The following is a 72089-nucleotide window of genomic DNA, read 5'->3' as shown; positions in this document are numbered from 1 at the left end:
AAAGATAGAGAATTCAAATCCAAATCAAATGAGACCTTGTTTGTAAAATCGGATGACAAACAACCATAAATAAGTTTTTTTTCAACATTCGGTTACGCAATTTAATAGCACTACCATACTGTATTCTTATTTGTTATTTTTCAGAGCAGTATGGGTAGTCCTATTAAGTTGCGTAAACAAATTTAGAAAAAAACTGATTTGGTTGTTTGTCATCAGATTAAAAAAAAACAAGGTCTCATTTGATTTGTATTTGAATTCTCTATCTTTTTGATCCAGGAAACTATATTCTAAATATTTACGGTTTCAAATTAAATTTGGCATTAAATATTTTAAATGGCTGCCATATTGAAACGGCTTGAGATATTGGATCAAAATTTTGCAAGCTCTTATCACCTTCTAAAATACACATTTATATCCATTTTAAAAGTTCTATCTTGAAAAATGCCCAAGATATAAAATAATTCTTAAAAATCACAAACAGACCGACAAATTAAAATCTAGGCATTTTAGACCCATACTTATATGGAATTTTATGTTTGTCTTAAGCTGGGTCCTAGGCGCGGAAACGGAGAGCGGAGAGAGGAACGCGGAGAGCAGAAAAGAAATTAACATGGTGTTCCGCTCCGCTTCTAGGAAAACAGAAACATTAAATTACCTAAGACAAGTGGAGTGCGCTCTCCGCGTTCCTCTCTCCGCTTCCGCGCCTAGGAAAACCCGGTTTTAGCCCAAGAAAGAAGTCCACAAAATATGTCCAGACAATTTGGAAACATAACTAAAATAATTCTATATATAAATTTTAAAATTAAAATCAATAATTAATTATTTTTATTTAAAAAATCTTCAACTAAAAGGCCGGATATAGTTTTAGCTGAGATTGTACACCAAATATTCAGAAGTAACGCACAAGAGAAATTAAAATGTTAAGGAGTCATTATCTACAGTCATCAAGAAAAAATATTTAGGACAAGCAGCATTAAATAAAGGATAAAAAAAAATAAATATGTTTCCCTAAAGTTAACCAGCCCTAATTTGTGTTTAAAATGGTGTTGTAAATAAGAAATTTGTTCTTTTTTTATATTATTTAATATTTCAGAACTAAAATTAATTATAAAAGTAAAATGATTTTTTTTGGGTGGAAAACAGAAGCATGAATAGTTATTTAAGTAGGCCTATAAAGTACGGAACTAGATATAATATAAAATTCTAAAAATATGTTCCAAAAGTATTTTGAATTAGTTAGATTAGAGCGATCTTAAAAGTAGTAGGAATGTTTGAATTGTAATGAGTAAAAACTATTTGAGCCAGTGAAACTTGGACATTTAAACTTGAACTTAAGCCTTAATTTATTTTGAATACAGTTATGTCAAAAAATCATGTTTAGGCTAATCAGGGAAACACTGGACCGATAAGTGCTAAAGTAAACTACTTTTGAACTAGTATCCCAGGGCTCCCCAGCAGCATTGATTTCCCCTCAGTTTACTTCATTGGGGAATCTAAAAGACATGTCAGAATAGTAAGCACTGATAATAATAACAATTTTTATTTTCTATCACAATAGTATTGCCATGTCTTTGAAAATAAAAATGTTTTCACCCAATAACAATGTTGATAAGATTAACCATACAGATACTACCGGTACTGGAACTTATAAATTAAAATTTAAAATAATTTAACAAATTGTTTTATAAAAAAATTATCTCAGTCAGTCATATTTTTTAGGAAAAAACTTCTCATTGGGAAATATTGATAAGTAAACATTAATAAGTGTAATAAAATATCGCAAAATCGACATAATTTTTTTAAAAAAGTAGGAAAGTAGGACAAATGTGTAAAAAGTAGGACTTTTCCTACTTTCCTACTAAAAAGTAGGAAAAGTAAGAAAAGTAGGACGACTTGGAGGCCTGTAAAGCAACTAGCTGACCCGGCGAACTTCGTATCGCCTAAGTTATAGGTTTCCCCTAAGACAGACCGATGGAAAGAAAGTACCGTTACGTTTAATTTTCAAGATGATCTCGTTCACATCGCTTAATCACGTCCTGGTTGAAGTTCGTTCGCTACGCTCACTCACCTTTGGGTTGGAGCTCGTTCGCTACGCTCACTCACCTTTAGGTTGGAGCTCGTTCGCTGCGCTCACTTGCCTTCAGGTTAGCTCGTTCGCTACGCTCACTCACCTTTTGGTTGCAAATTAGCTGTTGTCATAAATGTAAAAGAAATAATAGTGCTGCACCCTGTTGGTAATTCTTGTAACTTTAATGCTATTGAACATCATAGAACAGAACCAACTTGTTTAATTGAAACAGCTGTTAAGATTCATTAATTCCATTTCTCATAAGGTTAACATGGGAAACTCCAGAGCCACTGGGGCGGAGCCCTTTTAAGAATTTCGAAACGGGAAATAGTTTACGTCCGATTCGCATACCTACAGAATTTACACACCAAATTTCATAACGATCGGTGAAGTCGTTCCGGAGGAGTTTGCAGACAAACACTGTGACACGAGAATTTTATATATTAGATTATTAATGTTTAGACAATTACATGCAATTGATACTGTCATGAAAACTAAAAACCAAATAAGAGTACTGATAGCTATATTTTAGAAAAACATCATGCAAGATTAATAGAACTAAAGTCCGCTTTGAAAAATCTTTAAGTCTGTAAAAGGGCCTTACAATACAATCAACCATGCATACATCACATTCTTAAAACTATCTAGGCTAACATGCTGAGCTGACAGAGGAAATCAATTGAAAAGGTCAATTACCTGTAGCTTCAAAGGATGTTAGAAACTTGGTCAGTCTTGTGTAGAGTCTACTGATTTTATTTTGACCTCGTGCCCCGTGGTTTTATACGTGCCTGCGAGCCTGTGAAGAATAAGAGTGTTTAAGTTAAGGGATTTTTGTATTTATGTAACTTAAGACACCTGCAAAAATGTACAGGTTGATTACTGTTTGAATTAAGCTTTAATTACTGCGCCATATTCATAAGCAGTGTGACTAAGTTAAAACAAACAAATAAGTATAGCCTATATAAAGTACAGCAAACCTTGATCGGAACAGAACAAGTTAGGCCTACCAACAAATTAATGTAAGTTAGTTAGGGGTACTTTCCTGTTAGAGAGAACATTCATTATTATTGATGATTTTTCGATCTTAGTTTTGGTTAACGAAAACAAAAACTCAACATAAACAATGCGGTAGGCTATTATAATATTAAAGAGTAATTTAATGGTACCTATTAACTAAAATAACACAACCCAACTACACTAATGTAAAGTGATGATGTTAACGACTGATATTTTAGTTTAAAATATCTTTTTAGTCTAACTTATAACTATTAGGCTACGGTACTGTAGTTGTAATGGTAAGTTAGTGGTTGAAATTAACGTAGTAACTTAACTTAAGGTAGAGCCTATCGTAAAATCAATTAAGGCCCTAGCATAAAAGTTATTTTAGGTTTTAAATAACGTATTGTTATTCTGCCTCGTGCCTGTGAAGAATGTGTGTTTAAGTGCTTTTTGTATGCAAGAGACAAGCAAAAATGTACAGGTTGGTTACCGTTCCAGTTAAGCTTAAATTACTGCCACAACTTAATCATAAGCAGTGTGACTAAGTTAAGTCATAACAAACAAATAAGAATAGCCTATAAGTTAAAGTACAGCAACCTTGACCGGTACAGAACAAGTTAGGCCTGCTACCAACAAATTAGATAAGTTTTAAGGCTAAGTTAGTTAGGTACCGGTACCTATGAACTAAAATAACACAGATACCCAACTAAAGTGATACGGTAACTGATCTTTCAGTTTTAAGTAAAATAATTTTAGTATACATAAGCTTAACTTTTTACTGTTAAGGCTACTGTAAGTAGTTGTAATGGTAGGTTAAGCTAACTTAACTTTAGAGGTCGAAATTAGCAAAATTAGTGTAGTAAAATCGATCAATGCTTAGCATTAAAATTATTCTTGGGATTAAATAACTTATTAAGTTATTCCGCTTATAAAAAGGCCAACGGTAACTTAATGTAAGTTAGGCCTAGGCCTACTTTAACCCTCCGAGTGTCATTTGTCGCTGCAGCGACACATAACACACCTTGTGTAGTGTTTTGTGTCGCTGCAGCGACTCACAAACACTGTTTACGGCGAAGGCTCTATGCTCTATGACTGACGAAATCGGATTGAACTGGATCGAGTTAGGTATTGTTTTATTTTACAAATTCAGAGCTTTCTCCGGAGGTCTGTCTCTAAGCGCTATTCATTTTAGTTCCGAAAATATTGTAGCAGACAGCTGACGTGCGTATTTGTAAACAGCTTGCTTAACCTCGGACCGATGTCTTTTAAGTTATTACGTTTATCATTGTTTTGGTGTTAAAAATCAAAGTAGTTATATACGTGGTGCATTCTAAGAAGATTTAAGTGATTTTGAAGGGTTGGTTGATGATCCTGAAGAAGTAGGTAGTGATATTTATTTAAATTATCAGCCAGATTCCTAGCTATGGTTAGGCTATGCATTCTTAGCTAAACGCTATGTACTGAAATCTGTTTTTTGCCCATAACTTATTTATTTGCAAATCTACTTCCTTATATTATTATATATTTGTAATCCTCATAAAATTTAGAACAAAGTGGCTATTTTCAAATATTTATAGGCCTATAATTTAAGTTATACAATTTCATTGAGCGCGAACTTATTTTTTCCAAAATATTTTTTTTTACCTAAAAAATTTTTTTGAAACAAATGTTCCATATGTTTTAAGTATGTATAATATTGAAGCCCATGATTTTCCAAACAAAATGGTATATAGAACAGTATAATTAACATTGTTTTCAAGCTTCTCAGATCCGTTTTAATAAAACCTTGCAAATGAGCAAAGAATAGGCAGACATTGAGGCCAAAACAAGGGACACTCGGAGGGTTAAATTTACAAATTATTGACCAATTCATAGGATAATTAAATTGTAGCCTACTATGAAGTTGTAAATTGGCTTTGGTATGTTAAGTTTAGATAAAATAATATTGACATCCTAGGCTATGTCAAAGGATAAACTGCAATGGCAAAACAGGAAAATGCATTTTCGTCTAAATTAAGGTTAGGTAAAAAAGATGAGATGGTTAACTTAATATAACTTCAATTTTCTGGGCAAATGCATTCACAATGATCTCAATGATTAGGCTAGGTTTTACTTTTTCTTTCAGCATTCCAATGAGTTTTTTTTGTTTGCTTATAAATATTAGCCTTATAAGTTAGGCCTAACTTATTTAGCCTACATAGCCTTGCATACGATTACACTTACCTACATATTTTATCTGTGTGTTAACAATCAATCTTAGCACTTGGTACTGCATTTATAGGTTAAAAGATTTTAATAAATTAGGCTTGGCTCTATTAAGTTACGACTAGAGTGCAAGCCTAGCCTACTTTGGTATGTAACTATGAATGCAAAACTTAACTTGATAACAAGATGCACTTACCTTAAAGCTGGTATCTCAAGTTGACCACCATTAAAAAACTGTATTCAGCCGTAAATAATTGTATTATTATACATCAGAATCTCAAAGCAAAGGGAAAAATACAATCATTGCAACATGGTGTGAAGTAAGTGAAATAAAGATTACGAGATTGAGACTAGGACTAGAGATGATTGATTGAAATGAAAGATGCTCTGGAGCTGCCGAGTGCCGATGTAGTCCAGGAAAAATACGACAAATTACCCTTAAACCTGGGCAAAATTGCTTTACAAGTGATTGAAGTGGTATTCAACACAGAAAATAATGCTTTATAACATATCCAAAATCCGACAAAATCCGACCATGGGAAATTACTAAAAGATCAAATTCAAAATGGCGGCAAAATTTCATATTTTTGTGATATTTGTTTTAGGACTTTTGGCGGTATGGGATGACGGAAAGCACATATACATAAATGAAATATCAGATTGGATGTTGAAATATCAAATATTTACAAGAATAGACTTTATTAAAATGACAAGGGCATATTTGTATGTACATTTTAGTTTCCATAGTTACTTAAAAAGAACTAAATTTAATAGGTTTTCTTGGAAAAACTATTCATTTAAATAACTGTTATCATTTCGTTTCAATGTTCTTACATTCATTGATCTGGTACTCCCCTCATAAAGCAGAACAAAACAGGCCATTATGTTTACATCCACAGTTGCGCAATGGGTTATAAAAGAAGAATGGACCAGTTTCAATAATCACTCTAGGGTTGGCGGTATTTCAGATACTGTACAGCAGTACGAGTTTTTGCACCAAGAAGGACATTATTCGCAGACGTTTGAACAAATATGTGAAAAATAACTATTATATGAAACAGTAAACATGAATACTATAGTATGAAACATCAAACATATCAAAATAGGCAATGCAAAAAGACTACAAAACAAAAAGTCGTACCCCCATACATTTCTTATGGACGTTTCGTAATTTGAACATTTTTTTAGATAATTTTTCTTATATCTCCAGATTTTACTAACGCTTGCAGTTTGTTCTAGCCTTAAAATATTCTATGATGAAAGGGTTTACATTTGAGCTATTGATCATTAAAATCGGATGATTCAGAAACGAGCTACGAACCCTATAAAAAATATTAAATTTAACTTTTTAGATATACATTTTTATTTAAAGTTGTATATCTCGGGTTGTTAATATGTCACCAAGTTCATTCTGGTCTCAAATTACTCAGTGAATCTTTGGCTTTAATTTTATTAAAATTTTATTAAAATCTGATGAATTTTAATTGAGTCACGAATCTTTATTTAACAGTAGATTATTTGTTTTTCAAAATTTGTCTTTAGTTTCAGACATATATCCCCAATTCTAAATAACTTCCAAAAATCTTTACGGTCTTAAATACATAGTAACATTATTGACTTTTGTTTTAGCTATGGATTACTTATTGGGAGTTATTAGAATTGGGGATGAATGCCATAAACTAAAGACAATTTTCTTAAAATAAATAATTTACTGTTAAATAAAGATTCATGACTCATTTATTTTAAATTTGTCGGATTTTATTAAGTGATACATAAAATTAAGGCTAAACATCCACTGAGTAATTTGAGACAAGAAAGAACTTGGTGACATATTAGCAACCCAAGATATACATCTTTTAATAAAAAATATTTTTTTAAAAGTTAAATTTAATATTGTATTAGGGTTTGTAGCTCGTCTATAACACGTCCGATTTTAATGATCAATAGATCAAATGAAAACACTATTACCACCGAATATTTTAAGGCTAGAACAAACTGCAAGCGTTAGTAAAAACTTGAGATATAAGAAAAATTATCTTAAAAAATGTTCAAACTACGTAACGTCCATAAGAAATGGATAAGGGAGAATTTTCGTTTGAATATATCTTCAAAACGAAAAAATATATTTTAAAACTGATTTTAGCATTGAAATCAGCGTGAAAATCTAATTTATAATGATGTGTCACAACACTATCATTACGTTTAAAAATATATATTTATATCCAATATGGCGGAACCAATATGGCAGATCCAAGATGGCGGCCAAAATGTGTTCCCTATCATATTAAAGGGCTAGCCACACAATAAATATCGGTGGTAATCTCAAATAATAAATAACAAAATAACAAATGAGTGAATATCTAAAAAATATGCATGAAAATGCATGTGATATATTTTTTAATGTGTCCAATGTTGGGGATAACTGCCATTTTTAATCGTCATTAGAGGGGGTTTCCTGTAGACCGATTTTTGGCAACTTTTAGTACGTCACTCTGCGCACCTAACACTATACCAAATAAAACCGTACAATGTTTTCTTGCATTGTTTTAAGGCCATATCCCATATTTATCTGACTATTGTTGTTTTAAAATAAATGGCTCTTAAGAAAAATAGCCGCCATTTTAAAGTTTACTTTTAGACACTTTCCCATGGTCGGATTTTGTCGGATTTTGGATATGTTGTAAAGTAACATTTGTTGAGTCGAATACCACTTCAATGGCTTATAAAGCAATTTTGCCCAGGTCAAATCATAATTTTACTAGACTAATGATGGAAGATGGATTGATGGATGCTACCATGCCTAGATGCTAGCTAAAGATCCATCCGCGCGCGTTTTAATGGCGCGCACAATAAACTAGTTCTAATTTAAATTGAAGATATTTTTGTTTCTACCCGTTTGGGAAGAATTTTCATTTTAGTATTTTGTTTTTAGCATCAACCTCATTCCCTTTATTACTTAATAAAAGCCTATTTTAGATTTATTTTGATTTTCAGGATGAGCTGAGTCCATAAACAGTTTTTAATCTTATTAATGTTGTTTCAATGTTGAAATAAAAATTATTTCAACATTATTCAATATTGACAACAATGTTTTCAATAAATGTTGATCAATGTTGGGAAAATAATGTGTTAATGTTGAAATAATGATTTTCACCATTAATCAATATTATCAAACAATATTTTCATAAAACGTTGATCAATGTTGGGAAAATCTTGCTTCAACATTAAAACAATATTCTCAGAACAATATTGTTGACAATGTTAAGCAACGTTATTTCAACATTTTAACAATATTGTGTTGCTACTTGGGTTGGTACCAAACCAACATAACAAAATGTTACTAGCAGATTTAATAGTTGGAGGGGCTACCTCTATACAGTTGTATTTCTATCTAAGTAGGTTACTAGTTTTAAAATATGTGAAATAACAAGAAATACATAGTAGGTAATGCAAAAACATGCCATCTACCACGGTCACCTTTAACTCCAGGCCGCGGCCCTCGAAGTGGCAATGTGTCGCAAAGTTTTGTTACAGCCGTTTTGTTTTTGATTTTTGAGGCAGCTAATGATATTTTTTAATAACATAAGAGCTTGGTTACTGGGCTATGAAAATATTGACTGCACTTTAAATGTAAGGAAAAAAATAGATTTTTCAATTTATATTCTGCGTTGGTTTTTGATTCTATATGTTTTATTATCAATCTTGTTAATACATTTATAATCATAAATTTGAATGAATATAATACGCGAACTATTGAGCTGGTGTCACTTGTCTGCCATGTTATCTTATAGGACGTCTGAGTCTGACGCTAAACAACACTACTTACAACGTTGCCAATTCTACCAGGCCACGGCCTAGAGCAAGGTCACCTTTAACTACAGGCCGCGGCCTGGTAGAATTGGCAACGTCGCAAGTAGGGTTGCTTATAGTGTCAGACGTCCCATAAGATAACATGGCAGACAGGTGACATCAGCTCATTAATTAGCACTATATTAACCTTAATTAAAATTTATGAACATAACTTTATTAATTGAAAATAAAACATACAGAATTGAAAACCAAAACAATAATAGATATGAATTGAAAATCTATATCTGCACATAAGCGGAGTCAATATTTTCATAGTCCAGAGTAACCAAGCTTTTGTAAATACACAAATACCATTAGCTGCTTCCAAACAAAACAGCTATTAAAACGCTACTTTCGACATGGCCACTTCGAGGCCGCGGCCTGGAGTAAAAGGTGGCTGTGCATCCACTCAAACCGGCAGGAACTGCATTAAAATAATAATTTGTTGTCTTCACCCCTTCCACCCACCATAGTCTTCACCATAGTACTTCAGCTGATCTGTAACATAGATAAAACATACTCCTCCATGAGTATGTTTAAAAACTTACTCATCAAGGAGTATGTTTATGGTTTAATCTATGTCTGTGAGGATCATTGATCTACGAGGGTGTTTCTTAATATAGCTATAGTAAAACCATAGGAAAGTTTAATCTATGGTAAAACCCACTCTAAATTATATTTTACCATGGATTTATTGTTCTTCCAATAATTTACCCAATAATTTTTATAAGGTATATATACATGTTTCTACACCCAAATGATTGCAATTTATTATTATTATTACTATTATATATATATAATACACTCCAGAGTGTGAAAAATCCTTGTCTTGATTACAGAGTGCCTAAGCTTAATGCTGAAACGGAAGTAAAAAAATTAGAACCAAACAATAACAACACACTGAAACTGAACACACGAAACGATCAAACAAAAACAAAACAACACAAACAAATACAAATACACCACGACCAGACAACACAGTAACAGTAACAAAAACAAAATGAACTGTCAAACTCTATCAACACTCTTTGTTATAAATAAGTTAACTTATCAACCAGGCTGAAGTTAGCTGACGAGCATCTGACGAATGCTAGGCCATAAAACTGCCAGGACGAAACAATAGGAACACTCGCTGCAACTTACAACAGACCAGTGCTTGGTCCCGGTCCTGTCTCGTTTCTAGTAGACATTGGAAAAGCCTTATATTGCGTGTTACACGATACAACGATGAGATATCTGAATAAATTGTATTTTCTACTATTTATAACGTAACCACATAGGTGGTGACATATAATTAAAATGTGTTAATGATATCAATAAGGATTAGAACGAAAAATTGCCTTCTAAACATGACGTCTGAAACGCTATAGCGATGAGCTAATTGAATAAATTACAGGTTTCAACTACTTATACAGTAACAACCTAGGTGGTGGCAGACCTAAGAATAAAATATGGCTTTAATAGTTATTGAAGCTAGACCATTAAACAATTAAAAATGATTTCTATAGGTGGAGAGCCTTGGATAATCCCGTGTGAACATTGCGTGTTAAGCGATACAACGATGAGCTAATTGAATAAATTACAGGTTTCAACTACTTATACAGTAACAACCTAGGTGGTGGCAGACCTAAGAATAAAATATGGCTTTAATAGTTATTGAAGCTAGACCATTAAACAATTAAAAATGATTTCTATAGGTGGAGAGCCTTGGATAATCCCGTGTGAACATTGCGTGTTAAGCGATACAACGATGAGCTAATTGAATAAATCCTAAGTTTCGACCACGTCTACGGCAACAACCTAGGTGGTGGCAGGTCTAAGCTTAAAATATGTCATTTATAGTTATTAAAACTATACTATGAATCAACTAAAAACAATTTCTATAGGTGGAGAGCATTGGATAACTTCTTGTGAACATGGCGTGTTAAGCGATACAACGATGAGCTTATAATGAATAAATCGAATAAATAATTTGAAACCGCTATAATTTCTTTATTAAACCGGCTGATTTGCTAGAAGGTAATTTTGTTTCTTTTATGGGTTGAAGGACTTACGCGTCTGTATATCTGATCTAAATATATACTGAACTTAATTCAATAAAACTAGCAGGACACAAAATCTGAAAACTTAAAAGGATTTCTGTCAGTGGATAACCTTGAGAAACCTTGTTAGTCTAGCAGTGATATACGCCCAAGTAGCAAAAATCGTTGGCAAATCGTTGGCCCAACGTTTCTGTCGATCGTTGGCCAACGGTATGTTTTGGCACTCAGTCTTACGGTTGGCCAACCAACCAATTTTTGCGGAAGGGCCAACCATCCCATTGGGCATAAACATAAAAAACACAAAATAATAAAGATTTTGTATGAAAAGCATAATTATGAGTTGAGTAAATTGATTAAATAGTTCAAAAACTTATTTTGGAAATAAAACTAGATAAAATTTTTCTGGCCGGGACGGGTCTCGAACCTGGTACCTTCGACATATGAGCTCACGCCTTACCTCTGAGCTAACTGTGCTTGTTGATAGAGAGTGTTTTCAAGTGGTGAAAGAGTAGCCGACAGGTGCAATGGTCACAATTAATACTTTAAATATTTTTGATGCTACAGTATAATATGATTCTGTTAATCTGTTTAGGCCTCAAGTAGTTGAATTGTTTTTCTGGTAGTTGGAGAGGATACTAGTATTTGAATATAGATTATTTAATTACCATTAGATTAGTAGGCTACTGTTATAATTGATTGTTATATAATTAATTAATCTTTTCTCTATAACTATTAAAAACTTGCTTAAATAAGTTAAAGAATATTTAAAAAAAGAATTATAATAATTTAATTATTATATGTTAAGCAGGTGTTCCCCACTGTATCTAGTATCACAACATCATCTGACTACATTCATTATTGATCCAAATTTTTACAATATTTGTCTTATTCTGCTGCCATAACATTTATGTACTTTTAAATAAATCAATTTGTTGTTTTAGAATGTTTTATACTTAAACCCAACGAATGCCCAACGAAGGCCCAACGATTCTTTCCTTTGTAGGGCCAACGAATACCAGTTTCCGTTGGGCCAACGTTGGCAAATCGTTAAAATTTCTGCCAACCATTTCCCTACCGTGCCGACCATTTCCCAACGTTGGGCCAACGATGTGTGCTACTTGGGCGGCGTGCTTGTAGAATAAGTTGTAAGTTTCGTCCACTTCTACGATAACAACCTAGGTGGTGGCAGATCTAAGCTTAAAATATGTTACTAATGGTCATTAAAACTAGACTTTAAAACAAATATAAATGATTTCTATAGGTGGAGAGCCTTGGAAAATCCCGTGTGAACATGCTGTGTTAACTGATAGACGGCGTGCTAATAGAATAAGTTGTAAGTTTCGACCACTTCTACGGTAACAACCTAGGTGGTGGCAGATCTAAGCTTAAAATATGTTACTAATGGTCATTAAAACTAGACTTTAAAACAAATATAAATGATTTCTGTAGGTGGAGAGCCTTGGAAAATCCCGTGTGAACATGCTGTGTTAACTGATATACGGCGTGCTAATAGAATAAGTTGTAAGTTTCGACCACTTCTACGGTAACAACCTAGGTGGTGGCAGATCTATGCTTAAAATATGTCATTAATAGTTATTAAAACTAGACTATGAAACAATTAATAATTATTTCTATAGGCGGAGAGCCTTGGATAATCGCGTCTGAACATGGCGTGTTAAGCGATACAACGATGAGTTAATTGAATAAATCATAAGTTTCGACGACTTATACAGCAACAACCTAGGTGGTGGCAGGTCTAAGCTTAAAACATGCCATTAATAGTTATTGAAACTAGACTTTGAAATCAATATAAATGATTTATATAGGTGGAGACCCTTTGATAATCCCGTGTGAACATGGCGTGTTGAGTGATATAAATACCCGGTGAGCTAAACACTCAAGGTTAATTATTAGTTTCCCCGTCTCACATTAAGACGACTAAATAATATATTAGATATCATACTTCCGACTAAATCATGTTTCAAAAAATAAGAACTTATTAAATGTAATGTTGAAAATAGTTATAGTCTGTGACATTTTTTAAATCGTTTTTTAACATGTTATGTGATAGCATAACTCAGTGTGAACATTGCGTGTTAAGTCATAGACGGGTGGACGGAGCGCTAAGGTTTTAAGCTTAGATGGTGGCTGATCTAAACTAAAAATTAACTTAATAAGACGTAAAAAACGTAAAATATGTCATTAATGGCTATTAATACTAGACCATGAAACAATAACAAATTATTTCTATAGGTGGAGAGCGTCTTACGCTGAGATTATAACATTTGCTTTTTGATGTCATATGTCCCGATCGGGAGACGGGCTATGAACGGTATGATGCGGAAGGGTTCGACACCAACCTAGAACTGACAGGCCAACCAACCGTGATTAAGAGGATTACAGCCTCGGTCATGTGCCTACACCCGTCCCGATGTCTGCCTAATTTATGTTTCCTAAGATTATGTTGCTAAAACTTAAATTTAAAAATTGATGCATTGCGTGTATCATCAAAAATTATCACTGAAGATAACTTTGCATTGGGTATTCGCAGTAATTGGAAACCAGGGCTTTGGGGCATATAACTTAGAATTACACTATGATTTATTAGAACATTAGTTTGTTCTGAGCCCTTAATTACATAAGATGTGTTTTGTACTAGATAGTGCACTTTTAGAATTGGTACATTTCATACGGTACGTGAAGATGGTTATGTTGTAAAAAGGCCTATAAATAATATAATAGACAACATATGCCTACTTGCCGTTTCGTGATGTTGGGACTATAAAATGAGCTGTTTATTGCATGAACTATATGGTGCAAGAAATTACCGAAATAATCTCAGTTGGAACTAGAGTTATAACTTCAACCAATGGTTATACAACAACGGGTCGCCTACAACAAAGGTTGAGGCCAATCGTTACGGTGAAGTTGACAATTCCTGGAACTGACCACACTGGTAATGCCACTGGGAACAAAAACAGAACCCCCCTCTTAGGTGTTTGCAAAGCAGTTTTACGTCTCATTTAACACCCATTCAACCCCCTTTTCTAACAGCGTGTACAAGAAGTGATAGACGAAAATGCGGTCCGTGCTACCTGAAGGATCAATATACCCTTGACTCCCACAAGTAGAAACAATTATTACTAACTCAACGAATTTAATTAGCGTAAACTTAATTTTCGCATTGACATATTTCTCGACCGATCATCAAAAGATCCGATTTGTAAATAACTGAGTAACAGAAAGGTGCTGGAAAGCTAATTAGAACAAATAGAGATAATCTATAGGTTTTTTTTAATAGCCGTCGTTATGAACACTTTTATATACAGTAAAACATTGACTAGGTGAAGAACGGTCAGCCTAAGTTCTAAGATTATAATATATTATGAAACATACTGTTTTTGATCAGTGCATAAAAACCTCTCAAATGCTAAACCAAAACTGGCAGGCCTACGTCAACGACATTTAATCTGAGTTCCCATAACAGTCAAGTGTTATTTTGAAAGTATGTCTTTAACATAGAAACCGCCATTATTACTTTAGTTGTACTGCTTCCGCGCACTGATCCGGGTCCCCCAAAAGGATTAGCGAGGGTCACTTATTCCCGTTCTGGTTTGCTCTTTATTGGGGCCAGGTAGCCAACGTGACGGTATTCACCACCATACAACTATTTGTAAACAAACCCTTACGAACTGGGTAAATATTTGTAATTAGTCACCACTTGCCATCGCCTACATTCTTTTCTACCCTACTCAGATCGGCTGAAATATTTGCAAATATATGCCACTGCCATTTACCTGCATACTTTTCTACCCTAAATTACATTCTCTTTTACAAGTTGACTCAGATTTTTTATACTACATTATTTACAAATAAATAAAATTTATTAGTGTAAAAAGCGTATTCCAGTTATACTCTAACATAGCTATTGCAATCCCAGTGGCTCAGGAGTTTCCCATGTTAACCTTATGAGTACTCATATTTGAGTACAAATAACTAAACAATTTGATTCTGTAATTATCAATAGCATTAAAAGGTAACAAAAATGTACCAACAGAGTGTGTACGCAAACTTCGCGACACCAACTGCTATGGACCTTAGTACAGTATAGATACATGTAGATAGAATTGGTGCTATTACAACAAAGACTGGAATTTGTAAACGTACTGGCGACAATGGGTGATACCATGCAGACTACATTATCATTGACAAATACCAACATGGACAACCTATTGCGGCTATAAGTAGGAAACATTTCTACAATACACTAAAAGCCAGATCAGCTTTTGAAAAATGGTAAAATATTTACAAGAAATTTTGATTGTAATGAACTATTAAGTACATCGTGAGTATTATCATTAGTTACGTAATATTTGAGTTGACTATTTTAAACTCATCGGCATTTATGACATACATTTGTTCTTAAATAACTTATTTGCTTTTAAATAACTCATTTACTTCCTTGCGATTGCTCGATTTCGAGCAACATGTACACTAGTAGGGAATAAATGTTATATTTTTAAGGAGACATTGTAGTGTCAATTTTATCAGGCAAATGGAAACTCGCTTAGTCTGCAAGTTTGCTGTGACGGGGTAATTTATTATTTATCATAAAGAATAAATTTCCATTTAAATTTTGAGATGAAATTTAAACCTTAAATAGGATTAAACATAGAGATTTTGAGAACTATTTTCTCCTTGCGTAAGCGTCAATCCTGCAGAGAGTACTTTTTCAATTCAAAAATCTTGACTTTTCCCTCCATCTACATTCTAGAAACTGTGACCTTTTTGAAAAAAACTTTCCTGAATTTGACTTTTCTGCCAAAAATAAATACACATTGCGCAATTCATTTAACTTGCCAATTCCTAAACACAAAGCTTCTTTTTTCAAAAAACTCACATTGTACATTGGCATAAAGCTTTTCAATTCACTTCCATTATCCCTTAAGTTGGAACTAAGCCTTTCAAAATTCAAAAAACAATACAAACATAAATTGCAAAGTATAACCTGTTATAGCGTCCAAGAATTCCTGAAATATTTTGAAAGCTCTGATTTGTAATTAATATTGTATATATTAGAAGTGGTCGAAACGTACAACTTATTCTATTAGCACGCCGTCTCATCGTTGTATCGCTTAACACGCCATGTTCAGACGCGATTATCCTAGGCTCTCCACCAATAGAAATAATTTTTAATTATTTCATAGTCTAGTTTTAATCAATATTAATGACATATTTTAAGCATAGATCTGCCACCACCTAGGTTGTTATCGTAGAAGTGGTAGAAACTTACAACTTATTCTATCAGCACGCCGTCTTTCACTTAACACAGCATATTCACACGGGATTATCCAAGGCTCTCCACCTATAGAAATCATTTATATTTGTTTAAAAGTCTAGTTTCAATGACCATTAGTAACATATTTTAAGCTTAGATCTACCACCACCTAGGTTGTTACCGTAGAAGTGGTCAAAACTTAGAACTTATTCCATTAGGACGCCGTCTATCACTTAACACAGCATGTTCACACGGGATTATCCAAGGCCCACCTATAGAAATCATTTATATTTGTTCCACTGTCTCGTTTCAAAACTATTCATACGCACACATTTTAATCTTACATCTGCCCCCTCTCCTTCAAGGATTCTTGTTGGGAAAAAATAAATTTCCATATAGCCAGTTCAGGGCCGCCTGGATAGGTTGTGGGTATTAGTTATCTTCATATGAATTCTCTGAACACTTGTCATTGAAACTGGTGAGTTTCAATGAAAAATTAAAGCAGGTATTTTATTGTAAAATAATTTAAAGAATGCATAATAGATACTATAATAGATGTTATACGTGTAGAGGTTTCATGTTTAAACTATTTCTGCGTAAATGTTATATTAAACACATGTATAAAGCTATTTCTTTAAATGTATATTAGTATGACACTTTAAGATTTAAAATTGAAAATCCAAATTAATGGAAAATAGCAGTCACGAAAGTAGTTCAACAGTTATGTTTTAAAATTAATTTCCAGTCTAGATCCAGAGCTGTTATAATCAATATGATAAATAGGTTATACAACTTTATAAATCCGACATACAGCTAATTTTTTAGGGTCGTTTACATGTTTCGGCTTATATCGGCCATTGTCAAAACGTTGCAGTAGGATAATGAAATCCTGTCATTGTTTTCTACTGAAAGTACATACACAAACACACATACACGGAAGGAACGAAGACATTACGAATAACACTTTAAATAAGCCTATTACGTAAAATACACGGGCAGGACGCACACCTATTAGTCATGCTTTAATAATGCTATAAGTGTCGAAGGCATTTCCACGAAGGGCTGGTCTCTCTGGATGTTTTAGTGAAGCATCCCCGGTTTGCATTTTTGGACGCCAAGAGGGCCATGACCTGTCAAAACATCCACAGTCATTTTTGTTTAAGACTACTTAATCATATGAAATATTGCAGAGAGCTCATATAAATTCATATAATAATCATCGGGGACAAGGAAAACTAAGTATAACATAGAAATTGTTATCAGTGTTTTGCAATTTTGTTATAAAATAGAATGTCTGTGAGTAGCCTGTATTTAGTGGATTACTGACCAAGTCAATGGGTAAAAGTCTGGGATAGAAGGAAATAACATTATGGATGTGAAAGTTACGCTTTACGTGAAATTCTTTTTAAATAAAGTGAAAACTACTGGATCAAATGAGCGGGATTTTCTACATATAAAACCAATTTACCGTAATGATCATACGTTTTCAATTGTCTTCTCGTAGTTAAACAGGACTTTCACACTGCTTCACTGGCAATAGGGTTTTTTATTCAAACATGACCAAAATGTTAATGTACGGGAATTATGTGCAATTTTTCTGATGACGAATGGTTGAATTGCGAGACTGGTGCCTCGCATGTTAGATTTGTCATGACGGATATGAACGACAGTTTCTGTGGAGGTTTTTTTAGTGTTAAATTGAATCGGCGTCCTGTTTTTGCTCATACTGACATTATTTTTATTTAGAATTGAGGGTCAATTCCCGGAATTCCCACAGTGACGATTCGTATGCGTCTCAACAACTGTTGTATATGATTTGTTAATTTCTAATAACAAATGGTTGTGGTATCTGTTATAAAATAACAAAGGAGTATAGTTTAATCAATTATCTTTACTTATTTAATACAGTTCCCCATCAGCTCATTATCTATTAGAAAACACGTTATCTTAAAAAAAATACGTGTTGATAATGTTGTAATTTTAGTACTGAAATGAGCCACTAAGTTATGGTTTCTAAAATCCTGTGAAAAAAACGTTGCTAATTTCTTTAGTGTGCAGTTGTGCAGACCTGCAATTCAAGCGTAGAACATGACATTCTTAGGATTTATTCAATTAGCTCATCGTTGTATCGCTAACCACGCCATGTTCAGTCGGGATTATCCAAGGCTCTCCACCTATAGAAATCATTTTTAATTTTTTAATGGTCTAGTTCCAATAACTATTAATAACATATTTTACAACATCTGCCACCACCTAGGTTATTGCAATAGAAGTCGTTAAAACTTACGATTAATTCTATTAGCGCACCGTCGCCACCAGTCTATGACTTAACACGCAATGTTCTCACTGAGTTATGCCATCACAACATGTTTAAAATACGCTTTCAAAAATGTCAAGACTATAACAATTTTAACATTACATTTCATAAGTTCTTAGTTTTTGAAACATAATTTAATCGGAAGGATGATATCAAATAGATTATTTAGTCGTCTCAATGTGAGACGGGGAAACTAGTAATTTACCTCTTGAGTGTTAAGCTTACCGTCTATCACTTAACACGCCATGTTCAGACGCGATTATCCAAGACTCTCCACCTATAGAAATCATTTATATTTGTTTCAAAGTCTAGTTTCAATAACCATTAATATCCTTATTTAAGCTTAGACCTGCCACCACCTAGGTTGTTACTGTAGAAGTCGCCGAAACTTATGATTTATTCAATTAGCTCATCGTTGTATCGCTTAACACGCCATGTTCAGACGCGATTATCCAAGGCTCTCCACCAATGGAAATTATTTTTAATTGTTTCATAGTCTAGTTTTACTAACTATTAATGACATATTTTAACCATAGATCTGCCACCACCTAGGTTGTTGCTATAGAAGTGGTCGAAACTTTAGGTTTATTTAACAACTAATCGTTGTATCACTTAACACGCCATGTTCAAAAGGGATTATCCAAGGCTCTCCACCTCTATAAATCAATTTTAATTGTTTCATGGTCTAGTTCCAATAACTATTTAAGACATATTTTAAGCTTAGATCTGCCACCACCTAGGTTGTTGTTGTAGAAGTCGTCGAAACTTCGGACTTATTCAATTAGCTCATCGTTGTATCACTTAACACGTCGTGTTCAGACGGGATTATCCAAGGCTCTCCACCTATATAAATCATTTTTAATTCTTTCATGGTCTAGTTCCAATAACTATTAATAACATATTTTACATCTAACATCTGCCACCACCTAGGTTGTTGCTATAGAAGTAGTTAAAATGTACGATTTATTCTATTAGCGCACTGTCCACCCGTCTATCACTTAACACGAAATGTTCACACGGGGTTTTCCAAGGTTCTCCACATATAGAAATGATTTATAGTTGTTTGATGTGTTATTCCTTTACTAATAAAATGGTTTATGTGTTAATAATATTACCCATTTGTTAGTCAATCTCTATACTGTTTTTGAAGTCTTTAGACCTTTTTAAGGGTATAATTTAGTGCATTTGTTCATAGGGCAAATGCCTATTACCTTACTTACGGTACGTGGCACGGTTAAGAACTCGACATAAAACCACAATTCGTTTGAATTGTTGTATGTGTGTATACACGTACGTGAACGCAATAACTTGAGTAATCTTTGTCCGACTTTGATAACATTTGGTTTTTGAGATGTAGGTTGGGATACACTTCATTATGAGTTGGCGAACCAGCATGATTGGACCATAAAAGGAGCAGGGGTTTTGATATAAAAACTCTTGACACTTTCCAGAAAGTTATAATAATAATGTCACACATAATGTAATAATAATCATAATGTAATTTACATACAATAATAATTGTAATACATTTTTTTAACTTATTTACTGGTAGCCAAAACAATACCCGTATCAACTAAAAATACCAAAATTATGAATGATAAATAATAATTTAGTTAGTTGGGAGCTGTACATTTCTAATTTAAGTTCAAGCTAATTTTCAGTTCTGGGTGTATTTCAATAAGGCCATCCACCTATCCAGGTAAATTCTTACTCATATGTTTTGGGAGTTCAGCGTTCAGCTAAGTGGTATGCATCTCGAGTTGGATGTTTTGAATCTTTACATTCCACTTAGGCTTAGGTCGCATTGCTATTTCTCCTCCCTACCCTACCTGGGACCTGGATTCTTTTCAATACCAAATGTTTTTCATCATTTCTAATATAAATAATAAACGGTATCAGCATTCTGACACATACTTTCTCCCATAAGTTTCTAATATAAATAATAATATGTGAATTATTATGTAGAAGTGAAGAATATAAATAATAAACGGTATCAGCATTCTGACACATACTTTCTCCCATAAGTTTCTAATATAAATAATAATATGTGAATTATTATGTAGAAGTGAAGTAGTCCTAAACAATTTACATATTTAACACGAAAACATACATCAGTTATACAGATACATACATACAACGTGGTCTAAACGATGAAATTAATAATGTTTAATTTAATCAAAATATAAAATAGCAAACTACATTTTTCCAAATGTATCCTATCCATATGGAGGTCTACTATGTTTTGAATTCCGTCCAGTTACCACTCGGCCTGTCATAAATCAAATGGGCAAAAAAACAGGTCGTCAGATGGACCGTCAGCTATCTTCAGCCTGGTAACTTATCAAACCATTTAATAAATTCTCAGTTTGTGATTTTGGTAATTAACGTAAATACTTGCAGTGGTGATCTACATTTTATTGTGACATAAATGAATTCAAAGGTACTAATAGGAGCTTTACTTTGTACGTAACTTAGAGGAACATTTTTAGGTTAGTTCAATTTTTGAGTGTAGGCAACCCCCCCAATTTTTATGTAAGTTAGTAGCCCTGGTAGGCAACAATAATTTGATGACACTAGAAACACAGTAAAAGCACAGAAAACATACTACTATGTTTTCTGTGGTAAAAGTTAATTTAATATACCAATATTGACCACGTATTTATTTCGAAAACTAATGAAGTTGCCTACAGTTTGCGAAGGCGTAGGAGTAAACAGTCTTATAGGCTACTGTTTACTCACAGGACGGTAAATTACATATTAACTTAAAGATGGTAGGCCTAAGTGGTGATCAGACGATTTTTATAGGACACTCCAATCATCATCAGACCCAATAGGCGAATGCCAATTTAGGCCTACCATCTTGTGAGTAAACAGTAGCCTATAGGCCTAAGTGTAACTTAATGATATTACATAGGCTAGGGTATTACCCTTTAAGTGTTATTTGACGTATTTCTTGTGCTCCCAGGTAAATTAAGTTTAATAACACGTAACTTACGATGCTGATTAAGAAGTTATATTACCGGTAGCTTATTAAGTTAGTCGAAATAACTTATTAAGTAAGTTAATTTAAGTTATCGTAGGATATCAATCTATTGTTTGTACCTATTGAATATGACGGTTTTAAGACGGTCTAGTGAGTGGTCTTCAAGAAGACTTTTCACTTTCACACTGTAATGCAGCGGTTAGCCTATGTTGGGTGAGTTTGGTTCATTTTGGGTTCAGTTCCACAGAGATCCTACGTTTAGGTTAGGTTTCCACAGAGAACCTACGATATGTTATCGGATGAATAATGATACAGGCCTATATAGGCCCCTATCGAAACTTGTTTCTTTTGATATAGGCCTATCATAATATACATAATTTTCTTCTATTGTAACCATTGATTTCAAAATTGGTTTAGGCTAGTTAGCCTATGGTATGTTTTTATCTTATATTTAACCCTCCCAGTGTTACTTGACGAAAATTCGACAAGCAGCACACTTTGTGTAGTGTTACTTGTCGATTTTTCGACACGCAGACATCGTTTACGGCGAAGGCTCTATGACTGACTGAATCGGATTGAACTGGATCGAGTTAGGTATCGTTCTTTCCGTAATATTCTAAGCTTTCTCCAGAGGTCTGTCTCTAAGCGCTATTCATTTTAGTTCCGAAAATATTGTAGCAGACAGCTGACGTGCGTGTATTTGTAAACAGCTAGGTTCCCCCGGACCGATGACTGATGTGTTTTATTACGTTTATCATTGTTTTAGTGTTAAAAATCAAAAGTAGTGATATACGTGGTGCATTATAAGAAGATTTAAGTGGTTTTGAAGTGCTGGTTGATGATCCTGAAGAAGTAGGTAGTGATATTGATGTAAATTATCAGCCAGATTCCTAGCTATGGTTAGGCTATGCATTCTTAGCTAAACGCTATGTAGGGTCAACCGGGGCTAATATGAACACACCAAAATATTGGGGCTAATATGAACAATGACTTAAAAAGTCATTTATCTGGGATTTTTAATCATGAAAAAAATATAGTTAGAAAGGAAATTTATTGTATTTTTTGTGTCCATAATGAGAAAACTTCAAATTTGACTTTTAGGTACTTTAAAAAAATACTTTGTTAAAACACTTTTTTTCCGCCCAAAAAACTTTTCCGCGCAAAGTGAAAACTTTTGTTATAACAATTTTTACATTGGTTGTAGGAATAATCTTAAGCCTGAATTTTGTTAAATGAGAATTGGGGATTATTTTTCTTTTCCCAAAGTTAAAATATATTAATAACAGCCAAAGTTATAAGCTTTCAAAGTTGGGGGGCTAATGTGAACAGTGAATGGGGGCTATTGTGAACATGCCATGTACATCTGCCACAGCACGACTGCATACTTTACCTATAGGACCTCCTCAAGATAGGCCTATCACAAACAGTCCTAGAAATGAACCTGAACGTTCTACTGGTAGTCCTTCAACACCTATTGCTGCTACAGTAAACCCAGGATCCTTTGAGAGCTTACTGCTACAGAAAATAAACAGAACTGAAGCACCAAAGAAACAACGTCGAAAAGTTGATACTCGATCAAAGGTAATCACGAGTGAAGAATGGATTAAAATTACCACCGAGCAGATTAAAAATGATGCAAAAAACAACAAACCAAAAGGAACTGGGCCTAAAAACGTTGACCTAAAGCGGAAGGAAGCAGCACAAGAAAATAGGCCTACTAAACCTAGATGCAAAGGGTTAAAATTTGTTAAAGAATACAAAAGAATTAGGCCTAAATTCCGCATTGAGAGCAGGTCAGTGAGGACAGTCTAGGAGTAGCAGATTTGAACGACATAATTCAACCCTCAGAATTAGATTATCAAGATCTAGACAGCCCAGAAAATCTAAAGGTTGGTGACTTCATTTTAGTAAAATGCAAAGGTGGAAGCCGCCAAAGTACCACCTTCCGCTATGTCGCTACAGTGTTAAAACACTGGCTGACGGGGAGATCGAAGTGATGGGATTTAAATCCTGTGATGAGGAAAAAAATCATCCCTGAAAAAAGAAGATGATATATTTATTGTTTCTACCACTGACATTTTGGGGAAACTTCCAGCCCCCCAGCCCCTAATGTATGTGGAACCAGTGATAGACATAAGTATGTCTTCGAAAAAATTGTCGAAGTTTTTGAGGCGTAAGTTCCTCAATAAACTTCTTTGAAGGCCTTACAGTGATAAAACAGTTTTAATTTTACAAAGACAACAGTTAAGGTGTTGAATAGGCCTAGCCCACATTTTTATATTTACCTAATAGGCCTAAAAGTGCAATAAACTGTCATTTGCCTAAACAAACAATTTGCATTGTCTTAAATTATTGTTTTTTTAAGTGCTTTAAACAATTTGTATGTGGAAGAAATTTTTAATAAATACTCAGGTATGTTGGCAGATAATTTTTTTCTTGTTTATATCTTATTATTAGCCCTGTATAATATTTATAAATGGTTTAAAAAAAAAGGGTTACCGTTGGGCGACCCGCGGCTCTCCAAAGATACCTTCATATCTCAAAAACTATTTAAGATAAAATATTGAGACTTATTGCAACTGGTAGACTAGACCCTAGGCTTGTTCACAACAGCCCCAACATATGCCTAGTGTTGTAAATAACAGAGTTATTAAGAGTGTTCACATTAGCCCCATGGGCTGTTCACATTAGCCCCTTTTAGCGGGGCTAATGTGAACAGTGGTTTTTAATTTTTTTTTAAATAATGGTTACATTTATGGTTTTTGTTAGTAAATAAATAGATTCAGTTAAAAGATCTGTATACACTACTATTTTTTCTTTTCTTCTGTCATTTACCATTTTTGAGTTAATGTCAAAAGTTTACTTTTTTTGTTCATATTAGCCCCGGTTGACCCTACTGAAATCAGTTTTTTGCCCATAACTTATTTATTTGCAAATATACTTCCTTATATTATTATATATTTGTAATCCTCATAAAATTTAGAACTAAGTGGCTATTTTCAAATATTTATAGGCCTATAATTTATACAATTTCATTGAGCGCGAACTTATTTTTTTTTTTGAAAATTTTCGAAATTATATTTTTTTTACCTAAAATTTTTTTTTTTGAAAAAATGTTCCTTATGTTTTATATATAATATTGAAGCCCATGATTTTCCAAACAAAATAGTATATAGAACATTAGAATTAACATTGTTTTAAGCTTCTCAGATCCGTTTTAATAAAACCTTGCAAATGCGCCAAAAATAGGTGGACATTAAGGCCTAAACTATGGACACTTGGAGGGTTAACTAAGCCTAATAAACTAACTCATCAATAAAAACCATAGGCCTAAGTTAACCACATTTTTTGTATTATAGTTCGGCCGCTTAGAAAGCGACCTCCTCCAGCATTGGTTTAGCATTAGCGCGCAGGTCGTTTTCTAAGCGGCCGAACTATAGAAAAGTAACTAAACAATCAATAACTTAACACAGCCAAAAGATAAATTAAGTTAATCATAGGCTAACTTAAAAATGTTGAAATTATGAACTAAAAACCTACAACCCATTTCTTCCATTTTTAATCTTCTTTACTTAAGTGGGAAGAGTTCTTTATTAGGTATGGGGAGAGTGGGGCACATTTTAACACTTTTTAAACTTTAATTTTTTAATAGGTGAATTTATGTGTTTTTAATAAAAACATTATTAGGCCTACATTTAGTCGTAACATAATGTTAGCTTTAATTTAGTTATTTTTTTTAACCCTCCAAGTTAACATGTTAAGTTAATGTGCAATATCTGTTTTCACCAAGGTACCGGTATGAAAATCGTTCAAAACAATAAGAAGTGGGGTACAATTGAAAACACTAATTAAGTAGCCTAAAATGAAAATTTTTTACAGAAATTGTTATACATGTGAGTTGATAAAAACACTTCTTATTTCTATTGAAATTATTTATTTAATGTTGTAGATTCACATTATTTGTAGCGAAATGTTGCAAAGTTGATAGCAAAATTATATTCGTTCGCTGCACGTTCAGTTCTCATGCTCATTGTTGATTGAGGAAGCTTATAGTATTAAATTATTAATAATCATTACTGTATTGTATAGGCAACAAATATAATCAGTTTTGGTACATTTGAACAACATGCTTACCAGAAGAAAACATGGTGTTCAAATCCACCCCATTAGGCACCATTTTGCAAAAAGTTAAATTTGTTTTCTTGAATTGTAATTTATCAATGTGAAATGCATAATTGTATCTATATATGTATTTGCCATAAGGTAAATGGATCAAACTTATCTGTAACATAGTTTTTCTATGGAAAATGTACAAATCCATACTGCTAAAAAAGTTTTCTTGTGGCGCTCTAAAACTTCTTTTCCCAACAACAAACTGAGAACTGATCAGAAATGAAGGGAGATGAATGCAACCTGTTGTCCTGTTGGAGGGCTACATTTTACAGCTGGTTCAATGGCCTGCGATTATAAAAATGACGGAAAATTTAAACCGTTCAAATGTGCCCCATCCTCCCGGCCGCTCGTATCGTACCCGGGGCCTGGCCTCAGGTACGATACAAGTGGCAAGCGGCCCTTATTCATACCATAATATATCTTAGGTTCTCTGTGCAAGTGTAACTTGCCCTATGATTATATAACAAACAAGGTAGAATTTAATACAAACAGTTTATAAGCTAGATCTATGTTGTTTAATTTGAGAGATAAATTTAGAAAAAACCTAAATTTGTATTGGTACATCCTCTTGAATGAGTTTAGGAAAAGGTTAATTTTGTAACCTTGTTTATAATTATCATAAGTTAAACTAGGGTATACTAACCTAACCTAAATGCTCTCAGCTCACTGTAAGACTGGTAGGTGATAGGTGACCCTCAATGGATATATCCTGGATATACCACATCACAGGCTAGCCATCACAGGTAATTCTTTCAAACTTAACTGTGTGAAATTTTATAATAAGCTGCCTCAGCCTCTTCAGGCAGACAGCCTTTCTCTTCCTCTTTTCAAATCCAAAATGCATAACTGGCTATAAACATACCAAGAACAAAATAACCTGCGCAGAAACGAAAAGATCCCGTGGTTCGCGCAGGTAGGTGTGGCGTTCCATTCAAACCTGCGCAGCTCGAAACGGTCCAGGGTTCTTTTGTTTCTGGTATTACTATAGTAGCAAATCCGTTCTACTCAGTTAAGGACTTTTTGAAACATAAAATTACAATGGAATCATTCATACTGTAGATTAGGAATTCTCAATCTTTGTTACCTATAGATACTGTATAACATACTTGTTGATATTTTGTTTAATGTAATTTGACAATGCCTATTCCTGTGTACAAATTTGGTCAATGGCAATAAACTTTCTTATTCTTATTCTTATTCTTATAATGTACCTACATGTAAAAATGTAGGCAGTGGGTTTCTAAAGCTTGCTTTTAATTGTAAAATTTCACGAACGGTTATTTAACATAGTAAGTCAATGGTAATTTAATGTTTATTACCGTGGTGAAAATTAGGAAAGGAACTTTGAAGTTTCAATTTTTAGTCCAATAAATGGTTTGTGACTAAGTGATTTTAACATTTCCTTCTTTTTAAAAGTAAAGTTTGTTTTCAGATAATTTTATGTCCATATAAATATGGGGAAGCATGAGGATTGTAAGTATATGGAAAGACTTAAAGAAGATTTGAATGAAACCTGCGACAATACTGCTAACGTGGATTTTACAGGTTGGCTTATATTATTGTTGTGTATTTTTTTTATATTTTTCACTATTGTATAGGCCTAATAATATGGGAAGTCTAACTTACTTGTAGGCCTACTATTTAAAGTTGATCTATCAATTTTGATTATGAACGGTGCTGGTGAGATAAATTAATTTAGGACTACAAGTTATTATTCTAAGTGCAAAGCCATTTACTTTGAATAAAACAAGTATTGACCATTCATTTGGTGTGATTATATAATTAATGGTCTACCAAGTTAACACAGCTGTTCCTGTTGCTAAGGAAACCCAGAGCAAACTACTAACTTTAAGAACATAGCCTAAAATCCAAATAGCCTATCAATTTTAATACTTACTTCCTTAGTAAAAAACAAATTACAATTTTAACGGATTTTTCTTGTGTGATAACAAGGAGTAAATTTCTTTACTGTAATGTGGTTACTCAACCTAACCGTTTTGTCATTTTTGTTTTCTGTATCTGCAGAATCTGTCTGCAAATTACCAAATACAAGTACAGTGTTATTTCGCAACATAGACCTTCATAGAAAGTACTGCTGGAGTCGAGAAGAGCTGGCTTTGTTATATACTCGGAGAGCCATGATGGAATTGGTTCCTCGGCAAATTCCTCACAATATTCCTCTTTTACTCGAATACATTCATATCTGCTTGACCACCCTTAAAGAAATTGTACCTTCAAAAACAGTTTACGATTATATGGTTGCTGCCCTTGCAGACGTTTTTGGCGGTTATTTGCAAACTTATGGTTTGCCTCTTTTGAACGAAGCATACTATGAAGGATACGTTTCTTATGATAATGCTGCAGAATTTTATAGAGTGCAAGAGAACTTCAAAGGAATTCTTATGACGAACGGTGATGGGTGGACAAAACCGATGGAGGTCAGAAAACACATCAACAGAATTCTACCTCTCAAACTCCCAGCAAAGCCCTCCTCAAAACCATGTAACCTCCTTTACGCTGAGAGTATTGGTGCTTGCTCGAAAACCGGTGATGAATTTCCCATCGACAACCAATCAAAAACACTAATACCTCTTCCCATACTGGATGACAACAGTAAGCCAAACTCTATTGCAATACCTTTCAAAAACCGAGCTCTGTTTAATTTGAAAAGCAGGAACTCTTACGATATTTTGATCAAATACTACATCGAAGCATCCAGTTGTCTCACACAGTCGCAGAAAGGAATGGAACAATCCGAGTTTGACAGAGTATTATCAAACTGGCTTAAAACAAAAATATTGCCTCATTTGAAAGATGAAACCTGGTATGTCGGATTCAGCAATGTTCTGCGAATAGAAGAAACAATACAGCAAAGGTCAGGAATCATAGCTACGAGTCATAAAGATGAAGAGGAGTCGTTGTTTGCTGAGCTTGAAAGTGAGGCACAACTAACAAAAGCTACTTACATTGCTATTATTCTCATACTACTACTTTCGATATTGTTCATTTGTTTTCTGTACTGGGCGTTCATAAGGAGCTGTCTTTGTTGCTGCAGACGTTCCGACTATGATTCGCAGAAAGATTCTCAGTACGGAACGAGCACCACTTCACTAGTGACCAACTCTGATAGCTACTCCCACACTTCCTCTGCTAACGGCAGCGAATATAATGGACGAGTTTGCCATCATGGCCAAGCGCAAGACAATCATTGTGGCTCTCATCGCTCGCCCGGTGGAAGAAACCAATCACAAGAAAGTCGACTTACTATGAGTTGTGGTTTGGGAAAAGGGCTTTTACCTTCAAAGTATCGCAGGCATCATTAGATACAAAATTTGAGAAACTATCAGTTGCAATAAAAAGTGTACTCAAATAATAAATTTAAAGGTAAAAATAGATTACAAGAAAGTTGACTCACTAGGGCCTATATGAGTTTTGTAGTCTGAAAAATGGGTTTTCCAAAGAATCGCATGCATCATAAGCTAAAATGTTTTAAAATTATTAGCTGTAATAAAAATGTACTTTGAAATAAAAAATAATCACTTTTTTGTTTGATTTACCTAATTTAGGCTAAAGACAATTGATTATTAAAAATGTCCAAACTTTTAGATTAGTTTAAACAAATAAACAGTTCATTAGGTCATATTTGTTTGCCCTTTAATCACCACGGCATTTAAGTGTTTAATGCAGTTCTTTGTCTTCCATTTCATTCTTTATACTAGACTAAACATGCAACATTCGCCAAGCACTGAACATCTAATTAGAGATACTGTAGTGTAAAAATGTTGTATACTTATTTTTTCATTGTAAGTGTTTTTTTTTTTCAAATATTAAAAAATCAAGAAACTGAGCCAATGTATTATTATGTATTATCAGTACTGTTCTGATAATTAGACCAATTCAGTAATACCAAAGCATAAATGTGGTTCGGATTCCACCATAAACTGTAGAACAAGACTACAAGATCGTGCCACTCATCCTACACTCATCTCCATTCATACTTGGCTTAAAATGCCTACTTTGTATGGTTGTCCTTTCAATGAACAGTATTGACAGTATACTGATCAAATCTCTAAGATAAATTCTCTAAGAGATATGAACCTGTTTAATTTAAATTTACCAAGGCATATTGGAGTTTGCTCAGTAGATTTGAAACGTAGGATTGTATTATTTGACCTAACCGTACAGTTTTGTAGTATAGCTCGTGACACCTAAGCTGGCATTTGGCCTAGCGCGGGCAGTGTATGCAGGAGGAGGGTGGAGGTAGGGAAAAGACCTGACTCCCCTTGTATTATGTAGGTACTTGAGCGCCTTCATATGGGTCGCGAGGACAGTTGACGCAACCGCATGACGGGACATAATGTTTTTGAAATAGGTACTAGTAGCGATCGGCCGAGTGCCAGCTTAGATGTCACGAGCTCTACCTATTCTATATTGTTCCACTTTTGTTAGAATTACTGTAAGAAAAAGGAATATAAGTAGGCCTAAAATATTAATTAACACATACTGTTCCCCTTAAATGGTTGTGAGCAAACAAAAAATATGGTTATCTGTTGTTTTAGATTGCAGGTTTCTTGTTTTACAAAATTGCTAAAATATAATTAGCCTACTACTTAACAGATGTATTTCATACCAATATGGACTTTTTTAGATGGCGGGAAATGTCTGTTTGACTATACTAACAGAAGAAAGATCAAAATGTCAGCTGAGAGCCACAAAAATAGTGAGTAAGTATTTTTGTTTTCTATAATACTCTATCAAAATCAGTATAATCTTTTAGTTACATCTTTAGGACAATACTATTCACCTTTATCTTTTCTTCACCCTGTTGACTGTATACGATATAGTATATTAATATAGTTCATGTAGTAAAACCTTAGCTTTAAGTGATAAGTCCAAACTAAAAATGTTCTAGGGAGCAGAAAAAAGAAAATGAAAAAGAATTTGAGTACATTCGCCTGCAACTCGAAGAGTTTTCTGTTTCTGATAGTTCTTCAGCCAAGTCTACTGTGAAAACCAATTCCGGGTTGACATCAACTAGCAGCACTACTGTACGTCCAGTAAGTATATATCAATCCATTAAAATACATTTAATAAACAATATCAAATTGGTTCACTTTTACTTTAACAACATTGTTGTAGATTGAATGATTAATAAAAAAACTAGAATCTTGCATGAAATAAAACTAACAATATGAAAACACTAACAGTATAAGACAAAAACAATGTATAAACATTTATACGGCTGTTACAATGTAAAGATAGAAAGTATGACAAACAGTTAAACTCCTTCAGTTTTTACCTTTACTTCACCACTGATCCTAAGAATTACCCAGGACCGCAAAGGTTAGATAGCATTTACTCGTGGTGTAGTGGTAACTCATTTTGCTAGTTTCTCTTTGATAAGTCACTGCCAAACAGTTTTCACTAAAGTCCTTCTTATTTCATCAGGAAGTTGAAGCATTCCAGAGGTTTTTACACATCGAAGGAGGACACTACGGTGGCTGGAAAGAAAAAGATCACTTGTTCTTCCTCAATACCAGGAAAAAATACCCGTTAAAAAAAACAGCAGAAATAGTCCATGAGAATCTTCCAGGTAAACACATTTTCTTACATTACGCTATTTAGGATATATTTGATGTTTTGATTTTGTGTTTTTCAGCTCTGTTGGCTTTGTTAAAGATGGTCTGTTGGTTTCGCGATATGTTGGCACTGATCGCGTAAAGACTATTCACGCGAGTTGCTTACACTACTTTACCTACTAACATTTTAATCAGGCCTACTAACAATCACTACTCATAACTTCTAAGAGATGTTATGTTTTGTTTATAACCTCATTGCCACGGATAGTGATGCAACGACTCATTGTACCAACCCCCCATAAGCAATTAAATTGGTCTTAACAGCTGATATGTGTGCGTTTTTGCAACATTTTGTATTTTTTTTTTTTTTTTTTTTTTTTTGTGACGAGACTGATAGCATGTAATTGTTGAGTGGTCAATAAATTCTTGATTCTTGATAAGATGACGTTCGAAGCAATACAATTTTATTTCTTTTCTCTCAATCCTTGAACCTAATTGGTCCGTTTCTAGTGTTGTAAAGTAAAAAAGCAATGCTTTAAAGTTAGTAAACAATGCTGTAAAGTGAATCATTTTAATTCTAAGATAACTGAACTGAAAATAAAAAAAATGTTTTTGGTTTGTACCAAATCCTGACCTTGTTACTGTTTTACGCCCTTCTGTTCTTTAATTCTTTAAACCCTTGGATAACTTAGTTATTTATTTAAGAATTTTTTATCAAGTTTTCTCTATTAACAAATGTATAGATTAGGAATGGATAGGTCTGATTTAATTTGGAAAACATATTCCCGATCATCAGGACAGGATTAAATTTGGTTTGGGATTCTCCCAGGATATGTTTTTTCTCAATTGTAAGCGATTTCGCTGCGTAAGTCAATACATGACGACAATGATGTATCTGTGACCGCGGAGATGTTGCCTATATGGCGAGTAACTATGATGATGTCAACAAGATTGCGGGACTGGTTGACAATTGCGACTTGACCGCAAGACATGTTAATAATCATGGCATTGCAGAAGGGGGGGTTATTCACGATTCCTCTGTAATCACAGAAAGTATTTACATTGGTGCGGATTATAGTCATGATGATATTGTAGGTACTTTTTACAAAATGTATGATTACTAAAGCTAATATATTTTTTTTATTTTGGGAACCATAACAAGCCTTACAACTTTAGACAGTTTTAAAAACGCAATGATGGTCAGTTTATATACTTCTTTATGGTTAGCGGTATTTTACAGCTAGACTGATGTTCGACAGTTAAATTACGCCAAATATAAAACTTCATTAGTTAATCGTTTTTGTTAGGTATTTCACACAATATTGATTTTGTAGTACAGTACCGTAAAACAAATACTGCAAATTAGTTTAATATACAATATTATTGCTCTCTGCAAGAATATTTACTGAAGATTATTAAAACGACCCCTTTTTTGCATAAGGAAAATCATTTCCTGTCTCATCCAATCTGAAAATTAGAAGGAAATAAAAATTCCCTCCAAAACTGAAAATACCAACCTTGGTCATCCTTTAAAAACTAAATTCTGTTAACACAAGATTTTGGTAGATAGACACACAATAAAAATTAAAGCAAAAAAATTAAGCAAAAAGTATGAAAACACCAGACAAACAGTTCACCTACTCCACCAACTTTCTCCCAAGCTTTCTACTGTTTATCAAGTGAGCCTCTCCAATGGCCAAACTCCAATGACGAACTGCTCATGAGCTATTCACTAACTAAGACGGGTTTCAAACCATCAATCTGTGATGCTGTCTCCTGGCCAGGGAGAAAACACCTTAGATTGCTTATCAAATCTAGATGCACTTACTTACTACACTGGTCAACCAAAGTCCAAGTGTCAATAGTTCTAAGCAGTATGTCACACAAATTTTCTATCTAAAACTATTCATAGAAAATGCACTCCATATTTGAGGCTCTATTCTTCGAGTGTCTATTTCAGCTATATTTTAGTATCCTTACTATCCTAGTTACAAAGATTAATACATTTCTTCAAAAGGCTGGTTATTGAGTGAGTCAAGAAAGTAATAATAACAGCTGGCGAGGAACTTAACAATTTTAAGTAAATTACAAAGTTGTAAATTGTAAACATATTGTTCCAGACATTAGTTTGGAGAAAGTGATAGCACATGAGACCTGGTATAACGAGTATCTAAAATTGAAAGCTGCAAAAAAGACCGCAATCGAAGAGTGGAAGAAGACTCAAAAGGCAGTAAAAGTTGTAGAGAAAGAAAACTCACAGCCTTGCCCTCAAACTGAACCAAAGCATCAACCAAAACGGGACCCCAACTTGAAAGAGAAGATTGAAATTTGGAAAGTAAGTGGAGGTTTTAGCTGTTTGAACTTATTTTACAATACACATAATATGGTGTCTTCATCTTTGACCTACCAGATTGTGTCTATTACTACACTAATAAATAATAATTAAATAAATGGTATCAGCAATCTGACACATACTTTCTCCCCTTAACTTGTCAACAACCTTTATCATGGGTAAGCGGTGAGTATTCTCACATTATTAGCGTTGACTTACTAACCCTATCAACTTGATTATTCATTCTTTTTATGCAGTTTTGTATTGATAAAATCTTAAATATGTTTTGTATTTAGGCCCATTGTGTTGCTGCCAAGCTGGAAAGAATGGAACAACAAAGAAAAGAAGAGATGAAGAAAAAGAGAGAGGATGAAGAAAGAAAAAGGCATCAGGTATGTGATGTTTAAGCGAGCATATGTGGATAATACTTGAAGTGAGTGTTAATGTTGATATATTTAAATTCTACATTTTCTACCACTTGGTAGATTTCTAATACATTAGGTAGATTGCCTGTTTGGATAAATTTTTGCATTGTAATACCCCATTATTTTACATATAACTTTGAATAGTTTTTTTAAATATCCAGGAAGAAAAAAGAGCTTTGGTAAACCGTTACCGAGAAGACAAACTTAGCTTTGAGTTGGCCTTGAAGACGGCAAAAGAAACTGAGGAATTGGAAGCTAAAAGAGAAGCAGCGGTGAAATCTGCCACTCTTCTAAAATATTTCAGGTTAGAAGAATAAAGTAATAAAAATTGTAGCTTTTAAAGGTAGGGATGGGAAAATTCATGTACCGTAATTGTAACCATTTGTCTAATAAATGTTATACTCTCGCCCAATGATTGTCTAAGTAAATTGGGTTCGATTAGAAGCCCAAGATCCATAAAAGTGGCATTATTTGCATTTTTTTGTACAGTTAGTTTAGCTTATTTTATTAGATTTCGTAAGGGCATTTTGAAAAGCTCTATAAGACTCTTAAACTGGTAGACTATAAAAAAACCATATGAAATGTTTAAAATTCATCTAACTTTAAATAACTGACACTTTTGTTGGTTTTCCTATTTTAAACTGTTGGTTCGGTTATTTGAATTCATTGTGTTTTTATACATTTTTCCTCGATTTGGTAGTCACTAAAAAGTACTTCACTTAATCAATTAAATGACTTCTTGTGACCTAGGTATGAAGACAGAAGATTTACAGAACGCCAGATAGCCAAGAAGCAGCCTCAGGTCAAGCCTGAACCAAGAGTGAAGAGCGCAGTGGAAGTCAAACGAGATCCAAACCGTCTCCTGCAGCCGACCCTCGGGTGGATCTATCACACTCGACGGCGCAGTGAGACAGACACGGATACCAACCTGACCACACCGATGGACCTGAAGCACATGCCTAGACTGTGAGTTGACCACTTGTCGGTTGGAATTTATTTATTAGAATTTTAGATATTTATTCTTTTATTTCATTGCCTGATATTGTAATACATTACCAACATATCGAATTTGGTTTTCATGACATGCGTACAGTAGTTTTAGGACCTTGTTCTTTCATCCCTATGATGAACAAGTGTCAGCTGGTGTCAAGGACATATGCTGTACGTTATCTGTCTGACTTTAAACATCACCTGCTGTTTTTGCTAAAGAAAATAGCCAAGATTAATACAGTAATGTGGAACTATTATTCATTATTTTATGCCTATTGCGACCGACTTTTCCTGGAAGGAAAAATATATTCACAGATGTTGCAATTGTTGCCAAGGTAGTTCAGCCTACCACGGCTAGGTGAAATTCCATGGTCTGCAATAAGGGAAACCACTAGACTAAAAGCCGGGTCTAACCAGTATAGGGGTGGCTCATATACGGGCACTGGGCACTGTGAACAAGTCAAAACCAGTCACCAAACAATCGTGCACTAATTACCCCAGGGCCCAGACCTACGTCGATTCTCTACTCTAGTATGGGGTCATTACTGACCTCGCAACTCAAGCTTTGGTCTCATTAACCTCTAATTAAGTCCTAAAAGCATGTAAGTGACAAATACAACACATCCTTACAACAATTGTAAGGTTTTGGATTAATATTTTTAGTTGTTTACAGGTTTAGTATTATTTGTATTTGATAGCTTGACAAAGATCAGGTGAAGTCTACTTGGCCACTGGACACTAAAATCCAGAGTACAACTCGTAACACGCACAGGCTTAATGATCAAACAAAGGTTCACTCAAAAACGATAATTTTAAATAATAATCAAGGTAGGCTGCTGCTTCCCTAACTCAACAATTTGCGTGCAGATGCAAAACCAAATCTTATTGCTTTGGGAAAAACGTGTACATAATCTTCTTGTCACATTGTATATATCGCTAGGCTAAAGTATCAACCACCCTTCATTGACTTAACGACAAGTGATTATGTAAAAGAATATCAATGATTTGAAAATGAATTCATTGTTGGTTTGTTGGAGCAATACATTTTGCATTTGAATAATAGAAATAGATGGTAGTATATAGTACTATAGTAGCAAAACAATAATGGAACCATTTAAGAGCTGATTTTTAAAGATGTATTGTAATCTCCCAACAATGTACTTAATCTTTTATTTGTGAATTATTAGCCGAAATATTATGGAGAAGTGTGAAAATAGTTATTTGTGTAACTAGTGGGCTAAGTGGCACTTGCAGCAAAGGCAGTTTGCTCTCGCGTTACACATTATATTTTTCCTACAGTTACTATAAAGCACATAAATAATTAGTCTTTCAAACACTGTACAACACGTTTTCAGGTTAGGTTAAATCCAAACATTGAACGAAATGGGACACATTGAACTTATTTTCAAGCGTACACATTACGTGCCGAATAAAGCACGCTGTTTTGTTTTATTTGGTTGCAATACTGTTGTGCGGCAAAAGTAAAGAGTGTGCGGGCAAATGTAAGTAAATACAGCAATTAGCACCCACTTTGTCACGTGACTGTAGGAAAAAAATATTGTTCATCACTATTTTGACCCTTTTGAATCCTGTGTTGGCAGGAAGAAGCCAGCCTGGAGAAGAGGCCTCACTTCCCCATGACAGCATTGTGATCGTCAAAACCCCATAATGTTCCTTCACACACAGTCAGAAATTGGATCTCATCACTTCAGTATGGTGAAGTTGTAGAATTTGTTTACAATTTTCTATTCGTAAGGATTTATATTTTAAAGACAGATTCTCTATAAATCATTATTTTATATTAATATTTACAATGGAGTAAAATATATGTCAGTTGATCAGCCTTTGAAGTAGAATAGGAGACCTAATGAGTTGAGAAAATGTTTACTTACTTTAATTGAAAACCAAATTGGTTTTTAGCCGCACCAAGACACATCACATACCACATATACCAACATTCCTTCTACCCTCTTTGGTACTTCTACAATTAATTTATATGAGGTATTTTCTATTTTTTGCATTTTGTTCTTTTTATAGAGGTCAAATTCCTTCCTGTTAACCTTTCCAAACCTTGTTGATGATTGTGTTTTTTATCTCTTCGTCCTACTTGGCCCAAACATCTTGTTTTTTTTTTTTTTACTTTAAATTATCTCTTTAACATCAAGTTCTTTGAATAACTCACAATTAATTATCTTTTCTTTCTCATTCCCAAAACACTATTTCCTGAAATAGCCAAGTACTTTTTTAAACTGTTCTGATTTTTCTCAAGGATTTTTTTTTCTGAGGGCATCAACATGACGTAACTTTTATTGGTGTTAATCTGTAAACACACTATTTTGTATTTAATGTGCCTTCAGTCACATTTTTATTTAGTATTAGCTTTGACTATTTAGGCTATAAGAAGTATTATTTGTTGGTGTTAAATTGTACTCGGCCCATTAACGATTTTAAAGAAAAGGGTTTTACAAAAGCCGTTAAATTTACATAATATTTTTTGCATTGAGTGAACTTTAACTTTATTAAAAATGCACATTAATCTTTCTTTTTTCTGATTTTTTTAGGAGTGTAAGATTCAAAATTGTAATGTTTGAAAGACTTCAGATTTGACTGCTGAAGTTTTTAAATGCTAAGATAAATTCTAACGAGTGTATGTTCTAGAAATACAAACATTTTTAGTGAGCTTGTAGATCTAATGAAGTAACAATTAATAAATGTGCTTTTAAGATATTTTGATATTTTATATACTCTCACAAGGTTAGCACTAAACCAAATATTTTGATATTCATTATTTATTTATACTCTTGTAAGCTTGTCAAACAAAATATTTTGTATGATTCTAAGCACATTGTTATAAGTCATTACAGTTTTATATGCAAAATATATATTTGACAAAAAAAATACACCATTTTTTTTCTTTTTCATATAGAATTTCTATTTGGTCAAGTTTATTTAGTGATAAAATGGTACTCAGTTTTATAGTATACAACATTTGGTTTTACAATTATGGAATTTTTATGTATATATACTGTTTTCTCCACTAACTTATTTAATAGTAAGCTTATTGATGGTTCTTTTTTTAGACCAGTTTTAACTTTGACATTCAGAGGGCAAAGCCAAAGAGAATTTAAGAACATAAATATGCCTACTTGTTGGCCTGGCTTTTTATATATCTTTGTGTAGTGTAACGTTAGCCTAGTGGGCTCAGTAGTTTTTTTTGTTCCTCCAGAACACACACAGACAAAAAGCATTTGTGTTTAATAATATTACAAATAAAAACTACCATGATTATTACTGTACAGGAACATGACAGTAGTTCCATTAGACACACCTAGACAATTGGTCTGTGTTTTAAGCTGTTAACTAAACACTAAAGAAATTTAAGCTTTTATCATTTCACCTTGTACTTTAAAACATTTAAAGGTACAGCGTAGTTACCACAAATTATGGAGGTGGAGACTGTGATTTTACATTAAGGTTTTTATCTTCATTTTTCTTCAATTAGGTTTTGTTGACATTAAGACTGGGAAAGTGAAGGTAAATAACAAATATATAGTTTATTTTCAAATACTTATAAATATAAAAATACACTGTACACATATTTACAAAAATTTACAGAATATCACAGAATACAAACACAATGACGATATATCAAGATGTAATGATACTTAATGAGGTACAAAGGTTTGGAGTATCTTTGGATGGTAATGAAAACTCACTTGATGTCCAAAGTAAGTTTTATGTAGAATTACGATAACTTTAAATATCAGTTCTATACAGTAATGATTTACACAGATCAATACTATGATACAGAAGCAAAGCTATATTTTTGTAAGCACAATTTCTAGAATACTACGTTATAGAATAACGGAATAAAGTTTTTTCCTGTTCAATCACCACTTTCTAAAAGAAAGTCGCATAATCAGTCACTTTTGCCAGAGGTCATGGAGTAAAAATATGTTTAAATTTAAAGTTACACCAAATTTATTAGTTTTTGCTACTGTAAATACTTTTAAAATTACGATTTGAAAAATATTTCTTATAAAAAATAGAAGCATATACTTTTTACTTTTTCTATCTTTTACCCTTTAGAGTGTGAAAAAGACGTTATCCTCTGTTTCCCACAAAAAGTAACTTTCCACTTAAATTAGTTGAGCCCTGAATATTGATTATTCACAGGTTTTCATGATTTGACGCAAAATTATATCAATAAAACATGAGAATGTTATTTAGTGATGGGTTGAGTCCTTTTCCAGCTCTAGTTGATTGCTAGTGGTGATTCCAATTAGACTCTACGCTACAGAAATAACTTGATTGCCATTTACTGGGCAAATTTTCTTGGATGTATTGACTCAAATGTAAACTGTTTGAAATACTAATAATAATAGATGTTAATCTTTGAACACTTATAATAGTCATGCATTATATGTCTGAAGTGTTGCAAAAAGGATATTAAAAATTAAAAAAGAATATTAAAAATTCTGCATTTTTTTAATTCCTGTAAAGCTTTTTGGTAAAAAAAACTCATTTTCGTAGGCAAGTAAAAGATTAAACTCAATCAATATCACAGCAGGATAGACTACAGTTTATCTTTACTCCCTAAAACAAGTCTTGACTCGCTTGGCCTTTTATGCCAGTAGAACTTTTTATCCAAGAATCCCAAATGCTTTTAAGGGAAATTTGTCCAAACTGATACTTTTTTATGGATAGCCAAAATTTAACCACCTTTGCACCGAAGTCCAAGACAGGTAACACTATTGTAGCAACATATTGTTTTCAATTTGAACTACGAAAATCTAAGTCAGATCAGGACCAATCAGAGGTGGAGGGATAAAACTATTTGGAACACTCAAAGTCGACTCAACCTATCACTAAAACAAGTGTTTACTGAAAAGCAAACAGGATGATGAGTAGAGGTACAGCAAGGACGCAGACTACGTAGAGAGCGGTCCTAGGCTCACAGGTAGATACTGCAAGGAACTCTTCATTCCACAGGGTGTCATTAGATTTAACTGGGAGTTCCAAGATGACCTGGAAAGTTATTTACGTTAGTTACCTAAATTCTTGATTACTTAGATTGTGTAAGTGAACTGTACATGCAGTGACAGTATCAGGCAAAAATTCTTAGTTATGTTTGTAGAATATCTTTTGGGTCAGAATTCTACCTTATCCTCATCCTAGAATCTTACCTTATCCTTGGACCAGAACCTAAGAGGCAAGGAACATGACCCAGTCTGGTTGCGGCAGGAAGCAACTGCGTTGGACACATTGTAAGTGGTCTTCTCTAGACGGAAATGTATGCTCAGAAAGTTCGGCTGAACCTCGTTCTCGCTGTTGAAGACAAAGAAGTAATATCCGTTGCTTGGAACTCTGAAATAGAACATAAACTTTCAAGAACCTGAATTAATTGGAACTTAAAGTTACAAGTATTGACTGTTGGATACTGGAGTGAACATCCGATCATTATGGACCACCCGTCGCCAGTTTTTTATTAAAAAAGAACAGTTGTGTAATTTAGTTACAAAATGCGCTAGTGTCTAAAATGTTATTTTCTACCTTATTTTTTGCTGGCATAGTTGATAGGTCATAAAAGGTTGTTTTAGCTCACAATGGAATGTCTAGTGTATCGATAGATTACAAGTGAACAGAACTAGCTTTGCCTGTGCTTTAAAGTGTGACCACAGAACAGAAAATGTTATTTTTTTTTTAAGAGGTTGGCAGCCTCTTTTAACCTTGCATTTGCCTGTCCACATAGGCTATGGACCTGTGCATGGAACGTATCCAGCAAAGCAAGGGGTGAGCCATCACAGTACAAGCGTGAACTGTACGGATAAAAAGTAGACGAAATTTTCATGATCCAAACCCACCATCACTGCCTTGGGCCCGAAGCCCATGATACTACCGACAAATGATCATGTTTTCTTTACTTAAAGCTACAGAAGAAAAACAGCTTCACCACAGATAAGAGAATATATCACAGTTTATATAATAATCTCATTGTATAATGATTAAGTTCACTTTTAATTTGATTGTCATGGAGGCCTTTTAATATTTCCCTAAAAACCACCTCATGTTTTTGAAGACTCGGCAAAGGTCTAACAAAAAAACAAAATATCAATATGGTTTTGTTTTAGGTAGGGGAAGACAGGTGGACATCTTATTTGATTTTTTTCTACATCACTTATAGCAATTGTTGGATCCACAACATTACTGAGGTGAAATAATTTTCACACCTAGAATGGAAGATCAGTTAAATCCAGGCCCCACTAGAAAAACAGGCCATGCTGCAGTGCGGGCAGCGCAACACTCCGTCACAGTGGTGGATAGTTTGTAATAAAATCTTACTGTATCTGACAAACAGCCGCTTATTTACCTAAAGCATATGGGATATTGCAGTGAATCTATCCTCTAGTGTGACGTTATGGATCCTTCAGCATGGCCTGTTTTTCTAGTAGGGCCTTGGTTAGATGCACTTTGTTGCTAAATAAGATACGCTGTTTTATTATTAAGGACAGCTGGGTAAAATTTCCAGCCACAAAAAATCCTCTTAATCTCTTGATTGAACCACTGACCTTCTAATTGTACAAGCACTATAACCAGTAAACACTCAGTTACCCATATCTGATATGTCGAAAAATGATTATCTATTCGTTTCAAATTGAAAATAAGGATAGGCTAAAATATATCTCTTAGTTTAAATTTGTATGTTCCATTAACGTTCCCCATAAAAACCACCTTAAAATGACTAAGTTATGAAAGATGTTAAGACACTCGGTCAATATTATAGTTTCATATAAACTTTTTTGTTAAAATTTGTCATAACAACATCTGGATAATGGAAGTGCTGTGGAATGTGGTCGGGTTGGTACTGTATCACACGGTATTAAATACCTCTTTATCCAACAATAATGTTATAGATAAAGATTAAAGATACAAATATTGTTATTCTGTTTTTAAAAGATCTTAACTTTTTTACATTTAAATTAAATGCATGATTACAAAATACAATAAGTCCTCTTAACCTTTTATAACTTTATCTTAGCACAGCTGCAACTTTTAAGTAGGCGAGCTAAAAAATTAAGACTGCTGATAAAGTTATGAAGCACGTGTTAGAGACTATGCTTAATCTAGTGATAATAATACCGTTGTCACGTTTAAGGTAATCAAGGCCATGAGAAGTACACCGGCTGCTGAATTAATTTCGCAGCATCGAAAATTATTAACAAGATATAATGCAAAATTCAGCGTTTATGACCTAAATTTAGTTTTAATGTTCTTGTATCTTTATTTTTTAAGCTTTCATGAACTGTTGCGATCTGTCAGACTTTATATAAAAATACATCAGTAAACAAATGAATCATAAAAATTAATTAAGTATATCTCTTAACCCTGTCTAAAAATGTATGTAGTCTAGATAAAAAATGTTACAGTCATACAAAAAGCTTGCACCAATACAATTGGGATAAACATAATTTTGTCTACATAGTAAATAGAATATTATTTTAGTGAAAACCAGGCCTATATAAAGTAATGCTTTTTAAAACCTTCAAAACTTGAATAGAACGGATTTTACTTTCATTCTTTACTTCCGGTTTCTTGGGTCTTTAGGGCTTGTTATGTATTGCTTAGAAATTAAAGCTATTAAGTCTTGGGAACAGCAAAACTCTCAAATTTCTTTCGGCTAATAAAAGTGCTACACGTGATTCACAGTAAAATTGTATATCCATAAAATTTATCTACTCGAGTTATTAATAGACCAAATTAGTTTTTAGAGGTTGGTCAAATAAAATGGTCTTTGATACAGAGAATTATCTCTCAATAATTAACAAACAGGCCACTTCTTAGTGCTTATCAACAGTTAGATAAGAGAGTGCTTGTAGTAATTTCAGGAAAATTATTCAATTTAAAACTCTTTATGTTTATAGATTTGAAAGTAAATAGACATTGTAATAGAGATCAAGTACCAAACCCCGCACTCTACCACTAGACCATCTCGCTTCCCAGTCTACTTTAGTTCCCAAAGTCAATGTTACTATTGATTATATACTGATTTATTTAGACAATGCTCACTTGTACGAAACCGTGTTGATACTGGCAGCCCTCGCGAGAACATTCTCAGGTCTGTGAGCTTCACACACAGGGTGAGGAGTGAGGGGGAGGTTGAGCAGGAGCCCCTCACACTCGAGAAGTTTCTCCTCACTTGACGAGAATGAGGACCAGTACTCGCTCTTGGACGTGTCGTTAGGAGTTGACTGGTTAAAGTGACCTCGGATTTCCGCCACGCCATCGGGCTGATGCTCTACCTTCAATGGAAATCAGAGTTAGAATTACAGTAAATTAAAAAAAAAAATACAATAATGTTTAGTAATAAATATCGTCGTACACTAAAAATTTATTTTAGTGGCAATCTAAATACAAGAAAGTATTGATAGCATTGCCACCATGCAAATTTTAAGCTTAATATTTGAGTGCAAGATGAGTGTTGAATGGAGTGAGATGATTTCTAGCTTTGTTACTGACCAAGATTAGGTGTTTCTATTTAAGATTAATGAAAAAATTAAGATTAAATCGGTCCCCCGTCTAGATATCACATGAGACCTATATTAATCGCTTATTCCCTATATGGGAAATTCCCAAAAATTATGTAAAATAGTGAAGTAAACCCATTACAAATATTTCATCCTGAAAATAAATCTGACCCATGACTTTTTTCACGTTTCTTTCATAAGTAAAAAAGTTTTACATTTTAGAAAAATAAATTTTAATGAACTATTACCCCTTCTTCTCCTGCATGGTCAGCAGCTTCATCGTGTCTTTGCAATTGTGAAACCGTTTTGGAGGGCGTTGGGATTTCTCTTCTCCTTCGCTTTTTGTTCTTCAGATCATTCTTATTACTCGCTGGATTGATTTTTGTCAACTTATCCAGCATGGTTTCCTTCTCTAAAGGCTTCTCAGAAGTTTCCTCCGTAGCATTAATCTTAGTCACATTAGTTTTTACCTCCTCGCTCAGTTTCTTCTTCAGTTGGTCCAGCATCACCTTACCTTTCGGACCCATTTTCTTAAGCTGCTCCAGCATTTCGTTGTATACTTCTCCCGAGGTTTTTGATTTTTCTGTCGTAGTTGCAGGAATGTTGACCACGTTCGGGTTGATCTTGTATTCCTCTTTGTCTTTTGTTTTCTTCGGGTTGATAAGCTGTTCTGCGTAGACCAAGTGTACATTCTGATCTTTCTTGTTGTCCACTTTCCAATTATTCTTCAGCGCCTCCTCCACTACTGCCGAGTGAGGTGGTCTATGATGATGTGATTGGGATGAGATGTCAATGTGTTCTTCAGTCTTCTGATCAATGAAGATTCCGTCACTCACTTTCTTCATGCTGGTTGGTTTGTTTGAGATGTCGTAATCAGCAGACACAGAGTTGTTTCCGTCGCCTTCAAACAGCTCGTCTAGTTCCTCGGATGAGTCGTCACCGATATAGGCACATTGTTTGAGGTGTTTGTGACCACGGATCATGATGAGGCTGGCTCCCGGCCATCTGAAATATTGATGGGTGATTGATTGCCCAATTAAAAACAATATTACCCATATGGTCAAATTTTAAGTTAATAGGTTTTATTTTTGCAACTTAACTACCTGTAAAAAGTTATCATTATTGTGTTATAAGATGCTATTTAGATTTGTTTTTAATAGCCAGGGTACTTTTTACATCTTCTAGTATCAATTAGGCTAGTTTGTTTTTGGCAACCATCCATAACCTATTCTTACTCTCTTCTAGCTTTAACATGTAATTAGAAAGTGAGAGACTCAATAAGTAACAAATCACACCTTTTTCAAGGCTCGCAACTTTTCTTCTATTGCATAGGCCTTCTTCAGAATTTGAGGCATTATTTATTTTAGTTTATTCATTACATTATTGTCTAGTCTTTCAGTACAAATTTGTTTAAGCAAAATTTACAAACTGAAAAAATAGCAGGTAAACTCAAAATAAAGTTTTAAAAAATACAAAAGACAGTGAATTCTATAATTTCCAATTACTAAAAAAAATTAAATAGTTACTTTTGTTTCTCTCTAATAATGGTTTACTGGTTTTGAATGTTTTTATAGCATAATCTTTACAAAGTTGTTCTTTTAAAATGCTACATTTAATCTTAAACTATTTTCACTTTGTGAAAGTTTTACTGTATGAACTTTCTTCAAGATTCTTTTCTCATAGCCTGATACGATATATCTGCAATTGATGTTTTAGATAAATCTTCTGTTAAATCTAAATAAGTTTAATAGTATCCTGTCTCATAGTTGATTCAATAATCTAAATTATAAGATCTCAAACATAAAAATGTATCTGCAAGTTTAAAGTTGTCCCTCCATTTATTCCAATACTACACCCACCTCACACAAGTAGACACCGTGACTGTGGATCCCTTTAGCAGGTAGAATCCCCAATACTCCTTCATGTCATCTTCCAACACTAGATGTCGAGTCATCGCAACTTTCACAGTGTCCGGCCTCATCTCTGGCTGTTCTGACATGAGGTAGGCGTTAAACGTTGCATTTGACCACACCACTTGGCGCTGGAACCATTTAACACTTTTATAAAACAATACAATTTAAAACTTAATAGATTGTGAAATCTGATTTTTAAATTTCACCACAAAGAAGGAATTACAGTGGGCTACATTCATTATTTGTAGTGTATTAACTTTAACTTTAAATTAATTGTATATTTCTCGATTTGTAATTCTCATGGTACTTGTATTAAATTTGCTAGCTTGATCCATGTACCGTTAGATGTTATACAAAATGACACGTCATATGGCCTGATCAAATAAACTAACCACATTGGTTGTTCCATCACACCAGTTCCAGATGTGACAGTATATTGTTTCAAAATTGTAATTGCAGTATCGTATTGTAGTAAGGTTAGCAGGACGTGTATAAACAACCAGGACCAATTTGGAGGATGACTTTGAAGACGATACCTCCGCAATATTAAACTGGGACGTGAAAAGATGGAGATTTGGGTCCAAGAGAAAGAGAAGTGGAGGCATACATCTTAAACCGAGGGTGTACAATAATTGTAAAACCATTATGCTTTTGTTTGTTTTTGGTTTTTTTTGTGCACGGCTGCAAATCTTATTTCAAAAAAGATTCTATCATTATTCTATGTAAAGTAATCTATTCTATATCAATCCACTTATCATAAGTTTCTTGCATTATTGATTAGCTCAGAACCATTGGTGTGTATTTAGGCAAGAAAGAGTTAAGAATGATAAATACTTAGGAGAAGAACATTAAGCTGGTTCTTTGGCTAGTACAGTTTATTAAATGGTCAATAAGGTAAACGCACCAGTAGCTGACAGTATAAGAAACTATACGCAATTAATAATCCCTGGTTTTGAATAAATAGGAACTAAAGAGATATTACGGATTTTATGTGATTCTAAATTTACTGTAGTTTTCAAATTTGTCATACAAAAAAGGTTTTTTAAATATATTTTATAACATTTTTAAACTTAATTCAACCTTTGTACGTGCTCCAGTGGCTGACAGTGAAAAAAGTGCTTGTACCAGTAGCTGACTGTCGGTTGTCCCAGTAGCTGACACTGGAACTATAAATGTACTAGCTGCTAAACCTAAGGGTTTTATAATTTATAAGACAAATAAAATCTAACTTAATAATTAAATTATAAAATCATGTAAAACGTTAATAAGAAAATGTATTTTATATATTTTAAAATAAAAAATATTTACATTAAAAAATATAAATATATTTTATATATATAAAAAAATATACATTTTTTAAGATAATTTGGCTTATAAATTAAAAAATTAAAATAATTTTATAAAAATGTGAGATCACATAAATTATAAATAGCATGCAAAATTCGATGGGTAAAACCAATTTAATATTGTGCAAGTAGCAAATATCCCCTGTCAACAAGTGGAACTTGTATGGCTTTTGTGTACCAAAGCCTGACATTGATATAATTTTAAATCCAAAACCCCTAATACCCCAATTTTATCATGAAATTGTCAACAAAGGTATAATTGATAAAAATAATGAGCCTAATCATTAATACTATTTAAGAAATTTAGCGAAATGACAAAAAACCAAACTTACTTTCTTAACAATTTCATTAAGGGAATCGACTAAATGTGATGTGTACAGACAGGGCCGTTTTCAAACCACCACCATTCTGCGAGTATGGGCTAAATTTCCCTGATTTGTTTGCAAACAAATCAAGAATATACATATGTTCTTCTAACAATGCAATCATGTGTAAATATTTTTAAGAGACCACATTATAATGTTAAGAAACTCAAACTGTCAGCTTCTGGAGCACTGTCAGCTACTGGTGCATTTACCTTAGCAAGGACAGCTGAGTCTAATTTCAAACTAACAAACATCTCTTCTGCTTTTCTCTTTTCTAAGGATCAAACCAGCTCAATTCGGTTGAATTGTCGAACACTGTATATTCATTCAAATAAAATTTCAAATTAATGTACAACAAATCTTCAAACTTCAAACAAATTGCCAATATCCATAAAAAGCCAATTCACAACTATACTCAATATTTCACCTTGGTCTTTTAATAACTGGCTAACACTGCTGATTGTAGTCGTTAGCATACCAGTCATCTCATTCAACATTAGTTCTTGGCCTTAAGGCGGCTCCAGACGTGCACCATTCGCCAAGAATGAAATGTTTGACGTTCGGCGATCTAGTTGTCTTGCTATTTGCCGATTAACGATTAGACGTCTACACACATGTGTTGTTTTCCAAGCAACTGTTCGTTTCGGGAATATCAAATATTCGTCCACTTTGATGTGTGCAAAAATAACGACAATGAACAGGAAAACACAAGCACGAATGTTTGCTGCTTGCCAAATAGACAAACACCTATCCACACTTACTACTCCCGATTCGGTGAGTTGCTGCTCGGTGCTTGGCGGATGGCACATGTCTGGAGCCGCCTTCGAAAACATATCCTGATGGTGTGTTTCCACCCTACAAATCTAATCTAGTTCTCACCTGACACCACAAAGTAGAAATCCTGTTATCCAATAGTCTCACATCACTCATACCCACAGGGTAGGCTTGTTGTATGTAAACATTGTACCTCATATACAGTGGTATGCTGAGCAGTAGGCCAGGTACTATGATACTCAGTACACATAGCCTGGCTACCCGGAGAGGCCCGTAGAGCGAACTTCGCTTGGACTTCTGCGCCTCTGAAACAAAAAGAGTTGATGATAATAATAGCAATGTTGTAATCTACCATCTCTACCTCTGTTGATGCTAAGTTCATAACTTTTCTATGACCTTAGAAGGTTTTTTTTATTGCACCTTGCTTGCAGTGGTGATTCCAATGGGGAAGACCTCCTACCTACACCCCCCCCCCTGCGGTAGCAGCCCCCTCTTGATAAGGTCCTAGAACCGCTACTGCTTGCTTCCCCTAGAATGTAACTTCAAACTTCTTTTCTGCACCTTTCTATACGTACTTGTATTGGTAGTTTGAAAGTTAAAGTGTATCATATTAAGATTAGACTTCATTAGATGTTTGGTCACAGACTTCTTTCAAACAGTGTCAATCACAAATTAATACAATTCACCATGTGCTAATAATGCTGGATACTTCTTCCTGTATTATGGAAGACTAGCAGAGTACCCGTCCTTCGTGCGGGATTGGCATATAAGTATAAAATGCTGAGTACAGTTATGAGAGCTTTGCGTTTGCAATGGGGGAGGACACAGTATAATAAAATTTGCTTCTTTAAATTTATGGTATAGTACTGTATTACACATCTACCATAGCCATAATGTTCTACTACTTCACCCAAACAATAGAAAAAAAAAATTATTAAAAATTCACAAAATATGACAAATTATTTGTGAAATTAAAAACATAAACATAACTGTAACTGACAGTTCTCATTGCGTATCACAGTTTTTTTGTTGCCGCCTGGGTCAAATTAGCTGGTTTCATAAATGTAAAAAATAATGGTGCTGCACCCTGTAGGTAAATCTTATAACTTTTAATGCTTTTGCATATCATAGAACCAACCTGTTTGGTTTTTGGTCAAAACAGCTGACTAAATTCTTTAATTCCATTTAAATATGAGTACTTATAAGGTTAACATGGGAAACTCCAGAGCCACTGGGGTGGAGCCCGAAAGGATTTTTGAGATAAGAACATGTCTATATGTTAATCGGAAAAGTGAGCTATCATCATGCCAAATTTCTGCCCAATCCGTCAAGTAATTCATCCGTGATTGAACTTCAAACAAACAAACACACAAACTTTCACATTTATAATATTAGTAAGATAAGATAAACCATTAAATCTTAAGAGTGAGATACCTAAAGATACACTCTTTCATATTATTGAAAATTGAAAAATAAACAAAGGCCTACTATAGCGGTCATTAGATTTTAGTAAACTTTGACTCAAACCATATGATGTAAAGGTGGCTTTAGAATGAGTAATCCATAGTAGACTGTTTAAGCAATGCTAAGTCATTAGCCAAAACAATGAATGTCATTATCAGCTGTTAAATCACAGACCAGCTGGTAGAATGTGTAATTGTCGTAATTGTAAACAAATCAGCAGCTATGCTAAACTGCTAATAAACGTTATCTAAATCTGTCTCTATTTTGCTCAACGTAATTTTAATTCTACTGACTCACAAAATGTTGTTGGGCAATTGTAGATTACTTGCTTACTCACAAAGAGGTTCTGGTTTAGGCAATGGTAGGATTAGCTCTTATTTCCCGTTTCCTAAGTTTGTGCAATCATGCATTTACTGAATCACAATGAATCCAGTTCGTCCTTCACAATGTACACATAGTGCTTCATTGCTCATACCATGAAAAATGTTAACAGTTTTCAAAACACTGAGATACTTTGTAATTAAATATAACTCAACAGTTATTTTACAGATTAACAATAAAAATGTTTTAAATTTTCCCAATATTAAAACCACAACCCTCAATCACCATGAATAAAATTTATAAAAAAATATAATTGTCGAATAGATAGTTAACCATGTTTATCAATGTTTATGATACTTGCTATTCAAGACTAGATTGAACCAGTTGTTTTTAACAACAAAGTTGAGAGAAATATTTAGATTGTAAAGTGAATAACAAAATTTACTATGTTGAACGTTGTCGTGATAAGGATTTATATTCAGGTACTGTAATGTTAAAGGTGTAGTAAACTTCCTTAAGAGGCACAGCATTAAAAATTAATAGGCTTTATCTTAGGTTGAGAACATATTTGTTGATGGTGAGCAAACATAAAACAAAAAATCTATTATTTTCAATAAACAAAATCTAAAAAAATTGCTTCGGTCAGTTAATTAAAGAAGTACCGTACCTATCGGATAAAGAATGTATCTCTGAAGTCAACAACTTTTTCCACTTATTTTCTCTTGGTAAAAGTATCGATGACGTAACTTTTCCAATATTAAATTCCCTTTAAGAATAAAATTGCTTAAATTCTTAACATTCAATTAAAATTAATTGTATATGTTTCTATTAACATACCGTACTCGTCTTGTAGACTGTTTATTTTTATCATTCGATTGAATACCATTTAAAGGTATTTCTGCTCAGTACCTATACTTTATAGTTTCATGTATTCCTCAATATTTCATAAAAACTCATCATTTGGTATTCAACCAAATAGAAAAAAGTACTTACGATAAAATTTGTCCTTAGCTAAGTTTCTATCACCACCAAACCTTTACCAGACTCTAAACACACATTAATGCTCCATATTAATAACTAATGCTTAGGACGGGCAATTATTTCTTGCTATATCCAAAGTAAATAATAATAATAGTTGTGTTAATTTATTTTAATGGCAATTTTAATCATCAGTACACATTGAGCTATCAATCATCAGTATATATGTTATGAGGTGTTTTCTCTATTCTAGCTTTTGAAATATAGACATCATCATTAGCTAAGAACCAAACATAAATAATTATGCAAATATGTAATTGAACCTTTAAGGTACAAAAAACTAAAAACCAACTTGGGCAATGGGTCCTAGACCAATAATGCCGTAATAACTAGATACTTTCCAATATAATGTGCATTGTGAAATACTTATACTGTAGAACAATCTGTCATTGAAAATTATCAAAAAAACGCATTGATCCAATTTGCCCTAAAACGGGTGGGCCAACTTTGTTTATAAACAAATACTTGTTTGGTAACATCTTGAGTAGTTTATGATCCAGAAACTTGTCAGGATTCAGGAAAGAGGTTTTGTTGAATATTCATGAGAATAGTTGGTCATATGGCCTTGAGTTGGAGCCAAAAGCAAAGCAATAATGTGGTCTGATCAGGGAGCGAAAACGTGCACGGCTGAAAACTACCTTTCTGCGGATATTTTTGTCGTGGGTCCATTCAAATGTTTTATTGAATTCTGGCCCCATGTTTACTTTGATGAAACTTGATTATTTATTTGGCCTTTAACTTGGATAGCTTTCGATGAAAACTCTAATATTGTTGATTTCTTTTGGTTTTGGATGTTATAATTATCATTCTGTCTAAATAACTAAACATCTTGTCTCGATGCATCTATTATTGGTGCATTTTTAGGCATTATGGATGAACGAAAAAACATTATTGGTAAAGACACTATTTACAACAATAGTACCAGCTGATTTAATAGCAAATTGTTTAGTATGAGTTATTTATATCTTTGTACTGAATCCAGGAATTTTCTCGCAGTTGGGAACCCCCAAATCCTAAAAAATACCTATTATGTTATTTAATTCGGTTTACACAAACAAAGCTTAACAGGGACCCCTAATTTGTTAGCAACTCTATTCGTCTGTTCTCTTTTGGGGAAAAAAAGGAAGGTACAGCAACGGATTAACCAACACATTTTAAATTACTTCTCATCCCATTGCAAATTTTGAAGCTCGTTTTCGAGTCCAGTTCATGTTGGTGACACTGATCGCTAGTGTCGACGAATTTTTGTTTCTATTATTTTGGGGGCAAATTCATGATTTGTGTTTAACTGTTCGGTTATATAACTAGGAAACGAGTTGTTGTTTATGTTTAGATCGTTTTATTTGGTTAAACGAGATTTTAAAAGACTGAAAGGACAAGAAACAAATTGTAAACCAAACTTGACCTCTACAGTGCACCGTACAGAACTAACCATAAAATTGGTTTCAGCTGTTCCATAAGGATGAGAAATCTACTAAGGAATAATTGTGTTCTATCCACGCTATAACCATTTTATAACCTACTTCCACGCAGCGAAATGATTATTTGAACGTTAATATAAGAAAAAAAAGAATATTTGTTTTTGTTGCCCATTGTAAGAAATGATACCACCGAAAAACAGCATGCTAATTATTTTAGTTGTGCAGTGCTGCTTCTTTATAAACAATGTCCGTAGAAATTGATAAACCTAAACACTGCTGCGAGGGGTTATTAAGCGGCTAAAGGGTGGCGTTCGCAGATGCATCCACAAAATTGAGCGGAGTCATCAAGGGTTCATATTATATTGTTTTTGTCATACTGCAGTAGAAACAGTCGTCATTGATGCATGCGTTGCGGGTCTAAAGTAGCATTTTTACTCTTTAGGGGATAAAATTCATTTTTTAGCCTCTATGGAGTAAAACTCAGCTGTTGTCAACTCAGTTGTAAATTTCTATTGTAAACGATTGAATACGTATCGAAATATATGTAACGATTCGTGCTTCATAATCATTTTAACCTACAGAGTCTACAGTCTCTTCCCATAGCATTTCAGCATTGCAGATACATTAATCCATTCCCACACTCAACACTGCCCACCTTTACTACTTCCTTCACCATCCCCTACGTCGTGGACCTGTTTCCCTCTCTTCCCATAGAATTTTAGGATTGCAGATACATTAATGTAATTGCCAAAGACAGTTCCCACACTCTGCACTGCAAGCCTTACTACTTCCTTCACCATTTCCTACGTCTTAGACCTGTTTCCTTCCCTTAAAATAGCATTGAAGTATTAGATACATTAATCTAACTGCCCAAACGGTTCCCTCACTCCGCACTGCCAGCCTTAACTACTTCCTTCACCATTTCCTACGTCGTGGGGCCTGTTTCCTTCCCATCTCATAGCATTTTAGGATTGAAGATACATTAATCTAACTGCCACAGACGGTTCTCACAATATGTTCATACTTTACTACTTCCTAAGCCACTTCCTACATCGTGGACCTGTTTTCATCACTTTCCATAGCATTTTAGTATTTTAGATACGTTAATCTAATTGCCACAACCATTGCCCACACTCCACACTGCTAGCCTTTACTACTTCTTTCACCATTTTCTATGTCGTGGGCATGCTTCCATCCCTTCTTATAGCATTTCAGCATTGCAGGTACATTAATCTAACTGCTACAAACGGTTTCCAGTTCCCAAACTCCACATAGCTCACCTTACTACTTCCTTCACCTCTTCTTACGTCGCAGATCTGTTTCCCTCTCTTCCCATAGAATTTTAAGATTGTAGATACCAAGATACCATAATCTAATCGTCATAAACAGTTCCCACACTCCGAAAAACTCGCCTTTACTACTTCCTTCATCTCTTCCTACGTCACGGACCTGTTTACCTCCCTTCCCTTAGCATTATTGGATTGCAAATACCTTAATCTATTGGTCATAAACAGATCCCACACTCCAGACAACTCGCCTTTACTACTTCCTTCACCACTTCCTACGTCACGGACCTGTTTCCCTCCCTTTCCATAGCATTTTAGGATTGCAGATAACTTAATCTAATAGTCATAAACAGTTTCCACAGTCCGGACAGCTCGCCTTGACTATTTCCTTCACCACTTCCTACTTCGCGGACCTGTTTCCTTCCCTTCCAATAGCATTTTAGGATTGCAGATACCTTAATCTAAATTGTCATAGGCCTAAACAGTTCCCACACTCCGGACAGCTTGCCTTGACTACTTCCTTCACCACTTACTACATCGCGGACCCGTTTTCATCCCTTCCCATAGAATTTTAGGAATGCAGATACCAGAATCTAATCATCATAAACAGTTTCCACACTCCGGACAGCTCACCTTGACTACTTCCTTCACCACATCCTACGTCGCGGACCCGTTGTCCTCCCTTCCCATGGAATTTTAGGAATGCAGATACCTACCTAAATCTTATCGTCTTAAACAGTTTCTACACTCCAGACTTCTCACCTTTACTACTTCCTTCACCACTTCCTACGTCACGGACCTCAAGCTAGTGTTGTCATTTGATTATATTTATGATCCATACCACCGTTTGTGTTCTAATATCTGTGGAATAATGCTATCAGCTATTTATTTATCTACTGCATTCAAAAGTCAACAGCTGATGATATGTCTTTGTTTATGTGTCAAATACTGCTTACATAAGGATTACATTGAAACTTTGAGACCCAGTGGGGCGGATTCCTGAGAGACTTTTTTAACGCCATATAGATGTTGGCACTCACCGATATGGTCTTTATCACCATGCAAAATTTGAAAACGATTGATTCAGCCGTTTAGGAGGAGTTTGCGTATTACGAAATGCATAAAAGTCTACGTATAAGAGCTTCGCTCAATGAAGACGTAAACAAACAAAAAACTTCAATTAAAACTTAAATGATGTTGTATTGTAAATTACGCTAAATAGTATCTTAAGTCATTATTATTGCTCAAAGGAGTGTTACAGAGATACTAATCACCATTGTAACACTTACCCCTCCTCATACACAGTCACTTAGTTGTTACTTTACGAAGGATTGAACCTGTTAACGTCAAAAGAGTCAAAGACCCCAAGCACTTGAGTTTCAAGACCTTCAGAGCAGTTTATGTTTGGAACTCGGCACAAAGCTTCGATAACTTCTAATAATAGCCGGAGAATATTCCCAGTTTGATCCAGACAGTTCATAGTAGAGCAGGTGACGCAATTCATTGTCATGATCTACTGTAGAAATCATATTTATTGCTATTTATTTATTGTTAGAAAATTTACTATTTTTAAACATAGTAATTCACCTCAAACCGCCAAATTCATATATATTATATATATATATATATATATGAATTTGAACGGATGGTATTTTTGGCCTCTAGGGACCTCAAAACGAAAAAAAAAAATGGTCCCGGGTCCAGGTCTTACCATGAGTACTACGGTAATAGCTTATTCCCTATATGGGAAATTCGCTTAAAGACCAGAAGTTTGACTTTTTAACGAGGAAAACTTAACAGATTCCTATATTGAATTCTCACCCCGTTGCTAAACACAAAACTACTACTGTACTAACAGTACTACGTTCACAAAGTTTAGGCGGTTTGAGGTGAATTACCCCCAAGACTTGTTTCTGCTTAATGTATTAGTCAGCTGATTAACATTTTGACAAATTTCAGCTGTTCAGCTAGTTTTGAATGGTAGGATCAAGACGTGGAGGGGATAGATTAAAAGATATCTTCCCCTAAAACTGCATACATTTTTTGAACGGAGTAAACTCTGTAGTACAATAAACGAGAGTTTCTTTTCCAGCCTCTAAATATTTTCACACTTCCTGCTTCTGATTAAACACCCCAGTTTTCTACTGAACCCGAAACAACATGTTTTAATCACATGTTCGTATCAGCTGTTATCTCAAAGTGTCTCCCATTTGGTCTCCACTCGAAGGTGCCTCAACAATGTAATGTTGTCTGAGGTGATGTTTACTCAGATATTGCCGATATTGGATATTTTCGTACTTATGAACATGTCCCGAAAATTTGTCAAGATTGTGTGCCATTTATCGAGATAGATAGTGTTAGCACATGTCTAAGCTAATGACAGTCCTTGATGGACTTGTATGGACGGACATAAATTGGAAAGCCTAGAAAACGTAATTGAACTATGCAAAAATTTAAATTGCAAATTGCATTACACAAAACAACTTAGTTTTACCATCAATATACTTTCTTACTTACTTATTCTTAATTTATTACTTTCTTTCATAAAACCTTTCTTTATGTGTATGTTATACTAACGGATATGAGGACAATTTTTTGATGGTAGAAGAAAGAAGTGGACTTGTAGTATCCAGAGAGTAGTTTATAATTAGCAAATTTGTATCGTGTCACCTCATTTTTCAAAGGTAATTAGCGAAAAAGTAACGAGGTAGCCTAATCCATGACTATCCCTACTTGATTGCACAAGATTATGACTCGGATAACAAAATGATAGTATGCTGGAGTTTTTTTTTACATTTATAAGTTTTATTTCCCAGAAAATTTAATTTTTCAGTAGAACCCTTGCTAAATAGTTTAACAGGAGTTTTCTCGTCCTCATGGAACAGCTGGAGTATATTTAATTATTAGTTCTGTCCGGTGCACTGTAGAGGGTTTCACATTTTTTTATTTTTATTTCAGTCATTTAAACGATGGGTAATCTTAAACAATAACTCGTCTCCTAGTTATATAACCAATCAGTAAAGCACAACTCATGAAATTGACCCTAAAATAAAAGAAACACAATTTCGTCGACACTAGCGATCAGTGTCACCGGACATGAACTAGACACGTAAAACGAGCTTCAAATTTGCAATGGGATGAGAAGGGTTTAACCCAACGATGTTTACATTAACGCGTTTTTATTCCGACTTCTTGTGATCTACGATCATTTCTCATTCTCTCAATAAGTTTCAATACGAGACAATTATTCGAAAAATGCCTAATTTTATGGGAGTACCCTAATAACAGACCAAATTTGACTCAAAATATTGGCCTTGTGCGAATTAAAATGTATCCATAATCATATTCAAACTGCGAATTATTTAGTCAACTAGATGAGTCCTCCGTCAAAGTTCATTGTTGGCCACAGTAAGTTAAATGTTTAAAACACTATTGTATCACTTACACTTAACTAACCAGTGGTGCAAGATATGTGTAATTATCCTGTCATCAACAAATTATTGACAACTTGGAGATCTCATAAGGCATAGAAGTAATTTATTGTTATCTTCTCGAGTTGGATTGTTGAATAAATATAATTAAGTTAAGTACATTCAAAATAGCTTTTAGTACAACTCATTGTAAACATATTTCAAGAGGGTAGTTAACAACAAAACAATGCAAAGTAGCCATTTTACGATGTGAATGTATTTTGTATTTTCAACTATTTGTAATCATTGCAACCTTACTTGCGAGTGAACTATAAGTAGTTTCATCAGTGAAGTCTGTCAGCGAGCAACAATGTGTTAACTAACAGCTGTCTAAAATGTCAATTGATTGATTAAAGACATAGACACCCGCCGAGATACAACATGCTGAGTTATGTTGGTTGGGTTAGCTTCAAACAGAGAACGAAATAACTGTAGGTATTCTGCTCTACGCACCGTATTATTCCCCGCTGCAACACACTTACTAAAATGGCTATAAATCCGCCTAAAATGCTAAATTTGCAATCCTAAAGCTTTTTCTTTTTTAACACCAGCAAGCAAAACTTGAACTAATAATAGCAGTGTATTTATCACGCTCTTGAATGAGTAACCTCTTGAAAATGCTTTATGGAACGTAAAACGGGAATACAATCCAAAGGAAGTTTATTAATTTATTAGTCTTTAACAAAAATGTGTTACTGATAGAGTCAATAGGTTTATTGGATAAAAATAAGTGGATAATAGTCTAAGAGTATGGATGAAAAAAATGTAATTACTTCTTTGTATCATATGTGCGTATATGATACGGTACAATATTTTGAGAAGGAAAATTCAGATTTTTGTAAAAATTGTAGTTGTTTTGTGATCCTAATATAAATTTGGATCTGATTATTTCAAACTAAATATTATATTTTACTTGTGATCTCAGTAAAAAAGTCTGTATTATAATTGCAAATATTTTTCTTACTCAGAGAAAACGAGTTAAGTTATTATTTATTCCTGATACAAACTAAAATGCACAGGTTATACTTCATTCACTGTGGCTATAGAGTCACAATGCAGTGCATTGGGAGTGTACGATTTTTTAAGTTACCGGTACCCAAAAACCATGAATTAATACTATAAATTACTATAAGTTCCATTCGTTTTTAATTTACAAATTATGTAAACCCGTCCATTCATTGTTACATGAAACAGAATTAAAACCTCTCACATAGTAAAACCATAAAAATAATTTTAATGTTAAACGCTTTTCTAAAACTATAAAATTGCGATCGAAGTTCACCCTGTACAATTTGCAAAATCAATAACAAGTTTTGCACTGATAACCCACAATTAAACACTAGTTTCCTTATCGTCAAGAAGCACAATTATTATAAGATCAGGGTCAGTGGCTATCGGTAGGTCAGTTCGTTTAGGAACTCTTTGTCAATTTATTAGTGTTTTTCTTCTGTTCTCTGCTGTGTTATATATTGTACCTTTTTTTAAACTGTTCGATGACTGTTCATGTAGATCCCCTGATATGGCAATTGATTTAGAACAACGCTACTAAAACACTTCTTTTTTTAAATTATTTTGGAGTTTCCAGTATTTCCAATAATCCATTTCATCATCATCGAATAAATAAACGTATTAAATTGTTGATTTGTTTCAATCAGATGTGTGGCAATCTTAAATTAAATGTATTTTAAAAGTGTTGACAAGGTAAAAGTAAACAAGTAACTATAGTATTTTTTCGTTGCCATAAGTACAACAAACTACATTTATTTCCCAAAGCCCCACGTCAACGTTTTGAGGATATCGTAAGCCGGGAACCTCCAAGCACCCCGAAGCACTCTATGTTTACCATGTCACATCCGAGGACCTAGTTGAAAATCGTAAAAAATATACTAAACAGGCTATAAAGATGGAGAATAACAAGAAAAAACCAGCAGATACATCCGAGGTCTCGAGTGCAAGACCTCGTTTGTGCGGTGAGTCCTCGGAAGTGCGCTTGAGGTTTGTGTCAGGACCTCGCTTGTGCGCCGCTACAAACTCACATCGAGCTTACAAAGTTAAGAAGTAAATTATTAGTTGGTCTCCATGACGTAAAAAGAAAAACATCCTATTACATTAGCTCTGTTTACATTCCAAGTCAATTTTAGTTTGTCACACAGTTAATTGAATTTAATCAGATTTTAGTCTATCTCATCAATGTGCCTCCCATTGCGAAGCACGTCTAAAACCACTACTTTAGTAACATAATTAAATAACCTGATTGAAAACTCACGTCGTATTTCGGCAATGTCGCTGTCATCACTCAGACTGGAGGCTACGGACTGGCGATGTCGATGCATATCTCCGCCTGACTATGGCGATGGCGTGGACACCCGCGCCAAAACACTGATACCCTATCAGTCATCTGATAACACCCGTGGATCGGCGCGGTCGTGAAATCTAGTAGGCCGTGGGAAAAACATAGCTGTTGTCACGTGATTGTTGAGAGAGGAAGAAGAAAAGGAAGTCAGTACAATGTCTAGCAGCGGGAAGAGCCTCATGCAAGATTCACATTCGATGGCAATAAAGAACAAAATTTTGATTTGATTCATTTGGCGGCATAAAAACAGGATCTAGCGGGTTTGGAATAAAAAAAACTTTAGAAACCAAGAATGCTATGACAAATATTTCAAATTTACAAAATATTGTTTCAACTACATTTGCATGACTATTTAAAAAGTGCGAAAACACATTAACGTCCATAATAACCAAGAACACGTTTCTATAAAAAATAAACTTGACGTTACACACAACTCATTTCAAAACCATTAAACACGTAAATATATCAATTCCGAACAAAACATTTCAAGATGTATTATCGACCTGAAAAACATGTTCACATACCGGTAGTTAATTATTTTCTAAACATAATAAAATAAAACTAAGCTCTATAAAACTCATAGACGACAAACCATATCACTACAAATAGTTAATTAGTTGCTAAGTTTTGATTTAAATAACACGTCATGTCACCGAAATCACGTGATAAGTCACTCCTCACAGCACAGACTACCGAGTAAATATGCCGAGGCTTGTATTTGAACGCAAGACCTTTGGTCTTGACATGACCCGAAGATAAATCATAGCAAACATGATTATGCTGAATTTATCTTCTATTTGACTTTTTACACGCTTCTTTTCTTTTTTGCGCTGTCTCATAAAAATAAGGTCTTTCTTTGAAAACTTGGCAATCCAAAAAATATGGTTGTACAGAATAACAATAAAACAGTATTTTTTGGCAAGGTGATACTTGTTGTGTTTTTCTTTTTTTTACTATCGGTATGTCATAGTTATACAGTGAAAGCCCTTTGATTCGGAGGTATTTATTTATATATATATATATATTTCATTAATTACAATGGTTTTTTTTCAAGTCAATTTAACACTAAAAGTTATATTACAACAATAAAACTCTTGGTTTTCTTATTTTCGATTTAAATCTCCACAAAATGTATTTGTACAATACAAACCATCCACATAGTTTTTTTTTTTTTTTTTTTTTTTTTTTTTTTTTTTATTGGATTCATTTGAGCAAATTTCCCATATAGGGAATAAGCGATTGCCGTAGTACTCATGGTAAGACCTGAATCCGGGACCGATTTACTTTTTCGTTTTGAGGTCTAGAGCTCAAAAACACCAACTGTTCAAATTCATATCTATTCAGATATTGGAAAATGCATTTATTTCATACTAAACTATTAAAATTTTACAAAAAAAAACTTTTACCCTCCCTGTTGCAGCAAACCTAAAGTACTTGTTAAACTAATGCTATTTAAATAGGGAATAAATGTGATATTTTTAAGGAGACGCTTTAGTGTAAATCCAATTAGGCAAATGGAAATTCGCTTAGTCTGTAGGTTTGCTGCGGTGGGGGTATTAATGTTCTACTTGTCATTTATTTTATTCTATATCTCAGACTGAATTTATACTATCATGGACATCGCACATGAGTAGTACTATATTTTATTTTTAACCTCTTGAACAAATGACACACCTCGAGCAATGCTCGGTCCCCGGGACCTACATATTACATACAGACAGGCAGACAGATATAGCTCGTTTTATAATATAGGATATTTCCAACCTTTGATTTAAATCCTTCCGCTGAACTTCAATACTAGCCTACAGACATACAAGTAGACAGACATAGGTAGACAGACATACAGGTAGACAGACATCGCTGGTATTAGAGTATAGGATGGTTCTAAAGTTTGATAAAAATCCTTCCGCTGAATTTCGAGTTGTATTCAGACAGACAGACAGACAGACAAACATACATATGGCTCGTATTAGAGTATAGGATATACCTTATTTACCATGTATGCACTAAATAAACTATGTCAAAAAGAAAAGGCGAATAATTGTTAACCTCAACATCAAATATCCCCAGCACCCATCACTTTGTGAAAACCCAAAAGAAAATTAAATTGAATAGTGTGCACTGTGGGAGGTTCGTACAAAATCTTTAAATCTCGAAAAGCTAACTTCAGTAGCTCCATGGATGCAATGTCTACTCATTACTCAGACGATATCCAAATAAATATATCACCATGATCAGAGTTAAACCCCTATAACACAACTCATTTATATTAGATTAACTCATTTATAACTTCCTAATTACTTTCACAATAATATAACTTATACAATGATAAATACAAATGTTGCAACTATTCCCGATTATTGATTTCCTTATTGAGCCAAACTTCAGACTTTATGATTGGCAGTAATTTTACAAAATTAAGTTAAGTGGTTTTGTTTTTAGGTTCAAAATTACTGCTTTTGACCGTCACTGAAGAGTGCTAATAAATTGGTTTGTCTTTATAATGCTGCATTTTCAAATGTTCTAACGTTCTTCAACAATAATTATTTGCTAAAACATAAGTCTACTATTTAAATGCCCTAATTTATAAAAAAAAAAAAAAAAATAGTATCGTATACCCTTTTAAGAATATTTGATTCATTAACAATCTTTTTTTATAATTTGAAAAGTCTATTCACCACTAAGTGTAACTTTTGACTTGTCGAATTGATAGCTAAATTACTTTTCAAATCGAAATGTACATGTTAGAATTAACTGAAATATGAAACATCATTAAATACTGTAAATATAAACAACATTTTTTAACTTCAACTATCAAAATTTATTTAATTCTTACATACCTTGAGTCCAACAAAAATCCATTTTCTTTCTTCACGAGCCTAAACCCTCTACTTAAATAAATTGAAAAGTATTAACTCTACGCAACATATACACTACTCATATTTATCCCATTTTGTCCCATGAATTCCCACTTTTATCACTGAAGTTTATAAATGAGAATACAACATAAAATACGGTACATTGATATCCTTCTTACTCCAAGTGCAACGTATGAATCAACAACTTCAGTTGAATACGTCTTGATGATCGACTAATGTTCATTCTTATCAGTTATCTAGGGGATGTGAAAGACCGTTTGATTATGAGGTCATGGGACAGTGATAAAAAGAGTTTTGAACTCCGCCTCACGTTGCCTCGCAGCCCCGCCCAGATCAAGTTCGGCCCAAATTTGACCAGTCCAGAGATTTTGTGATTACAAATATAAAGATGTAAGTGTCAACTGGTTTAGTGACCTCATTTAACTAACTGTGGTCCATTTAAATGATTATCTGTGACGGTCTTTGAATTGGGAAATGCGTACATGCGTAATATGAGTGAGTCATTTTAGGAAATTAATGGAATTTATTGCTTTGCACCAATATTTTAGGTCGACCATCAACTGTTGGGACTGCAAATAGGGTTACTTTTTCGATTATGGCGTTGATGTCATCTTCAGACAAAGTTTGCTATCTTATTTTTCATACCTTTTGTGTATTATATTTTATAAGGTATGAGTAAACACTTACCTAGGAATAAGGCTGGACTTGGAACAGCCATTTTGCACATGTAACCACAGACAATAGACCAACGCAACGCTCAAAGACCACACTACTTATGATGATGATACGGGCTGTTGGGTTAGCCCGCAAATGACTGACTGGCAATACACTAGGGTTGCAAGATCGATGATGGTGTATGGCTCGGCAGCCTGGTGGACCAAGGCAATGCAAACTACCGCTGTAAAGAGACTACAAAAGAGCCAGCGAGTGGCATGCCTTACAGGAGCCAGAGGCACTTCAACTACAGCCCTGGAAGTAGTGCTAAACCTCCCACCTCTCGACATCATTGTGAAAGGGAGGCAAGAATGGCAGCCTACAGAATGGTTTGCAGCGGCAACTGGAAGTATAATGCTTCCAGTGAACATACAAGGATTGTGGACACAGTGCGTATGGACACCTTGGAAATGTTACCAGACAAGATGGTGAAGATCACAGATCTACAAAAGCCATACAATGCCAATATTTTTGACAGGACTGCCTGGAATAAAGGTGAACCTGAATACATGAAAATGGGGATCACTTGGTATACGGATAGCTCAAAAAACCAACGGGCACTGGGGCGGGAATATATGGAGTCAGACCCAAGTCGCAGTTTTGCGTAGCCTGGGGAAACTGGCCACTATATTCCAGGCATAAGTTGTTGCCCTGTCCGAGTGTGCAAGAGTGTATGAAGCGTGGTATGACAGGCCACACCATATACATGAACTCGGACATCAAAGCAGCACTAATGCCACTTGACAGTTTTGACTTTACCTCTAAGCCAGTATGGTACTGTCATCAGGCCATGAAAGCTCTGGGAGAGAACAACAAGGTTATCCTTAGTTGGGTTCCAGGGCACAAAGGTATTGCTGGCAACGAGGGAGCTGACAAGTGGGCAAACAAAGGAGCTTAAAGCCCGCTAGAGCCGACGTTTGGTATTGCTTACAACACAGCACGGAGAGCTGTTCGCCAGTGGATGGGGGTTGAACATCGAAGGAGCTGGGAAAGAACAGATGGCAACATACAGTCAAAGCAAATGCTGCAGACATCTACCGGTGCGATAGCGGTAAATGCGCCTTGGCTGAATATAGGAAGACCCTGTGGAAGGTGGTTGGCTTCATCAGCGGCCACTGGGTATTCCGCGGACATCTACACAAGATGGGAATTCAAGTTGAAAGCCTCTTGTGTAAGAAATGTGGAGAGGAGGATGAGACAGCCTTTCAGTGATTATGTGCCCAGCCCTACAAGGTCTGCGTTTGAGATCCCTTGGCCTATCAACTGGAAATCAAAGGGAAGAACATGTTACCATACTCAAAAGGATCTCATGGTTCACCAAGAACCTGGTTACGGAGAATGAGAACCTGCGAATGAGGGTGCACAATAAGCTGCTCTAGCTGCGATGCAATCCCATGGTCTACTTATAAGCCTGACCCTCTGTTAAAAAAACAGTTATGAGTTATATGGAAGAACATTCACTCCCAAGACAGATCAGTTCCACTTGCTTGTTTTGTCGCGATTTTTGGCGGGTAGCCAGGCATTCATCAGGTGGCCGAAGCGCCACACAACACACAATAAACGTTATGGCTCACTGGCGACTGGCGACTGGCTCGTGGACGTTAAAAATAAACACACGTGTCAGCCAATAACACACGGACCACGACACTATTGTGCGGGTCGATTAAATCACTTGAAATGTTTTCATTTTCCAGCAAACATTCGACGATATTAAAAATTGTAATTAATTACTTTATTGTAGATCCGGCAAATTTACAAATCGTGAATAACGGTCATTTATTGTTAGTAAAAGTTAAGAATGTTAATTATTTACAATTAGATTGTCTATAGCTTATATATTTAACGTTCAAATATTGAATAAATGTTGAGTTCTTTAGAAATATTAACCAGTGAATTTTGAATGTTGAAAATTTGAGATATTTATCAACAGAGTACAAAAGTTCTCTCCACTGATACCTGGCGTAAGGTAATATCCGTTTATTTAAACAACGATTTTTTATTAGTTTTAAACCATTGGTTTAAAACTATTGGTTTATTAAATAACTTAATAAATTAAACTTAATAACTTAATTAACTTAATAACTTAATAAACCATTGGTTTATTAAATAATTCCGGTACAGAACAATCTTTTAAGAGTGGGAAGCTACTTAAACGCATTAACACAAAATAAGTCTTTGGATCCTTTGATATCCATCCCTTCGTATTATAGTTATGAATTATTATGTGGCAAAATACTTACAACTGTAAAATGCAACAACACTTTTTGATACAAATATTGATTTGGTAGAGTGAATATTTTAATAAAAGAAGTTATTCTACTAACAATGATATGTTTGACATTGGTTCAATCGTGCTAAAACCAAAATTTTAAATCTTTGTTGAGCTTTAGGCCAACTTCTAGTTTAAATATCACATTTCGATGTATACCATGTTTACATACATTATATAAAAAGGTGTTTATGTACTATATGCATTAGCAAATCATCAATATGATCGGGGTGAAACTATGAACAATGGGTTTAGGTTTCTTTATTATATTTAAATCCCACGGGCTTTGTCTCTGGGCAAGCATAATTAAATACCATGTTTTGGCTATTAGAATAATAGTTTAATTGATAGATTTTATTGTAACAAACGCTATATTTCCCCTGGATTTATTAAAATGTATCAAAAGTTACATTTTTATATACCTGATTTAAAACAATAACATATAATGAACTGTATTTGGCCGAATCAAGTACCTATTTATTCCCTGTAGATATATGTGTGAAGTATATAAATTCATTGGTATGGCACATTTTCAGCTGCTAAAATGCAATAAAACTATCATTTTTCAAATCATTTTGTGAGAATTGTCTAAATCGTTGTTTAATCATTTGTATTGTAGTAATTCCTCTATCCTTTTATAACATACATATTTTACATTAATGCTCTATTTCACACTAGTTTCCAAAGATTTTTTCCCAAAACTCACAAGATTAATTTATTGAATCTTTCAACTTCCTCTGGATTGTATTCCCGTTTGACGTTCCATAAACGTTTCAAGAGGTTAAAACTCGTTCAAGAGCTCAAGAGCATGATAAATGCGTTGCAAGACACACTAGTTCAACTTGTGCGTACATTGCTATAATTAAATCAAGTATTGTTGTTCTAGTGTTAAAAAAAAACTGGTCAATCGGTCAATGAACTAGCAAATTTAACTGTTCCTGCCAATTTTATATTGTTACTTTATGATGTGTAACGAGTGGCTCAAACTCCTTAATTGTCGTCCGATTTTATACAATATCGTTGGAAGAAGTTTAACAGTTCACAAAAAGTCTTGTGGAAATCGTCTAAATATTGTTTGTGCATTGTATATTCACAAACCCAAGTAGGGTTTTCATTAAAAAATAAATTACTTGTGTGTAATACGATACACACGGTATATACGTCTTCTTATACTAATTTTAAGTATAATCATTTAATAAAGACAGATCATCTTGTTGCTCAAATAGGGGAGAAATTAATAACTTCTTGTTCGCAATTTTGTGACTCAAATGAGGACATCGTTCATCGTTCCCGAGGTTAAGAACCCAATTGAAGTCAACCATAATGTACGTACTGGTATAGACCTAAATGTAAAATATTTTGAGAAATTTATGTACTATGAGATTGGATGCGTAACATTTTGTTTTCCTTCGTTCATATTTCACTCTGTGGAACCACCCTGACCATTGCTTATTAGCCTAGATCCAAATACAGTATGTAAAACGTGGTTGAGTGGTTTTAGCTATTTTAAAATTTATTCAATCATAATTGGGACGTTTCTTCCTATTGTGGAAAAGAAAAGAGGAGGTAAGTAAAGATGTGAGTCGGGATTTTGAACCAAAACAGTTGAACGGTTGAACTTACAACTCTTTAAATCTAGTAAAAGTAGTAATATTTTTCGTTAACTGCTTAAATATTATTGCAGAATTAAAATAATGAAATTATATGAAATCAGTTTATTCCCAGTTGACTTGTTCTAACTTGGGCTTTTGCTTGAGTTTCTTACTAATACCACGTGTCTGCCATTTCCAAATTTGTCATTCTTTTTCCAATACAACGATGAAACACCCAATTCAAGACCGTACATAACAAACCTTACGTAATAAATATAATATGGGGGTTCTAAAACGCTTGATTATTACCCATTTGAGAACCATAATTATTATTATTCATAGATGATTTAAAATATTTTAATATCGACAACACCAATAATAACTAATAAGACAACCTAAACATTTATAGTTTTAGTATGAGTTACATTATAAATACAGTAGTTGAAACGTACATCCTAGCCTTAATTGTATTTATTAATTTATTATATGTACGACAAACGCCATTTTACAATAGTTATGAAATTGTTACAGTTATTTAGTATTGATTGGGTTTAGAATTATACACGTTTTAATAATTGTAATTCACATTGTTTCTAATTAAACCGGTTAAAAAAACCTGTATTTTGTCTACCGGTAACAATTGTTTCACATGGCAACTGTGAAGGCATATAAACAACTTGTAAATAGCATATTTTTTTATTAAAAATTACGTCACTACAATTTATAACATTAGTAATAAACAAATCAATAAAATTATACAACGAAACATAACCTCATTTACAACCAATTACACTACACATAGTATGAACTCACCTGAATAAGACTGAGACCGTACTCTCTGCCACTTCGTCATTGTTACTCTATGTACGTCTTCTCTTGACGCGTTCCCGCCACAGACTGAGAAACTGTCGGCTGCGACCAAGATACAAGACTTGGTAGGGATGGCCTTGAATTGCCTGGGCGGATTAATGCGGTTTCTTATCATTTATCCCGGCGGTCTTTAAGACAATTTAGATTTAGGGCTGTAAATCCAACCCGAATTGGATTTAATTATTTTTTATTTATTAAGTTATATTTTATTCAGGACTTTTCAACAATGTAGAATACCGGTATTAAATTGTTAACTTAAGTCAAAGTTGTTGATTTTAGCGAATTTCCCATATAGGGAATAAGCTATTACCGTAGTACTTATGGTAAGACCTGGACGCGGGACCGATTTTTTTTCATTTTGAGGTCCCTAGAGGCCAAAACCACCATCCGTTCGAATTCATATATATATATATATATATATATATATATATATATTTATTTTGTTATTGTATACATCAATGAGGGCTACTTTAAATGTTATTAAGTAAATGTTATCAAGATTTTTTGAAATATTTAAATTCTATCTCCCCAACAATTAAATTTACGATGGAGACACAAGAAAAGAAGATAAATTTCTTAGATATAACAATTACTAAAGAAAACGATCGACATAATTTCAATATATATAGGAAACCTACTCAAACTGACCTAATCATTCCATTTGAGTCAAACCATCCTTGGCAACACAAAATTTCTACATTCAAATCAATGGTATTTAGACTACTTAACATACCTATGTCTAAAGACAACTTTGAAATAGAAAAGAAAACTATAAAAAGAATTGCAGGAACAAATGGATACAAAGAAAAAATGATTGAAAAATTAATAAAATATGAAAAAACAAAAAGAATGAAAGTAGAAGAACAAGAAAACGAAAAGAAAGAATTTATATTTATTCCATTCAGCTCATCCTTAAAATAAAACCTTAAGAAAGACATTACCGAACTCAAAATTTAAACTAAGTTTTAAAACAAGGAATAACGCTTTTAACATAATTCAAAAAAGAACAAATCCGAGACCCAACCCCCCAAATGTATATAAGAAATCGGGAATTTACAAATTATCATGTAACAACTGTGAAAAGTACTATATTGGTCAAACAGGTCGAACATTCGAAGTCAGGTACAAAGAGCATATACAGGCAATAATATCAAAACAATATGACAACACAAAAATCCTCATACGCCGAACATATACTTCAGACCGACCATACATACTCAGAAATGAATAAAAATATGCACATTCTGGATGTTGAAAATAAAGGTGAAAAAATGAATGCAAAAGATTTTTATATTTATACTCATCCAGGGCCGGACTTACCTATGGGCGAAGGGGGCGATCGCCCGGGGCCCCTGGGCCAAGGGGGGCCCCGAGGGGCCCCCTTTCACAGTAGTTTTTATTAATAACTTTGAAAATTTTTTATCAGACACTTACCAAATGGCCTTCTTTTGTAACAGCTTTATTTTTATTTTTGTTATTCTATATTTAAGGTTAATGTTAGGTACATTTTAAGGCATTACTAGGAACAAAATTCTTGACCCTAAGGGACTTTTTCTCAGAGTTGCACTGGGCCCCACGCTTAGGCCTGGTTTACACGAGCATATGTGCTAGGCTGTGATAGACAAGTTTTAGTTTCAATGAAGCCGCTCGCCCGAACGTACGGCCGCGGTGAATGAGTTGAAGGGGGCCCCGCGCTTGGGCCCCCAATAAATATGAAAACTCTTGTCCCAACGTAGAACGTAACTTGTAAAATTATGTTGTGTTAAATGGAGATTCACTGGAGTTTAAATACTTTTAAAAATAAAAACATTGCTCCGTATAGGTTTTATTAAATGTTATTCTTTTCTTTTACCTCTAAGTATATACCAATCAGGTTTTTAAGGGGTAGAAGTATATTATCCGTTCAATTTAAAGGTTTTGTAAAATAGTAATTTATTAAGTTATACGTCGAAATTTTGATCCCCAATTTAGTCTTTGGAGTCAAAATCATACAGCGCCAGTAAGATTTTTTAAATCTATATAGACACTTTAAAACAACTAGAGTCGTCTGATGTTAACAAAAATCTTTCAGTTACTCATAATAGTTGGCTTGTGAGTGTTTATTAAACATTGCAAGATTTTGCTCGTCAATAAAAAACTCAAACTTGAAAGTCCTCAATGGTATTTTTCATGCTAGGACCTTAACATATTATAAATAAAAACGAGAATGCCATAGGTACCAAAACCATTATGAAAATTAAATAATCACACCTATATTGTAGTAATATTGAAAAATCATACAAATCGACGGCAATAATCGATAATTTAAATACGTAATAAACAAAAATATATCAATGCTTCTAATCCAAATATATTATGGTAGCCTACCATGCTACCATACCAAATATGCCGTCACTGGTACTACAAAGCAATTGAAACATTTGGTCAGAGTTTTTTTAAATAGTGAATGCAAGATATTGGGTTTCAAACATTTTTATTTTTTTGTGTATAAAATTAAAAGATGCTGTATATAAAAATATGTTAAAATAGTTATATTTTAAGAACGATTTTTGATATAGAACTTATTGCTTATTTGGCCTTAAATTGCTCTATTTGAAGCCTAAATTTAGAAAAATTTAGCCCCGGACCCCCCTTTGGCTTGGGGGTTATTCCATACCCCCCAATCCCCCCGCAGACCTCCTCACACTGAAATCCTAGGGCCCCATTGGAAAATTTGCCCGGGGCCCCTGAAGTCCTAAGTCCGGCCCTGTACTCATCATATTAATGACAAAGACAATTTACTAAACTTGACACAAATTCAAAATCAAAACGTAATATTCAATGAAATTATAAATCTTAAAGAAAACACCTCCTTCCCTTAACATAAAAATTATCACCTGTTCTTTAACAAGAAATATCTAATAATGTTTGTAAATAAAAGAAACTAATAGGTTATGTACCTTACTATACTGTGATCATGGCATTAATGTCCGAAACATGTAAGTAATATAACATAAAATGTTTTTAGGGTACTGTGGTATTTTGATTTACTTAATAATATATATTTATATACAGGGTGTTTGGTACGGTACTCAGTGTGAAAAAAAATTTTTGGTGTAAGTACAAAGTAAATGCAGTATGATGATGCATATAAAATGTCCCAAGTCTAAAAATTAGCTTCCCAAAGAATTATTTTATGTTTTTAAAAAATGACTATGTTTTTAAACTTAATACAGCTATTTCTCAATTACCTGTAAACGGATTTGAGTAGACAATGTCATTTTCGTGTTCTACATTAAATTTTGAATAAGAATAATACAAAATGACAGAGGATCAGTTGTAAAAACTCCATCGTAAATAGATTCAAAGATAAAAATTAAGATGTTTGGTAAAAATTCAAAAAACATTGGTCAATTGCATTTGTTCACACCCTGTATACAAGAAAGTGTCAGAATATGTTAAAAACTGCGCCATTTTATAAGCTTTCCAACCATATGCTACACCATTGAGCTTTCTGTCTGCTTATGTACGCTTTCGTGGTTTGAAGACTACAAAGCATGGCGTCTTTATCATTTAAAACATAGAAAGTCAGCATGTATTAAGCAAAAGTTGTATTTTTGTTTCAGCTTGAACAGTAAAAACAGTAAAAAAGTTCCCTGTTTTCTGGCATTCAAACCACTAAAATAAACAAAAAAATATCTAAACCTCAATAGTGTAGCATATGGTTGGAAAGCTTATAAAATGGCGCAGTTTTTAACATATTCCGACACTTTCCTGTATACAGGGTGTGAACAAATGCAATTGACCAATGTTTTTTGCATTTTTATCAGACATCTTAATTTTTATCTTTGAATCTATTTACGATGGAGTTTTTACAACTGATCCTCTGTCATTTTGTATTATTCTTATTCAAAATTTAATGTAGAACACGAAAATGACATTGTCTACTCAAATCCATTTACAGGTAATTGAGAAATAGCTGTATTAAGTTTAAAAACATAGTTATTTTTGAAAAACATAAAATAATTCTTTGGGAAGCTAATTTTTAGACTTGGGACATTTTATATGCATCATCATACTGCATTTACTTTGTACTTACACCAAAAAATTTTTTTCACACTGAGTACCAAACACCCTGTATATATGTGTCTGTCAGCACGATAACTCGAGCAAAAATGATCCGATTTTGATGAAATTTAGTACAAACGCGTAAACCTACGTTTATTCGAACGAGTTCGCGATCCAGCATGATCGAACCATGGGAACGGGG

At 33.9% G+C, this 72089-nt stretch overlaps 3 protein-coding genes across 4 annotated transcripts; 2 read left to right on the top strand and 1 right to left on the bottom strand.

Moving 5' to 3' along the window:
* The first annotated feature begins 21083 nt into the window (after positions 1-21083).
* Positions 21084-37985, top strand: LOC129005234 (coiled-coil domain-containing protein 112-like). Its single transcript, XM_054434072.1, has 10 exons — positions 21084-21198; positions 27347-27459; positions 30563-30638; positions 30827-30971; positions 31363-31507; positions 33614-33828; positions 34122-34217; positions 34412-34554; positions 35001-35216; positions 36842-37985. The coding sequence occupies exons 2-10, from the start codon at positions 27369-27371 to the stop codon at positions 36879-36881; spliced, it is 1167 nt and encodes a 388-aa protein (XP_054290047.1). The 5' UTR covers positions 21084-21198; positions 27347-27368; the 3' UTR covers positions 36882-37985.
* LOC129005233 (uncharacterized) lies at positions 27781-29425 on the top strand. Its single transcript, XM_054434070.1, has one exon. It carries the CDS (start codon positions 27888-27890, stop codon positions 29235-29237), a length of 1350 nt encoding a protein of 449 aa, XP_054290045.1. The 5' UTR covers positions 27781-27887; the 3' UTR covers positions 29238-29425.
* A 791-nt stretch (positions 37986-38776) lies between the features above and the next one.
* On the bottom strand, positions 38777-67856 carry LOC129005225 (uncharacterized). 2 transcript variants are annotated; one of them, XM_054434060.1, is made up of 7 exons: positions 67784-67856; positions 48269-48468; positions 45625-45806; positions 44014-44770; positions 43308-43540; positions 40427-40607; positions 38777-40268 (listed from the first exon to the last, which is right to left on the bottom strand). In XM_054434060.1, exons 1-7 carry the CDS (start codon positions 67821-67823, stop codon positions 40122-40124), a joined length of 1740 nt encoding a protein of 579 aa, XP_054290035.1. In that variant the 5' UTR covers positions 67824-67856; the 3' UTR covers positions 38777-40121. The 2 variants fall into 2 exon arrangements, with proteins under 2 accessions (XP_054290035.1, XP_054290034.1); XM_054434059.1 differs by lacking the exon at positions 67784-67856 and adding an exon at positions 59430-59553.
* Between the last annotated feature and the right edge of the window lie 4233 nt (positions 67857-72089).

Source organism: Macrosteles quadrilineatus, unplaced genomic scaffold (assembly GCF_028750875.1).
Source record: "Macrosteles quadrilineatus isolate MER2022 unplaced genomic scaffold, UCM_ALF_1.0 Scaffold_17__1_contigs__length_3442018, whole genome shotgun sequence".
Classification (NCBI taxonomy): domain Eukaryota; kingdom Metazoa; phylum Arthropoda; class Insecta; order Hemiptera; family Cicadellidae; genus Macrosteles; species Macrosteles quadrilineatus.
Note: the sequence above shows the minus strand (reverse complement) of the source record. Positions and strands in the feature narration are given on the sequence as shown.

Excerpts from the sequence above, each read along its gene's own strand:
- LOC129005234 (XM_054434072.1), top strand. The coding sequence starts at position 27,369 with ATGGGGAAGCATGAGGATTGTAAGTATATGGAAAGACTTAAAGAAGAT. Across the intron at positions 30,639-30,826 it reads GAGAGCCACAAAAATAGTGA|GGAGCAGAAAAAAGAAAATG; the intron begins GTAAGTATTTTT and ends AAAATGTTCTAG. Across the intron at positions 31,508-33,613 it reads AGTCCATGAGAATCTTCCAG|ACATTAGTTTGGAGAAAGTG; the intron begins GTAAACACATTT and ends ATATTGTTCCAG.
- LOC129005225 (XM_054434059.1), bottom strand. The coding sequence starts at position 59,496 with ATGCATCGACATCGCCAGTCCGTAGCCTCCAGTCTGAGTGATGACAGC. Across the intron at positions 45,807-48,268 it reads TTTCTACTTTGTGGTGTCAG|CGCCAAGTGGTGTGGTCAAA; the intron begins GTGAGAACTAGA and ends AAATGGTTCCAG. Across the intron at positions 40,269-40,426 it reads GGTTCTGGTCCAAGGATAAG|GTCATCTTGGAACTCCCAGT; the intron begins GTAAGATTCTAG and ends ATAACTTTCCAG.
- LOC129005233 (XM_054434070.1), top strand. The coding sequence starts at position 27,888 with ATGTGGTTACTCAACCTAACCGTTTTGTCATTTTTGTTTTCTGTATCT.